This window comes from Perna viridis, chromosome 9 (assembly GCF_037379345.1).
Source record: "Perna viridis isolate PV_CMFRI_1.1 ecotype Kerala chromosome 9, ASM3737934v1, whole genome shotgun sequence".
In the NCBI taxonomy this organism is placed as follows: domain Eukaryota; kingdom Metazoa; phylum Mollusca; class Bivalvia; order Mytilida; family Mytilidae; genus Perna; species Perna viridis.
The window spans coordinates 30,604,123-30,662,963 of NC_142453.1; the positions used below are offsets into that span (position 1 = coordinate 30,604,123).

The 58,841-nt window shown below is 32.1% G+C and overlaps 3 protein-coding genes and 1 pseudogene across 6 annotated transcripts; 1 reads left to right on the plus strand and 3 right to left on the minus strand.

Annotated features, from left to right (window-relative positions):
- Positions 1–1,891: 1,891 nt before the first annotated feature.
- Positions 1,892–7,079, minus strand: LOC148607762 (chymotrypsin-like serine proteinase). The gene is made up of 7 exons (XM_088546474.1): positions 6,934–7,079; positions 6,213–6,271; positions 4,603–4,784; positions 4,348–4,432; positions 3,828–3,996; positions 3,139–3,284; positions 1,892–2,267 (listed from the first exon to the last, which is right to left on the minus strand). The coding sequence occupies exons 1-7, from the start codon at positions 6,974–6,976 to the stop codon at positions 2,109–2,111; spliced, it is 843 nt and encodes a 280-aa protein (XP_088402600.1). The 5' UTR covers positions 6,977–7,079; the 3' UTR covers positions 1,892–2,108.
- A 4,250-nt stretch (positions 7,080–11,329) lies between these two features.
- LOC148607763 (uncharacterized) lies at positions 11,330–23,856 on the minus strand. 3 transcript variants are annotated; one of them, XM_088546756.1, is made up of 9 exons: positions 23,751–23,856; positions 20,588–20,659; positions 19,434–19,505; positions 18,835–18,906; positions 15,896–15,967; positions 14,265–14,337; positions 13,481–13,552; positions 12,761–12,832; positions 11,330–12,289 (listed from the first exon to the last, which is right to left on the minus strand). In XM_088546756.1, the coding sequence occupies exons 2-7, from the start codon at positions 20,596–20,598 to the stop codon at positions 13,505–13,507; spliced, it is 348 nt and encodes a 115-aa protein (XP_088402882.1). In that variant the 5' UTR covers positions 20,599–20,659; positions 23,751–23,856; the 3' UTR covers positions 11,330–12,289; positions 12,761–12,832; positions 13,481–13,504. The 3 variants fall into 3 exon arrangements, with proteins under 3 accessions (XP_088402882.1, XP_088402883.1, XP_088402880.1); XM_088546757.1 differs by having other exon boundaries at positions 13,411–13,552; XM_088546754.1 differs by having other exon boundaries at positions 12,761–13,552.
- Positions 23,857–29,128: 5,272 nt separating this feature from the next.
- Positions 29,129–36,507, minus strand: LOC148607764 (uncharacterized). Of its 2 annotated transcripts, none has more exons than XM_088544944.1 (6): positions 36,426–36,507; positions 32,972–33,202; positions 31,891–32,175; positions 31,029–31,124; positions 30,679–30,721; positions 29,129–30,269 (listed from the first exon to the last, which is right to left on the minus strand). In XM_088544944.1, the coding sequence occupies exons 1-6, from the start codon at positions 36,457–36,459 to the stop codon at positions 30,002–30,004; spliced, it is 957 nt and encodes a 318-aa protein (XP_088401070.1). In that variant the 5' UTR covers positions 36,460–36,507; the 3' UTR covers positions 29,129–30,001. The 2 variants fall into 2 exon arrangements, with proteins under 2 accessions (XP_088401070.1, XP_088401069.1); XM_088544943.1 differs by having other exon boundaries at positions 36,374–36,507.
- A 5,910-nt stretch (positions 36,508–42,417) lies between these two features.
- On the plus strand, positions 42,418–44,684 carry LOC148607765 (uncharacterized; annotated as a pseudogene).
- Positions 44,685–58,841: the final 14,157 nt, after the last annotated feature.

Consider the following 58,841-nt stretch of genomic DNA (forward strand, 5'->3'; position numbering starts at 1 on the left):
GTAAGCGTAAAGTGGATAACAGTGTTTTACGTAAATCTGAGTTAGAAAATGCCACTGACGAGAGATAATGAGCTGAAGCCTGTGCTAGAAGTCAGTCTTTTTATCGTATATATGTAACACATATCGACTTCCCGGGACTCGAATTGATTACTGGACATGTTCAAATTATTCAATCAAACTCGCCCAACAGATAACCGAAAATATCGTATTTGGCAACTTGAACTCTAAAGTCTTAACAACGTCTAATTATTAAAAACTTGTTGACATGAGGAGTAACCTAAATATTCAAAACATAAATACAAGAGCAACTAAAATTGCCAACAATGGAAGTATATTACTTGACCCTGTGATTATAAATGATAATATGAATAGCTTGTACTATGATGTTTTGAACATGTCGAATGGAATTAGCGATCATTCTGCTGCAATAGCATATCAAAAAAGCTTCAAAACCTCCAAACATTTTGTTACGAGAGAAATGAGGAAATATGATCCTAGGAAACTAGATAAAAATTAACCGTGCTTTAATTACACCATCAAAAAGAATAATAAAAAATCGTGATCGATAGAGGACAAAAGTCCCGAAGCCTTAACAGTGGGGTATATCCACAAATAGAAACATCCTGGTAATTAAGGCTAATTATCTAGATAACAAAGGAAAATATAGAAAATAATTTAGATAATATATATTTATAAAATTCTCCTAGCTCTAAAATGTACTGGAAAATATTGAAAAGTCTACTAAGTCCATTAAGACAAACAATTGTATTTTACCTCTTCATAATATAATCCTGGTATTGATGAAATAGCATACGATGATAATGTTAAGTGCGAATTATTGAATAGTTATTTAAATTTAATTTCATAATTATATGGATAGGATGTTCCTCTGCCAGATCACCAGTCGAAAACACAAATTTCAATCAGTGATATCGTAGTAAGAGAACAAGAAGTTAGTGATATCATCATAAAGAAAAAAGAGATAAAACATTTTCTCGTACCTTTTCTAACACGTTCATACTCGTGTCTTTTTCATTCTTGGCACTTAGTGAGCTCCTTTAGAATGTCGGGCGTATTCCAAATTTTCGGTCACTGAAAGCATGGCTACTGACCATTCAAAACTGGAGATCTTTATCACCACATATGTTTTTATTGTATAATTAACAAAAAAAAAAACCTTACTTCATGAAGACCTCAGTCCTGTATTGAGCCCATATACAAGTTACGTTTTGTCGCCTAGTTATGGGACATATACAAACGCTATCTCAATGCCCGATTGAAGTTGAAAAACAGGTCCTACTTATTTCGTTTATTCCGGCTTCCAGAACTTTTTCTAATTGTGAAAGATGTAAATAGTCAGTCTAAAAAAATTGTCATAGCAGTGGAAACTTAGGTATTCTCCAAACTACAGAAACATATATAGCAGTGCAAATAACAAACTTGCATCCAACAATATCTCACTGTCTTTAGTGATACTCTTCTACGAACAAAATATTATCTAGGCTGATTTTAAGTGGCGAACACGGAAAAAAATGCATTACACAAGACTATGCATCTTGATATCATTGTCACAGTTACATGCAATCATAAATTTGTCACCGCATTCGACCCGTGCACTATGTAATTTTTGTTTATGATACTATAGAATTAGTACCAATACTATAGTTTGTGATAATGCTACGGTGTTATCGATTCTGAAAATATGAAACTAAAGAGTTTCAGTTTATTAAAAATTTTAGGAAAAAAGTCTGGTATTAATTTCGCCCGAATAACGTTTTAGAATTATTTGTAAAACGGCGTCCCATACCGATTTTAATAGTGTACATCCTCACTTCAATATGATAAACATATTTTCAAGAGTAATGTAGAGGACCGAATTTTTCCAAGCATCGATTTTTACATGCATTTATTGAAGAAAATATATAGTATTTTGACATTTTTAAGGATTTCATAGCTTTACACCATGCGTTGTTCTGTAGCCAATTCAATAATTGTCTGGAAGTGAACATCCATTTTTTTTACTATGAAGGCAACTATGTTTAAAAAAGAAAGAGCATGTGGCTTGCAAAGTGTATTCATAACATTATGTATGTACAGCTGTTTCCATGTTAAAGGTTGACGTATGTTGATATCCAGGACCTGAAAGATGTCAATCTAGCATAGACACTTGGGAAGTCACCAGAACATGTGCTTATTCCCCATGATGTGGCACCGGCAAGGTATGGGGTTCCAGACACGTAACAGGTCATTGGTCCACCGGAATCACCCTATAAAATATAGTTTAAATTATTTTTTTGGAATATGATATTTAAAAAATTAAATGTTAAATTAATTTTATAAAAAATAAACAGATAAAAAGACCAGTATGTACCACAAAAAGATAGTATAAAATTGATCGTAAGTACTTTGTATTTTGCATAGTAACTAACGACCAGTTTTGCACATACGACGATGTGTGAAATCGACATCAGCTGTTACATTCTGTCATTTTCCTTGTAATCGATCTTTCAGAGTCGGGGAAATTTACCCTTTAATTGAAAAACAAAACGTATATTGCATTATACCCTCAATTTACATGTATCACAGTGTTATCTTTTTATGAGGGTTCGATAGATTGGCTGCAGCAACCCTTATATTTTTTTTCTAATTGTGTTCATTTTTGAAATATGAAATTTACAAAACTATTTTCAACGACACATTTGCGTCATGATCATTCTTTGACTAATTACACTAAATGTATAAAATTAGTGCTTTTACAATTAAGTAACATAATAGACAAAATGTAAGGAAATGCATTTTTGTCTTTGGTTCTGCATTGATACTGGAAACAGGTATGGTTGTCAGATGTTTCTGGAACCAATATATTAAACCAAAAAAAAAAAAAACAATTTGTAATGCTTTACAACGTTAACTTACGTACAGAGGTAGAGAAACTTTAAAATTTAATACTAAATTTTGTAGTATTGAGAGATTGACGAAACAATGTCCTTTGTTACAACTCGTTGACTACCAGTTGTTTCCATACTGGATATTTTGTATAACATAAAACATGAACTCCTAAAGCTCGGGTGGATACCATCAACTTTCTATGAAGGAGAAAACTGAATCGTTACAAGGTCCGAAGCAATAAATACATACACTACAAGCAGATTTTCCAGATTCAAATATGCAAATGTGACCGCTATTAATTGTTGCTCCGCTAACTGCTGCCCACCGCGTAGAACACTCAGTGTTTGTAATGACTGTCATCGTGACATGTTGGAGTGTATTCGGAGAACTTCCACCTGCATTGAATTTGGAAATGTTCATTTTCTTCACTTAGTCAATATGAACTGTATGTGTTAAACATAATGTTTTATTGAAGATAAATGCATTTAAGAATGACAGGCAATCATAATCTCCATACATATTAAAATAATGTAAACCAATTCTTACTTCTGTTATGTATCTGGAATTTATCCAAATGGCAATTTATGACATTTCTTATTTTTGCATAGAGAAAGATTCAGATTCATAGAGATTCTTGACTCCAAAACTTTTCGACCGTATTTCTACCTCATCTGAATCATAACTATTTACTAATTGTCTCATCGCCAATTCTGCCTTAACAGTAGATGCATAGTGCATAACCTAGCTGTAAACTTAATCCCATTATAAGGATCCATTCTGTGGTACCAAAGTACTTGTTATATTGTTTACTCTAGCATGCCGAAAGTCTTATTAAAAGTCAAAGAAGCATGCATCAAGTGGAGTGTGACTAATCAAACAGCTGAGAAACAATTTAAGAGAATCTGGTGACGACGACATACTTCATATATGTGGCTTACCTCCAGACAATCTTCCCCATCCAGACAAATTACATCTGCTATTTTCAAACGAATTTGACATTGGGACGGCTACTTTGTTGATATTTGACCCAAAATTAAGTGTTTGACTCAGTTCCAGAAGAGCAATATCATTAGGATATCCTGGGGCGCTTGCACTGTAACTTGGATGCTAGAAAATGTGCTAATTTTATATCCGATATATTTGCAATCAGTAACTATTTATACATATATAGTCACAGGAAACATTGTAATAAAAACACATTAAAGAAAGTGATTACTGGGATAATAGAAAAAGGGAAATCCGAAGCGATTCTAAGTAACAAACTCTAAAAAATTGCATGGACTAAATGCATTTTGTCCAAAGTTTTAAATAAAAAGCATTGTTTTTCAAATTATATTTCAAAGGTTTGGAACAATAATCTTATATTGTTAAATGAATTCACTGTGCATTCGTTTTATGTTTTATGCGAATTACCGATACTTTTAATTAATTGGATGAAGACGAAAGAAGGTATATTACCATTATGATTCTGGCCATCGAACGAGTGGTTCTTGTCGTGTCGCTGAGTTGTGTAGTTCCTGCGGCAATTCTCAAGCTTGTTAATCTATCAATAAAATCAAGTACAATACATAAGTACCATTCGATGACGCTCTCATAGAATTATTAACTTATTGCTTATAAATACAAAGGGGTCGAGCAATATATATCAGCTACATGACTTTTCAGTTGCACAAATGAATTGGCTTTTTTAATAAAAAAGAAAAAGAAACTCACGTCTGTCCGTCAACGCAGTGGGCTGCAGTTACAACCCATCTGTTGTCAATAATCGAACCTCCACAAATATGATACCAGCTACTTCCACTCCTCAACTGCAGGGAAATCTGCCATGGATAATCCGTTATGTCTGCATTTGTTCCCCCGACTATTTTACTCGTCTGTAAACTCTCAACATCAGTCTAAAAGATGCAGTTTAAATCTGTTATTATAAATGGACAAATTGATGATATTGTAATTCACTTCGTAAGGTAGTGATGGGAATTCTTTCTACAGACAAATGAGATATGAATGGATCCAACATAAATGCATATTGATGCATATGAAAGACATTAGCTTAAAACCATGCTGTTCACAAGGGCAAAAATGTTTGTTTCTAAAACTGAGTATAAAGATATAATAAAGTAACAAATTAAAACAATATATAAGAGTTTACATAGTAGTAAAAGTTGTTTGATCGTTTTATTTTGAAGTTGCTATAGAATAGCAATGCAGAAATCTGTGATCCTGTTAAATAGAAATAAATACATTGACATAAAGAATGTTTCTAAATCGCGCGCGGTAGAACGTTAAAATGGTGTATTCGATAATAAAGTCATGTGAAGTCTATAAGCTTAGACATTTAATCGATAGTATAAACATTGACTTCATAAATTCTTAAAAAAAAGCAGATATCCGAAATTAGATATGAATTATCTCCTCCTGGTTTGTTTACATAACATTGATTTTTTTACAATTACTAGAAAAAAAATAAAAGAATGCATTAACTTTCAACAGTATTGACTATGTTAAATAATGTATAGAAAATACAAAAATAAATTGGTGAAATATGTTCATCAAAACATTAGCCCATCTTCGTGAGTGAAAAAATCATAGTTATGACTAGTTATGGCTGTAGAATATTTTAAAAGAGAATAAGAAAGGTGATTCCACTTTTTATTTCTAGTTCAAAAACCGTTTTAGATTACATAGCTAGTGTTAGTTTATCATAGCTTAAAGGTTGCGCTTTTGGTATAAAATTTACATAGATTGTACATGTAGTTTGTAAGAGTTATGGTTCTTAATGTGGTTTGATTTGATTTGGTTGATTTTAGTGGGAGGTAAAAGTGTAGTGTTCGCAAAAATACAGACTATTGTCACATAACAGTATAGCATATGTAGATAAAAAAGGCATCATCTGATCCATGGGTTTTTCCATACCATGAATCGCCTTACCATAAACAGCGTAAGAATTTTATATGGACTGGTACTCAATAAAGCAGACAAAAATCAAGTGAAAACATGATACGAACGTTGTGTTATCTGTCTCCAACTATCACACTTAATGAAAATCATGACAGTTAGACTACTGTGGTTAGAAATGAACTAAATGATAGAGAGGTAAGAAAATGGTAAAATGAAAATTAAGGATCTGATGATCTTTAGTTTCAACAAAATCTGCAAGTTGAAAAGAGTTTAAAGCTAACTTCCGTTATTCGTGACGTTTCATCAATAGAAATATAACGCTGTACTATGGTTCGATAGGACCAAACATTTTCGAGAGTAATCTAAGTTATAAATTCGGGTGCATTGCAGGTTTAACCGCCTTATTTACAAAATAATTGACTTACCAAGGAGAATATTTCTTTAATCATCTCCTTTCCTGATTGCACTATCCTTTGACTACATGCTGGAATAACATATTATTTTAAAATGTAAACAATAATTCATTTTAATTAAAGAAAACATACTTTAAAAGAAAATGAAGCTTCAAAACATTGTGACTTTTACATTGACTAATTAAGATTACATTTGTTCTTACTTATGCATATTTGAAAATTAAACAGTATTTGGAAAGCAATAGTCGTAACATTTTTTTTTACTAAATAGTGAAGTATTAAGATACAAATATCCCATCTTGAACTTTGATCTCCTATTTATATTATTATTATTATTATTATTATTTCGTCCCAATTAAATGCAATTTCTTTATTTTAAATTGAAAGATTATAGTGTGAATTCAGAGCGTATAAATACCTTGTGTAAAATAAGAAACCGTAATTGTTACATGAAATGTTCCCTGTCTTCATATTCATATTTTATTTTAAAAAAATATGTTCATTGTATTTCTGGAAATGTATTTCCGAATCGTTGTACATTTTCATAATACCAACTATATTATTTTATTATGCACATCTTCTATATACACTCGAATCAAATATGAAATAGAAGATAAACGTTAACTATTTGAACTTCATTTGCATACACATTACATCTATACATTTTCTTAAAACAAGACTAAAGATACATTTCAATGATAAACAAAAGGTTTGAAAAAGTCTTAACACTTACTTGCTACTTCAACGAAACAGATCAAAGCTACTAAGAACTTCATCGTTATTAGAAATATATTGGGGTGAAATATCAAGACCAATGGACTATTTATACTTGCATCAAGAAAACATATGTCTTTGTTTCAGTCATAAACATGACACCCCAGCATTCGTTAGAACAAGTTAAGCGGCCACTCAAACTTTATAACATGTTTATACAATCCTGCGATAAGACCGTGAGAAAAACCTTGTGGTGTAATATTTGACATATTGTTAAAGCTTTTATCAGATCTTATTAAAATAGGCTAAATAAAAGAAACCAGGGCAAGGTGAACAGTATTAGTGCAGTATTCGTTTTTCGACGAAAAGTCATTCTGTTGCATTATATATTTTGATTTATTGTTAAAACGTGCATCCGATAATATCATGTGAAATTTGACGTTCAGTGACAATCGTGTGTATGTTGGGGAGAAAAAACATGTTTCTGCTCTTCAAAGTCAGGAAGCAGTTTACGTGCTGCTTTGTGCCTGTCCGTCTGACAAATGTAATTTGTCTTAGGAACAATTCTGCCCATAAGCGTTCCAGACTAATGTAGCACATGCTATCACAATTTGTTTGCTGACAATAGCTCCCGCATTGCGAAGTTTATGAACCTAGTCAACTACATCCTCGTCATACTTTTCGAGCAATAGCGGTCTTCCCGGTTTTGCGTTAGGACGTTCTGACACTGTACTGTTGGGTGAATGTTCTAATTGTCTTAAATATTGTTTCTTGATAGAACAGATGGTACTTTCACTGATTGGTTTGCCTAGTTCCTTAGAAAAATGGCTAACACTAGCATTTCCATTCTCGCAAGCATATCGGACTATTTTAGCTCTCTGACTACTGTCATATTGAGAATGTTCATACCTTTTATCACTGGAACGTATGGCAGATAAAACTGAAGAATTTGCAGTCTGTGTTGTTTTTGCACTTTCTGGTGTTTTTTTTGTCCAAATTTGGATCAGGCAACAAACTTTTCAAATTACCAGTATTTTTTGTTTTGTTTTTGTATTTATCAACCACTTTGACAATGACATCTTGCAATTTAAAAAAAAATATAAAACACGAAATTGAGTTTGCGTTCACAAAATCATTCACCTATAAATATCTATAGGCAGTTGAGAAGACAAAGTCAATAACGTTAACTATACAATAAATGCCGGTTCCCCGTCGTATAGGAGGGATATCCATAGGAAGACATGACAAGACAAAGAAAGATAACTCATTTTTATTTGTATTTTATTTGACAAGATAGTCGTAGCTTCGCGAATATTAATTTTCAATGATGTCAATTTTGCGAATCCGGGAATCAGTCCATTGACTAAAATTCGCAAAAGTTTACTAACGCAAATATTAGTTGTTTGACAGTACATGTTTATGATCAGGATATCGTCCAGACGCACTTATGTGGATTTTGAACAATACGAAATTCGTATTATCTGTAATGAAATTTCATGTATGCATGAAAAAAAGTACATTCAGGTATATTTATCATCCCCCACTTGCAGGATTGGGGGAAATATAGTGTCAAGGTATCCGTTCTTCTTGTTTTTCTTATATCATTACTTACTTCCGCTATGCAAAGGGGTACCCATCTCTTACAAGTATGTGTTATTTGTCCTACACCACTGATTTGATTTGAATTTTAGACAACGTTAAACTTCATTACATATTATATGTATATACTGTATGTATGTATGTATATATAACATACACTTTGTCATAATTGATTATTTGGACTTGTGCGCCTCTATTCCTACACTACTGAATAGGATTTTATGAAACTTTCATTACATTTTTCCATTTCCAGTGTTCACCTCTAATTCAATATTTTGAGGCCCGTGCAGGTCCGGGTGTTAAGAGAATAGGCCTGGAGCAGCACTAAGCTTGTCGTAAAAGGCGACTAAATAGTGCTCAAAACCCTAGCCGGGGGCTAGGGTGCTCTGCCCACAGAGCAACTGGGATGTGTGCCCCAGGTGGTGGAATCGGGTACCCCTGGCGTGTTACAGGGTGGGAATGTCAGGCTATAATACGGAAAACCTGACCGCAAACCATAGTGGTGCACCGTGTAGGGAAAGATGCCACGTTCTTCGCACGTTGAAGAACCCTACTGTGGTATTCTCCCGGAGTAGAAACCATAGGGCTCCGCCACAGGAGGCTAAATTGCCCGACCCTACCACCTCTCCCTATTTTCAGTGGCAATCAAAATTTGTCGACCCCATTATCCTTTTGTTCCATCCCTTTTTCATTTCATCGTCATTTCATGTTTATGTTATCATCCACTTCATATTCATTGCCTGAATATAGCTGAAATATTGCTGCTCGGGCGTTAAACCCCAACAAACAAACAAACAAAATCAATATTTTGATCCTAATCAGTTTGTAGTTCAAAATGTGTTTGCTTTTGAATGGGTAGTGGTGATATTAAATAAGTGAGTATTACTGAATGTTTTTCTATTTTCATATATTTTGCTACAAGTGTTTGTTATCACCATATCATTAACAATAAATGTCTTTATCAACATGAGGGAAAGTCACAAAAAAAGAGTTGATTTGAATTTGTTTGATACAGCTCTTGAATAGTATAAACTCCCCCCTTATACCATATACCATTTCTATTATATTTTTTTCATCATTAAATATGTTAGCTATTGTTTAATTATATTTAATAGGTTTTTTTTTCATATCAATAAATATTTAAGACTAATTACCCATCCATCCCATTCAAAATTGTTCCCCGTTCAAGGACTGTGTTAAAACTGAATTAGTAACCATTCATTCAACAAAAAATCATGATTTCAATTAATTACCAGTTATAATGAAGAAATATCAAAGGTGCGAACTAGGACATATACTCTAGAAAGACTACACTGGGAACGCAAAAAAAATGTACAGCAATCCAAGTATAAAACGCTTTCAGGTGCTCCGGCAGGATAAACAAAATTCCTGATTCTTGTAAAACACAAGTCATACAGTTCGTTGAAGCTCATATTTGTTTACATTACGATAGAACAGATGTAACAATATATTCTGAATCGATGGAAAGGGTTGAAGTAATTGAAATGACTAATTACACTGTCAAGCGCAGAGGAAGTTGTATCTATTTTTCGAGTAACTATGTAAAACAAAAATATTAATATAAAGATCAACCTGTCATGCTTTAGTTGATATTGTGTATTCGATGTCCTTTTGTTACAGTTTTATTTTGTGATTTTGTTTTCACTAAAAGCATAATTAAATTTTAATCAAGTAAAATGATTCACCTTATGTACTTAAAATGAACATTTATATTTCTGATACTATATTGGATTATAAAAACACATTCAACTAAAAATGAGATAATTGCTTTTAGTAATATTTTGCATGCATTCCAAATATAACCATTATGAAAATGTTTTATCATTTCAGAAGTGAAGCCGATTAATGCAAAAATGCTTAACTTCTTTATTAGAAATGTTTGTCTACCGTCATTCGAAACTTCAACATTATCATGGATTATAAAAATTCTTTCTTATTAATTTCTTCTCTCTGCCGGTTACACTTCTAAGATCTAGCATTTGAAAAAGGAGGCATAGATGTTTTTTATCAATGTGCAATAGACGGGTATCATTTTTGACTTTCCAAACCTGTAAGATTGAGGCCTCGTCATGACAACAATAGAAAATGTCTGCACGTTCCATTTGCCAAAATCACTGTTGATGCGATAAACATCAGCACAATTCCTAACCGAAAATAAGTAAAAAACGAAATATCGCCTAATTTCAAAATCAACCTGTCCATAACGTCTCCTACAATTACATATACTCCAACTTCATTTCCAGTATATTATTAACTATTCAGAAACCTAAGTGTAGAAGCGTTCCCCGAGAACCCTTTGTGAATGTTTCTAATTTTCTATAGTTTACAACCCCTCTTGTCATCTGATCACTGGTGAGTTGAACATTTTACAAGATGGAATCTCCGAAATGTGATTTCTCACGGTCCAACATTAAAAAAACAAGTTAACTGGTTAACTAATTTTAAAATCACATTGGATGTAGTTGAAGATTATGCATGAGCATACTGGAAGAGAGAAAAGGAACATTGGTTTAATGCAATTAGGTCGTTGGACAACGCTGCGGTTGAAATTCAAAATTTATTATTTCCGTCAAAAATAATTGTTTCCTTGACTTTTAACTTGAATTGTATTCAGTTCCTTTTATCTTTACAAATTATCGTATCACACACTTGAAAAGTTGAGATATGTATACAGAATAATATGGGTATCCGTCCTTTCTTCCGTCAGATGTTCCGTCTTGCTGTATGTTACTCAGGGGGAGCATCTCTTATCCCTAAACTGATCAATGGAATTTAGTGACACTTACAAAGAGTTTTTATTACATATTCCCAGTATTAACATCTTATTTTTTTTATTTTTATCCGAATCAATTTGAGGGTTTTACATAGCAAATTATGGGCTTTGTCATTTATGAATTGGGGATAAGGGGACCACCTCTTATCATTTACTTTTCCGACACCGCTGAATCTAATTAAATGCAAGCTCTGGTATAACGTTATAATAGGAAAGAAAAAAAAAAGAAAAGTTATGGTAATACGCAACAAATACACTGTCGTACAACTTTTATCAAAGTAGTAAATACGTGACGTCATCAACAAAATGGTCCCTTAACACTACTTTGTGTAAGCTCTAAAAGTTCCCCACAACAAAAGAATTACTAAACAGTCATATACGAGTTCATAATGATGACCATAAAACATTGTAATGATAACATTAATCTTGAAGCAACATCACCCTGTTCCAAAAGCCTTCTTTAAAGTAGTCTAGCACGATACAAGTCCTTGATGTTTTGGTAAGTTCTGATAAAACGTATCAGTAAAAATAGAAACAGGTATGTAGAAACGCAACAAATGCACCTTTAAAATAATAGTAAATAATAACAGAGATCCCCAAAGGGTTTTCAATTATTCCTCAGATGTGATAGACAAAATGGAGGAATTGCCGATAAATTACTGTAATCACGAAATCTGACAAATAAAATTTGTTATATTGACTTTGAGAAAAAAATCACATTTCATTTACATGTGAACAACAAATTCAGCGTAGGGGCAATCTGAATGAATTTTTATAACCAATTGACAAGAGAGTAATTTTGTCCTAGTAGAAAGTATATGAATTAAAGATAGATTAAAACTTGTTTTTATTTTTGTTCCATGCAACAATTTAGAATTCTTTGCTTGCACATTTATAATATGTTCTCATTCCTTTTTCATTTGCCTTTTGTAAAATATGCTCCATACTACTTCTACAATAAATTGGATTGACGTCAAGTGATCTGTAAGGACAAAAAAAATAATAAAGAAACCAAATGAAGTACGTGTTATTCATGTTGACGTCTTGATATAATTTTATCCAACTGTCACATATTTCGGTTTTAGTTACCCATTGCTCACTTTTTAATTCAAAACGGATTTTGATTTTAATTGATCATGTTACAGACTCTTTGCCTCAAGAAAGAAATAGTGAAGCGGAAAAACTGCCTTGAACTGTCTTTATCATCTCTTCTGATGGTAGGTACGAGACTCTATAGAAAGTTAGCTAAATAGTCATAACAGTAATCATTTCTTCAAATGTTGTTTGCTTTATAATAATCTATCTTAATAGTGCCTTATTTTTTATGTTTTAAACAAGGAATTTCATCTCTCGAACAAAAGTAAAGAAAAATCCCGCGCATGTTTGCATGTTCAAATATAGGCAAATCAATTAAACAGGTCTTTAAAGTATATGAACTTAAATGTGTACTTACATGTTCTTTAGGTTTGTACAGTTTTTAAAAATATCTTTTGGCAAACATGAAATTTCGTTTCTGTAAAGGTATCTAGAACATAAATAAATCTGATTATTACTTTGTCCTTTTTTTTCATATAAAGTTATTTAAAAAGTTGCGATACAGGCGATGGTTTCACAAAAAGTCGTAAGTGTAAAATTGATCGTAAATCATGATGTCACAAAGCTACTTTAGTTTATGACGTCATTACCTCCGATCAATTTTACACTTACAACTTTTTGTGAAAATGAAGCTAGAATGAGGAGAAATCTATACTTTGTAAATTAGTGCCATACATTTGCAATATTAGTAGAAAACGTTTGCAGTTTTCTGTGCAAATCATTTACATGCTGTAACGTTATTTTTTCTTTAAAACCGTACAATTTGAACTGATAAAAAGTTCGTGTATACTATTATATCCATGTTAAAAATCATTATCTTTAATAAGATATTTTTTAGACATTTATTAATCTGCCAAACTCACTTTATGAGGATTTATTGAGTTTTTTACAATTGGAATGTATAAAACCTCGTTCTGAAAACACAAATAATGTATGTTCTAATAATTCATACAAAGAATAATTAGATAAATAAAATGAATTATTTGGTGACTAAATAAATTTATATACATTACGATAATTGGTTATCTGTCAAATTCGTTATTTTTGGATCTTTGTTTATGATGACCCCGATACTCACAAATCCCTCAGAATTCGACAATCGTTAAATGTCTCTTTGTACAAACATGACATTTCGTTTCCGGAAAGATATCTAAAATGGTAAAATGTGAAATTACAGTTGTTATTTAACAGTGCATACTTTTAATACATTTTAATTACATTAAATACATTAAATCGACAGTATTAAGGACTACAGCTTGTTTGGTCCGAAAGTTGGCAATGGCACACACACACATAAAACAAAAACATAATCAGAAAACAAAAAACAACAAACAAATAAACAAACAAACTAAAACAGATGAAGTGTCAATGCATATAGTACAAATGTATTTATCATTAGATTTAAAATCGTTATATCGAAGATGTAAAAATTCTTCTTTGAATTGGAAAGTATAGATGTTGGGATTAAAATTTTGTGAGTTTCAATAAAGTGTTACCAAAAGCATTTTCTGTTCAAACACGCCTTATTAAGACATGGTCATTTCAAATTGAAATTATTTTGTACCCAAGAAGAAAGACTAGGTTGGCCGAAATAGAAGTTATGTTTTTCATCTCCTTTAATGGTGCATCTACTACTTAAATTTATGACTCATTATGGAAAAAGATAGATTTATGTAACTTGGTTAGCCACTAATCTGTAGAAGTATCCTATATTACCAATACATATCACAGCTATTTAACATTAAATAAAAGATAATTGATATGCATATTAGGTGAATATATTAATATTCAAATAAAAACACATATGATCAATAGTTCCTTGAAATACAAAACTAGTTCAACCATATTTTTAGTTTACTTACAGCCTTTTTTAGATTTTTACAGTCTTTGAAGATACCTTTTGGCAAATATACGATTTCGTTTCTGTCAAGATATCTAAAATGATATAAAATTGTGTATCTACTGAAATTTTTTTACTGTGAGAAGGGTATCAGAAAAATTCAGAGTTTATTCAAAGCGTCAAGGCATAACAACATTATTCAGATAACATACGTTATCATCATGTTAACCTTCTTATCTTTCCATTGAATCATAAATTGACCAAATTCGAAAGTGTTTCATACGTTTTTTCGAAGATTTTACAGATAATAGGAAAATTTGGACAAAATATAGCAAAAATAATGAATACGATACTTAAAGTAATTAAATCTACTGTAGCATCGAATTTTATTCTTACAAGAGAAAAAAAAATGGAAAAAAATATATTTTTCTAAGTTAGTGTTTTTGCATACTTAAACAATTTGACCAGTTATTTATAAATGAAGTGAAACTTTTCATATGATATGAATATCGACCTGATAAATAAAAAAAAAGAAAACGAACAACAATGAACATGAAAAAAACACAACCACTGAACTACAGATTCATGGCTTGGAACACACACATAAAAATTGTGGCGATGTTTAAAATGTTTGTGAGTTCTCAACCGTGTCTAAACCTGGAACAATAATGGAAAATACAACAACAAAATCAACTTAGACATTTGTTAAATGCGGTTTTGACTTTTGAGATTGATACAGAATACAAAACTTTTAACAGATAGGACACATGACAACAAGCAGTGTCTAACCCAAAAGTGTACTCGCTTCTGTAAGCTAGTTTAAAATCGAAAAGTAAGTGATAAGCACAACTTGTTCACTCAAATAAAAAAAAAAGATAAATACAGATTGTATTCGTGTAAATACCGAGATAAAAATCAAGTATGATCACATGAACATAATCATACTAATGTTTTGTGGGATTCGTTAATCTTAATCTTTGTAAAAGAACTATTTAACGCCACCGGCATACAAGAAAACATAGTATAGAGTACAAGTTCAATTGATCATTGAGTTCTCTGTATGTTAACCAACAGGACTTATTGAAAACATGTATTAAAATGTCTTAGTAAAACAAGGTCGTCATGCAAATGGCAAGAGGAAAATGAAGACAAAACAAGAGGCTAGAAATTTCTGACTTGGGACAGGCGCAAAAACTGCGGGAGTGGAGTGGGGATAAATTACATTCGCTAGATCAAAACACTACCCAGTTACATTTGGCAACAATGAAAAAAAATCACGATAAACACACCTAAAATCAGTTCAAAAAGGTCTGAGTCTCTTGTTAAAACAAAAATAAAGAATCAGGATTATACTTTACACAAAAGTACAAACAAAGTACTAACAGTTAACTGTCATTCCAGCTCCAGACCAGTTATAATCTACAAAAAGTTATGCCCTCATCGTATGTTATATCGATCAGAATTCTTCTCATATGGTGTTCAGAACCACAATACATTATAAGTCATATAATAAGGACATAAGTTCATAAGAAAAGTCAGAGCGACTGATTCTTTAAATAGTGAGTTAAAAGAATAATATTTAATTGATCAAGTAGGCAGAACATGTCTTTAGAGCTTTTATATTTCATCAATACATTTTAACGGCTTACTTACAGATCTTTAAGGTTTACACAATCCTTAAACGTATCTTTCGGCAAATGTGTAATTTTGTTCTTGGAAAGAAATCTGAAATTAGAAGCACAATTATCATTGATCACAAACATATTGTCAATTTCTGCATGTTTATATAATTTATCTAATGATAGTGTTTCACTCAAAATGTGACAATGTAAATAAAAAAAAAAACTTAACGTTAGTTTCGTCATGTGCTACAATTATTAATAGATATAATATTTATATATATACTTTTTAATGAAATTAAAAGTAAAAGTATCGCTTTGCATATCCCTGCGCGGGTGTACGTCAAAACATGGCTGCTGTAAAAAAAATAGTGCATTTTCTTGTTGCCTCTCTACAGACTAATGCTTTGTCAAAAGATATGAACAATGACTTATGAAATAGAGCAAACATCACACTATAAGATTACAAACTTTTTTAAAAGAAAACCTATCCAAATTTTTGGTTGTAGAGCTTTTTGGTGATAAGCTTGATTTCGTATTTTGATATTTTTGTTTATGAGTACTTCTTGTACACAATCTAGATTTGGATCTCAATCTCTTAAAGTACTTGACTACAATGCTGCTGATAAGACGTTACTTCTTATGGACATGCAAACATACCGGAATTTATGAAATGTATACAAATTGATTTTTTTTTTATATATAATGTATATAAAGCTAATGCATTTTCTAAAATTTCTTTTCATCGTTTATCACAAACGTTTATACGTTTGTCGTCGTGTATTCAATTTACAAACAAAAAACCAACAACAGTTGTTAAATAAACTGAGTGCAATTTAAATGCAAGAACATCATTTTATATTATATTATATATACTCACAATGTTTCAAGGTGTCTAAGGGCATGAAATGTGTTACCGTCTATATGTTCTATTTTGTTATCATGCAAATGGCTCGAAAACAAATTGGGTGAAGTCAACATTACTATCTGGATGTGCTATCATATAATGCTCATAATAATTTAATTCTTACATTGACCGACTTCGAATTTGCCCAGTACTTCATTTTTTATATTTTTCTGATTGATATTGCTGCGTTATAAACAAAATAGAATCAACACTGTACATTTACAGTTTCCGAATATAGATTTCATCCTCTTTGAAATCCCGTTTTCAGTTGAAAATTTACAAATATGTTTGGTTTATTTACAGACGTGGTACCGAATGCAGCTTAATATCAGCAAAAAAAATCTTTTTTCAGTTTGTATATAATAAATTTAAAATGTACTATTTCTATCGATACTTAAGGGTTTTTCGTTGAAATCTAGCTTACTCAATCAAACCTAATTCAACTGATAGAGTGAAACTTGTTATATTTATTGGAAATGTAAAACTTGTAAAAAAAATTATAACGGAGCAGGTTTCTAAAGATCTTCTATTCACAATCTGACCAAAATGCTTTTGTTACAAACTTACAGTGTTTTCAGGTTTGTACAGTCTTTAAAACCATTTATTTTGGTAAAATGGAAATTTTGTTATTGCAAAGGTATCTGCGAAAAAAAAAATTACTGATCCAAACTTTTCCTCGAATACTTAATTTAGTACACTGTGTATATCACTATCAATCCGTTGAAGAATTTAACATATTCCGATGTGTGTGTTTATTTGTGTCGGAGCTAACATTTATTTAGAAAACTGATTGTAATTCGGGAAATTAAAATATCTGAATTATTTTACCCAAAATGCATGTGCAAATGACACAGAAATGATGATATAGAAAAAAAAATATAAAAAATGAAGGAAATACAAGTAAGTCGGTATTTGGATGTAAAACATTCTGATGAGAATATTTTAGTTGTGTAACAAGCCTCAACACATTTGATAAACTGGATTATGTATCAGTAAAAACAGCAAAAACCTTACTAAACTAAAATAGACGCAGCTTCTACTGAACCGTAGAAATGTTAATAGCGCCTGTTTCTCGAAGGTTTGGGGTCGAGCGGTTCTTGGAAGTCCGCTAAAAGAGTAATGGACTATTACATGACAACGGATGGATTGCATTATGCTCTACGATTTGTTTAGAAAAAAGAACGCCCTGATACACTGTTAGTTATAACGCTTCGCAATGAAAGTTGAGTACTAATGCAGATTAGCCAGTCTTTTTAGAATACATATATTCATAGTTTTCCTTTCCTCGTTTGTCTACCCCGGACTTGACTTTTTATGAGCAACTCGGCGGGTGTTTTTAGAAAAGCAGAGGACGCTTACCCTACCGGTGTACCTGGTCCATGCTCCCAGTTTTTAGTGGAGTCCGAGTTGCTCATTTACTTTTGTTACTTTGTATGTATGATTTTAGTTACTTTATGTTCTTTGTTGTGTATATCTGTTTTCCATGTCTGGTCTTTGTCCCTGGATTACATTCTTTTGATTACTGCTATAACCTTCGTTCCCTTGATTACTCTTTCAGAATAAAAAAAAAAGATTGAGATGAAATAATTTGTTCAACAGGATATCAATATAGGATAGGCCTTGACTGTTTACTTTATTCATTAGAACGTTGTAGGGAAGACAAGTACTATCTTTAAAAAGATAACCGACCCAGTAAAATTTTGTTCTTTTTTACTTCTAAGTTTCTACATTTCTGTCAAGAAAATAGCACATGCCATGCAATTTTTAAGGTTCTAATAAAGTTTTTTTTCGAACGCAATTTCAAATTTTCGATACAGAGTTTTCGAACGCTACTAAGTTATTAGTATTTGGCCAATCGGGAAAAAGAACTGCGATCAGGTGACTTGCGTTTCCATAGAAGAGCGTCGTTAAGGTCAAAGGGTAAAAAGCGAAGCTATACCGACTGCGCCGGAAAGTAAAAAAATCCACACAAAGTTAAAGGTGTAAGTTACAGGTACACAAGACAGTTAATGCCAAAAGTAATTCAATTATAAGGAGAGATTTATCATAAACAAACTTTTACTTACATTTTTTCCAGATTTTCAAGGCCATGAAAGATGTTCTCGGGTAAGCTCATAATCTGATTATCATTCAAATACCTTACAAATGGAATAAATAAGGTAAATAATTTTTGACAACGTTTTGCTTCCAAAATGTATAAAATATTAACATTTCATTATAATCTAGAATGCATTGTTGTTTTTATTGGTCGTTGTTCAGGTGTTGCGTATTCGACGCAAACGATAGTGAATTTAAAACAATCAAACAATAGCATTTTATTCTTATAATTTATGATGTTACATTTGTATATCAAATATTTAAAAAGTCAATTTTACACGTTCAATGAACAATGACATTTTATTAAAAAAAAAAGAAGAAATTGCATTAAAAGTCTGAACAATGATATTTTAACATTCACTTTTAATTACAGCACCTAAAAATATACTTATCTTTATCTATATTAAGCTCTAAAAGCCGTTGAAGAAGTATGTTTCCTCGCAACTCGGAAAAAAAAAGTAATTTTTAACCGAAGATTTTGTTGATTTCAGCGTACATGGTTTTCAACAAACAGTTTATATCAAGAATATTAATAAACATGTAAAATATAAGTAAGTGGTTTACTTACACCTCTTTTAGGTTGTTGCAGTTCTTTAAAATATCTTCTGGCAATTTTGAAATGATGTTCTCACCAAGATGTCTGAATCAATACATATATCGAGTAAGTGATATGGATTATTAACTAAATTATGTTTACATTAAAATTGTAACCTAATTTTTCGACGTACTGAATTTTCGACACATTAAGTACTTTACTTATTCATTAAGAACATTTTTTAAAGTTAAGCAAATAGGTGTCTGGTATCTGATGTCATTTGCTTTCCAAAAATTAAATTTCTGACATTGTAAATATTTCAGACAAATTCATTACAGTGACTAGTATTCGATACATTCGTATTTCAATCAACTGAATGTGAAAAACTAATTTTATCTGCTCTGTATGTTTACACCGTAAACTTCCAGCGATTGTATAAAAAATATTTCCGTACAGTGGTAATGGCGCACAATTTTAAGAATCACACTAATTTCATTGTAATTCAAATTACCTGTCTTTAAGTAAATAGACCACGAAGGACGGATTATGTTAGTTTCGAAAAAAGACAATAATTGAACAAATGAAACCCTAATCTGTAAATGTCTTGTTAGGAAACCCCTTTAATCCTTCTTTTGATTTTCTTGATCCTACCCTCAATCATGCCCTTTTTATCTATTAAGATTATACTTAATATAACTCATACAAATCCTTGCATATGTTTTCCCTTTATTAATCAAGTCGGTCACTGTAAGCTGTTTTGTTCACAAATACACCTCTGTGAACTGTTTTGTTCAAAAATACACCTATACGACTATAAATTTATGTTGAAATGATTTGATAATTTGACGGCACTGCTATGCCTAGACAAACTTCTTTACTATAATATTTTCAAGTGCATGAAATGTGTTAAGAGCAAAACACCAGAATGTATGCTAAAAAAACAGGCTTGAGCTTTGGAAAAACTAATAAATCCGAATCTGGAATCAACAATAAACACTTTAAGATCTCCAGGTCATACCACTTTATAAATTTACACCACTCTGCATGTTTTCTTGCAAGTTAATTCAACTTCGATTAAGTTTCAATATTGAATTTGTTACAACTGTATTTGAATTTTGAAATAAGTTTTGGTAGTTGGTACACCAATATAAATCATTTGATATAATGCACTTTCGTGGTTCACTTACAGCTGTTTCATGTTTTTGTCATTCGTTAGGATATTTTTCGGCAAACTTGAAAGTATGTTGCCAGGAATGAATCTGAAATAAAAACAACGTGTTATCAAATTGTATTTCGACTTATTAGTATATCTGTGTACAAAGTACTGTTTGAAATGTTCAACTAGTTACTTGAACTAAACTGTCCCTCCGTACCAATACATATAGACTATGTTGAAGATAAACCGAAAACATCTTTACCATAATATCGATATGGATGAAAACGCATGCCGCCCGACTTGTGGTCGTAGTGACTCCGCTTTTGTGTGATATGTAAAAGACATCAACGGACATAAAAAAGTATTTATGAGTGCATATTTTAATATCTATATTGAACATGTTTTTTTTTAATTTATTAAAATCCTTAAAATAATTCTAAATTGAAAATAATTAGCTTCATTTTAGGCTGGTTACATTACGATTGGTCAAAACTTCAAACTACTTGCTTTATCTGAACTTTTTATTATATTATTACATACCAACTTATGAATATCCAAATGTGCCACATATGATACTGATATGATGCTTGGTTCACATGATAATCATATGATAATTATTTGATAATCATACAACAATTTCCATACGATAATCATATGATAATCATACAATTCTCGTATTTTTATTTTGGCTTTAATATAATCATAAGATAACTGAAACATAACTATGATTATCATATCACGATCGTTCCATAAATTTATGATTTTCATGTATGAAATTTTTTGTTGTGTTTAGATAAGTACATACAGTGTCATAGTACATACAAGTGTAACATTGAAACTACGTTTCCCGTTCTCTTAACATTGTGCTTTTTCATATTTAACATGACCATTATAAATATTGACAAATTAATTTTCTCTCAGAAATTCCTGTTCCTCAACTCGTTTGCTACTTACATTTCTTCAAGGTTTTCAAGACCTTGCAAGATGTTCACAGCTAAGCTGGTAATCTGATTATCACCTGCAGACCTTACAAATAAAAAAGTATATGTTGATCAACGTTTTTCATTGCTGTCCTGCTAAGAAAACTTTTAATTAGGTTGACTCTATTCGTGTGTCCCTCCAACGTTTGCATGACAGTAGAATTTAGTCAAACAATTTTGTTTCACCGATATTAAGAAAATCATAATGCTTTTGTAAATCACTTACAATATTTTCAGATTTTTGCAATCCTTTAAAATAGATTCGGGAAGACTTGAAATTTTACTCCCGTCTAGATTTCTGAACTCAACAATATCAAAATAAATTATGCACCTACATCAACATTGCACTATGAAGTGTTTCTCTATGTATGTATACAAACAGAGCGTGTTTCAATACTCGATCAATAAATACTAAAATTATCGTATGCGTAAAAAGCAAATACTGTCTAAAAATTTCTGAAAAAAAAAAACCAAAAAAAGAAAGAAACAAACAAAAATGAAACAAAACAAAGCAAATGCTACGAATCATGTTTTTTTATGATGATGCCAAGGATATGACGTGTGATACTAAGGATCTAACAGAGCCGAAGACTGAAAAACCTCAGACAGCAAATTATTAGATCGAATAGCCGAACCGGAGCTACACACATATATTAGTGTATATTAAAACTTATCATTAGAAATTCTGATAAGTTTACATATAATTCCTTACATTACTCACATATAAGATGCGGCATTTGAGCACAGATCGTCGGGAATACTAGTCAAGGGAAACCCTCGACAACATACCATTTTGGAATGACAGGTACATACATTACAGATTGTGTTAGTCTAAGCCACTATTATTGCTACTTTGCCGTGCAGTTCCGGGTGTTAAAAGAATAGGCCTGCAGCAGCGCTAAGCTTGTCGTAAAAGGCGACTAAATAGTGCTCAGAACCCTAGCCGGGGGCTAGGGCGCTTTGCCCCCAGAGCAACTGGGATGTGTGCCCCAGGTGGTGGAATGGGGTACCCCTGGCGTGTTGCAGGGTGGGGTTGTCAGGCTATAAGACGGAAAACCTGACCGCAAACCATAGTGGTGTAGCGTGTTGGGAAAGATGCCACGTTCCTCGCACGTTAAAGAACCCTACTGTGGTATTCTCCCGGAGTAGGAACCACAGGGCTCCGCCACAGGAGGCTAAATTGCCCGACCCTACCCACCTCTCCCTATTTCCAGTGGCAATCAAAATTTGTCGACCCCATTGTTCTTGTGTCCCATCCCTTTTCCATTTCATCATCATTTCATGTTCATTTTATCATTCATTTCATGCTCATCGTCTGAATATTGCTGAAATATTGCTGCTCGCACGTTAAACCCCCAACAAACAACAAACAAACTATTGCTACTGACAGCAGTAAGTAAACCGCTTCCAGACGATATTTTATGATAGAACACGGCATGGATAATTGGTACTATTTTTAGTGAAATCTTAAACACATTTAAATTTAATAAAGTGCTTATATCATAGTGGCTAGCCCAGTACGGGTTATTGGGCGATTTTTTGTTGTATTAGAGTACTGTGAAATTTGTTTGTACGTTCTTATAGGTAGCATTCGATATTTGTCATCTTATATTTTATGTTACTTTAATTTTAATCGACAAGTTCATCGTTACCATTATAGAGCATATATAAATTTGACCTTTAATCAGTAGATATTAAAAATATGAATTGTTTTTGTAGAACACGCACTTCGTGTATTACATGTACCTTTAAAACGTCTTTAAGTACAACTTGCCGACATTGTTTTTTAACCCCAAAAATCATGATCAAGAGTGGAAAGCTTTTCAGTTGAAGAATCGCTGGATTCGTTTAGAATTGAGACGATAATCTATGGTCATGCCAGTAAATTAAAGTACATTGTACAGTTTAGTTAAAAAGAACTACATGATACGCTATTACCCGCAACATCTTATATTCAAATTCAATAGGTCGTTTTTTTTTGTTTTTGTTTTTTTTGTTTTTGTTTTTTGTTTTTGTTTTTGTTTTTTTGATTACTTGTACGTTTCTACTATATCGTGACAGAAATAAATAACTCTCAAACTCATAGCTATAGTCATGACAAAGACATATGAACTTTATTGTACTATAATCTAATTTTATAGACGATTACTTTGTTTTTCACGGTTTTGTTAATTCTTCAAATGTATTTTTCTCATAGACAGTTAAGCTTCTTACCTTTAGACTTACTCAACGTCAAACACTTGAATGATACGAGTTTCAGTGGTTTTTAAGGTAAGCCACATGATAAACATACTGACAAGAACCTTTTGGTATCAACTGCACTATCGTTACATAGTATCTTTCTTTTATGTAACATTTATTACGTTTATTTCGATATACTCAATGACCGTCTCCTGACTGATACGAGTTGCATAGGTTATACGTCAAACCACATGAATAACATACTGAACGGAATATGATAGTATTAGCTGGCTGATTATTACCTTGTATCTTTATTGTATGTTACATTTATTGCGATTTTTAGCAATTATTTGAATATATTTAAAAACAAAATATATAACTGCAATCGATTAAAGCGATAAAGAAATGACACAACAGCAAGCAAGTATTTGTCCACTTCTGTTCATGAATTAAATTTGCCATAAAACAGATTGCTCTCTAGAATGAGCTAACGTGGAAGGACTTTATCTGAGGGATAAAATATTGGTAAGCAGACTGACAACCATTGCTTCTGTTTTGAAAACGGTGATTGATCGTTTGATTGTTGTTGAACGCCTAGGGAGCAATATTTCAGCTATATCCGGGCATTGAACATGAAATGGATAACAAAATAAACATGAAATGATAATGAAATGAAAAATGGGAAATGATTCAAGGATAATAGGGTTAACAAGTTTTGATTGCAACTTAAAATAGGGACGGGGGTAGGGTCGGGCGATCTATCCTCCAGTGGCGAAGCACAAAGTGTCCTTCTCCTATCGAACACCACAGCTTGGTTTGTTAAAATGTGACAAACGGGCCATCTTTCCCAACATGTTGCACCACTATGGTTTATTGTCATATTTTCTGTATATGGCCTGACAACTCAAACATTTAGCATGTGAGGGGTACTCCATACTACCACCTGGGGTCCACAACCCAGTTGCTCTGTGGGCAGAGCGCCCTAACCCCCGGCCAGGTTTCTGAGCACTATTTAGTCGCCTTTTACGACAAGATTGGCGCTGCTGCGGGCATATTCCTCTAACACTCGGACATGCACGCGGCTGAAAACGGCAAGATCAACTCTTTGACCAGAAGATTAAAATGATAAATATGTTGCCTCTTCCATTTTTACAGTTCACAAAATGGCATAACATGCATGTTTAAAAAAAAACACTTTCCTTCTATCTATAAGTTTTAGTGTAGAGGTATTGATATAATAATTCTAGAAATGGAAAGTTAGCCTTTTCAAATATAAGTCCTTTCATGTCTTAAAACTTCTAAAACGCGGTTATCTAAATTAAGGTATAAAAAGTTAAGAACTATGAAAACCTGAAAATCCCAATCATGGAGCTGTTTTCCTATTATTGCTATCTAATTTCTTTCACATTTGTATTAAAGATAGCTTTCCATTAGGACAGTCGATATTTCATCTTCTATTGCCTGAATGGCTTGCTGAAATACGCTAAAGTGTTTTTATGTAATAAGGGTTACATTTTGTACCATGAGTGGATATAAGTATGTCAACCATTCATCACAAATGTTTATTTGAAACCTAACAGTCTATCAATGAAATACTAACTGGGTGTAGCTTGATCTGACTGAAGATGAGATCGAACCCAAAACAATGAGGGCAAGTATTGAATTCAAGATTGATACCGATCTCATTGTAAATAAATATTTGACACATTAGAAATCATTAAGAATCGAAGTAGCCCTTTCAGATCCTTGATTCCTAAGCGGTTCAATTCACGACAACAAAATATCAAGCTATAAAGCTATCGACTAGAAAAGAAACGTCAAATCAAGTACATGTAACCTTCAACTGGATTTTATGTGAGGGTGTATACAAAGCAGCAACCATAATAATGTTAAAAATATGATATTTAAACTAAATTACAATTTGATAGTAGCATGATTGATCATTGATACTTCTGAAATGTCCCTTTTCTATATTTTGACGACTTTAGTTATTAGACCTGCTAAACGTAATGCATTTATATCTGTACTATATAGATATAACGTTTGAAACTTAAATAACTTCTTTATCAATTCTATGTAGGTTTTATGTATTGTTTTTATGCTATCATTGCCACTAATATGGAGGCAAATATTAGCACGGTAGGGTTATATTGCCTTCACGAAGCTAAAATAATTTGAGAAATTTCCCAAATGCAACCTACTTTGCATGGTTTTATCGTGGAATGACTTTTACAATTTACACATTTCATACTTTGAAACTGCATTGTTGACCTAAGCTATTAAGATGCACTTTCATATTCCATTAGGAATCACCGAACATAGTACATTGTTGTTTCATATTAAAATCTAGTATCAAAAATTTCACATAATTGCCGTAAGTTTCCTGGCAATATTTTTATGTTTTTATCACAAGTCCCTATGAATGTATTAGTCACTGAAAGGGAAAGACCACCTTTTCATTAAGTTAGGCTCTTATGATAAATCATACCCACGTAAACAAAAATAAATAACCTTTAATGCAAAATGCGCTTTTATAAAATGCTCAAGGCTATGCAAAGTTCGAAATCCTTGAAATATAAATGGATAGCCATCTAGCAGAACTCTCCTATCCGAAGGAAGATCATAGTCAGACTTTATTGATTTTTACCGATAGCTTCCGATTGGCTCGTAACGTCACCACATCGGTTTGGTACTGATACCAGTACTGCAAATAATATGTAAACAAATGAATATTCTGCAGATATTTATATGATCCTGTTAATATAATCACTAAAACATGATTACTTGTCCAGCTTACGATTGCACAAATGATCAAAGAGAAATGCTCTTAAATTTTATTTACCAGTAACACGAACATTCTTCGGAAGTAGCCATAAGATTTTCCTGAAACCAATACTAGTCATCTGGCTAAAAATCCCGTTGTTCGTCAATGACATCTGACATTTGCTTACATGTTTTGCCTCAATCTCTTCTTCTCTTTATATTGGGTTGAAAATATAGGGGTAAAGTCCCAAATTTGCGATTTCATCGGACATAGTAATCAATTACCTATTTACTTTCACTTCACAAACCGACTTAGTGACGTCACAGTTCAACCGATCATGGTGGCGTATATAGGCGCGAGATATTCAATTTCCTAATTATAAATCTTGATTAATTAGTTAGGGAAAGGAAATTATTTTGTTTCAATATTTAACAGATTAGTTTCGATATTTATGCCATGCACAACAATATAGTCTTCTTTAAAATAGCACATGTGTTATAGAATTGTGTTATAACATACATTTTAACATACGATACAATATAAGAGTTTTTTATATGTAAGTTATTGTTTCAGACGTTTGTTGTCAAAGAAAAAAATTGTAATCTGATCCCGAAATAAAAAAAAATCAAGAAACCTGTTTATTTTTTTAAAGACACATGTCAACATCCATACTATTGAACACTTTAGTACACACATAATTATGAAAGACTTCACGAAATGGTTGGTGGAAATGAATCATATTTAAACGATGACTTAATGCAGAAAAAAGCCCATAATTTGTTATAGAGCCAGGCTTCCGGAAGAAACGCCTTCATTTAAGAAAAAAAAAACACTCCTTTCTTTTGAAAATCAATGTGTGGCTATTGTCGCCTGGAAATGATTCTATGTAAACCTCCTTGTCAGAGCACTCGATAATGTACTTATAAACATATTCAAAGCTAACCAGACCAATATCAGGATAGACTCTAGCTGTTTTATTTTTATTTATTTTTTTTTAATTGAAATGGGGTGAATTCAAGACGTAAGATCGGTCGTTGGAAAAAATTAGCTGATTGTTGTAATTGATTGACATAATATATTTTTCTAGTCATACCATTCCATCTTATTATGGTTATTTGTTCCTTGTTATTTGTTTGCATGTTAAACTCGCTCAAAATTCAAACTTTTGATGTTTGCGCTTTTCCTTTTATAGAATACATTTTGAAAGGAAAAATTAATTTCTGGTTTTCAATTCTTTTTAATAAAATAAAATCCTTTCACTTTATCAAAAGCCATTTATATCTATCTATCCTGAACAAAGCACAATTTAAAGTGAAATGTCAAAATAGAAATTAAACATCAGATGAAAACATAGCGGTCCCTGCTATATGCCAAAGTAAAGTTTGTGTTGCTATGAACACATGTCATAAACGTAACTTAGAAGTTGGAGCATAAGCTGCTTAATACAACTTTTTAGTTACAAACCAAATAAATGAACCATACTTTTAAATACAACAAAATGGTTTGTTTGGGCTTGTGCACTTAATGGTGTACCATTTCTGTATGTGTAGTTTTTGGAGAATTTGATGTACAATTAGTATAATAATTACAATAAAATTTTTATCACATCATGTAGAGTTATTTCAATGAATTGCAAAAACAGCCAATTTAATTACAAAATGATATTTTTCTTCATGAGTTGTCTACGCAAAATTAAGCCATCAAAATATTCACTAATGAAAATTAAGTGACCAAAAATGCCAAATATATTGGTCTCCAATGTCACTGATAAATGTTTGTATACAAGCCATCATGACATAAACAACAATTTATTTTTTTCGGTTATTCTCATCATCGACGTTTTTGACAGAGTGGATTAATCCATTTAGCAATTCATTTGGAAAAAAAATAAAAACAAAAAACAAACAACAAAACAAAACAAAACAAAGCAAAAAAAATTACATGTTATTTGATCGATTTGAATCAGACAAGGTTACTTTAAGTCCAATTTGATCAAGTGTTGTTAACTACGTCAAACATCTGCCACCATTTGTTCTAAAGTTTATGCTTTATATAAATATTTATCCACAGGATATCTAGTATAGATCATACTATACTTGTCCGGTGGATACCTCTGTTCAATGGATGAATCGTTTGAACCAGGTTCTGACCTAGCATTATTTTATTCTCTTTTTTAGGACTTTGCATCTCTCCCTTGAAAAAGTTCGAACTAAGATTAAGTCACTCTGATGTAATTTTCTTTTCATAATATTCCTAAACTAATGGACACTTTTGCGGCCTACTGGTCGTTCATTCATTATTCTTTTTTTCTAATGTAGATATTATTTCAGAACGATGGCGTCATAATAAGTCAGAATAATCACTACTAGCTCTATTTTACCTTAACAACCGAGAAATATAGACACCATATGAATGGGAAGCTGGTATAATATTGCAAAAGAAAGAGTTATTTGAAATATTAAAATGAAAATATTTTCGTTATTATGTATTTTTGTACTGAGATGACTACTGTCATTAAATTGAAGCAGAAGGTTTAATGATGACACGGAGGAAGCTGTGTCAGTTGTCTCTTTTATCTGCAGGTAGTACCGTTGGATAAATAAACGGAAGCCATTCTACTTATTTAAGATTATTTATTGGGAGAACATCATCAATATATCGATATATGAAACTAAAGAATCAAGACTCTTAAACCTTTTTGTCTTTCAAATATTTTGAAGGAACTTTGACTCGTATGAATTAAGAAACAGATCGGCTACGAGAGGGCGCAAGTAGTGCCTACTGGAATGCTGATACTTTATTAAAAGAGTAATCAAGGGAACCAAGGTTATAGCGGTAATCAAAAGAATGTAATCCAGGGCAAAAGACCAGACATGGAAAACAGACATACACAACAAAGAACATAAAGTAACTAAAATCATACATTCAAAAAAACAAAAGTAAATGAGCAACTCGGACTCCACTAAAAACTAGGAGTTGTGATATGAACACTTCATACGCAGGTGCTGATGGGATGTTGCCACATATGAAAGGAAAGTTGACAAAAAAAATGTTCTTCCAAACGTGACACATATGTTATTGAGGGGAAACTCTAGCATATTGATCATCTGTTGTTTGGGGTGGCAACAAATGTCTTTTTGCTGTGTACTAGTAACACATGTAGACTCATAGAATTAAAAACAAATGTGTGATAATTACCATTCTTCCGGTAAAATGCTTTGTCGAAGATTTGATATAGTCGGAAAAATTCTAGATTTTCGTTTCAAATTGCATTTACCCAAGTAGATCCTGATAATGGGCATTACTTACACCGATGTGACTGCACAATATCTTGACATACATTTGCTTCAAGATTTAATCATAAAACGGTTCTCCATTGATGAAATATCAGACAAACCTGTTTTAGAATTAATAAAGAAAATAATAAAACATAGTGAATATGAACAATGTTGTATAAACGGAGAACAATCACAGAACTTTGAATCCAGGAAGCTTGTCTCAATAATTCCCTTTGTTGCTGTCAATTTCTAATGACACTGGATACTAAATATCCATCTAAATCTATGCCGCTATCGTTTTCCATCGAATTGAGATGAATGTGAGTTGCTTCGATGTCTGTTCCATCGTTCATGTGTTCCGGTAAACTCTGCATATCTATATATTGACTATTTGAGTCCGAAAGGTATTCTGGTGGAGCAATGCTTACAATTTCGTCGTAGTGGAATGAAACTATTGCTTCAGTGGTAGTAGCCATTGGTCGTTCAGCAATCCCTTCTATTGGCTCTTGTCTTAGTTTAAAGAAAATCATACTTGAACAATTCAAGATTAAAATATAAATAGTAAAATCAGTACTTAAAATTTATTACAGTACTTGGCATTAATATTATTCCTGTTCAACTCCTAACAACATACCAAGCAATATACCAAGCCCATATCGATAGGGAAACAACGAGTTTGAATGTGATCAAATCCCATATTTAAACTATCCCTCCGATTGCGCACACTATTAGAATCTTAACAAAATACAGATACATGTGATTAACTAAGTAATTCCAGTACTTCGATGACCATAGTATTGACCACAGAATATTTCTTTGTACATATTTTAAAACTTAAATATGATTGCTGGCAAAAACATTCTAAATATACAAATGTAGGATTTTTTATTGTGCTTAGCCCCAAGTCAGACATACTTACCTTATACATTGTAAATGAGCGGTACGACGTCTTATCAACAGCACTAAAACAGATTTTGATTAAGACATAAGGTTTATGAGGAAATAAATTGTTTTGATTTACCTGAATATTTTTGAATTTGATATTTAAAAGGCACAGATAATGTCTTCGTATTCACAGATTGTTAAGTGTGAAAAGAATTTTTTTTTGGAAATTTGATTCTTCTTCGATTCTTCAATTAAATAACTTTCAGAAGAACTGAAATTACCAACATCGAAAAAATACGTATTTGAAGACAGGAAAAACAAAAATCGTTGACACGATTTTGAATCTATAAGCACGAATTTGATTTTTACGGTGCTTATATTTACCTAATGTCACAATGACTTGTATAAGCAAAACTGCGCATACACAGATTAATGGCAACAGCAAAGAGTTGATCTTTCCATCCATTTTTTCATGAGATTCTGCAAGAAAACATTAACATGTCATGATATTTTAGCATAGTATACAACAATTATTAAGTAATTTAAAACAACGAATCTAAAAAAAAATAGATTTGAACGACTTTAAAAAAAGAAGCCTCAATTTATTGGTAAGTATCCCCATATGTTTAAACAATCCAAACAAACCAAATGTCAAATGATCAAATAATTTGCATTAACAAATTTTCGTTTGAAATAGACACAACTGAAAGGTCATCAAATACCATACTTTCTTTGAATCCTTTATAGATTTCGGGTTGTCATTAAACTGACTGATGCAAGTAAATTTGTATTTGTTCATATTTGTCTTGCTTCGCAAAACAATTATTTAACTGGGAAAATACGGAACAATAGAAACTAATACGTCTTCTGATTGGGAAACAGGATATGTTGTTCAATGACATTAGAATTCCGTTGAAAACTTTTACATTTTGCAGAGGTTAAAAAGGGAAACAGTTTAAAACATACTTAGCGATGCATACTTGAACAAGAAGATGAACTTTAGATGGTTTGGTATCATGAAGGGGAAAATCATGTTAGTATACATTCGTTTTACTGAGGTCAAAAGTGTGGATTTAACTGTCCTTTTTTAACCAAATGTGCTATGAGTCTTACATGTTATATAAATAGAAATATACACCCAGCTGTCATGTTTTTTTTTTCTTCAATGGTTTATTTTTCATCTAAATTATTTAAAAACGACCGATTATTACACGCTTATTAAACATTAAATATATGAAGTACTCACTTTTTACTAGCACTGTGATACTTCTGGACAAAACTGTCTCGTTTTTATCATTTAATGCTTCGCATAGATACACTTTACCATTTAGGTTCACAGCATGATATATCACAAGTCGGAGAACACCACTACAATTTTCGCTGGATAGAACAATTCCCTTATGCTTCCATCGTAGCATACCAGCTGGTTGCCCAAGTGAAATTGTGCATTCGAGAATCAATGGAGAACCTTCATTGATTAACATTATCCCGTCTGTGCTTTCATTTGTGATGTGTATGTTCTTTGGATCTTCTTTAAACATATCAAAGATTTTTTAATATTTTTAAACGGAAATTAATGTTACTGTATCAAACTATGTTTAAAATGTACTATTTTACAAAACATCAAGTAAAAGCCATACTTTTCTAATCCTTATGCCATCATATTTTATAACTTATATTTACATGTAAAATCGGTGTCCTTAGTTCCCAAAACAATTTCATCCATGTTTTTCCTTTCTCAAAGTTTAATTAAATGTTGGTTTTTGATTTAACGCAATGATTTCAGGGAAAAATTACATAGAAATCATTGGAATTCGTTGAAAAAGGGGGACATCTCTTTATTTCGTGCAAAATTTGGTTTCCTTGTTAGGAAACTTTAAAAACAATTTCTGAGTTGTCGATTAAGAACATCTTTGACATACCATCTTTTGTACTCTGGAACAAAAAAGTCAGTGGGAAAAAATTTTGTGCCACCTATATTATAGAATTGCCCGATTCTTAAATGTACAGTCTCTTAAACGCTACATGACTATGAACGCAATTAATACATATTTTTAAAAACTTAGCAAGTAAAATATCAATTCTGAACTTTTAATATTTATTTTTGTAGCGGAATCTGCAATTCATTACTCAATAATGTTGTGACTTTGGTATCCGTATAAATATGTGCTTAACTGTCAAACTGTACATGCCAATGATACCTCATTGCAGTTTAAACTTTGATCGAATCGATAAAGTCTTCCCCATGTTGTGTTCATTATCATTTACAATTTTAAAATAGATATGCACATGCCATAATGAATAAGATTCGGAATAACTGAATTTACCTTTAATAGTTAAAAGCCAGCAAAATAAAACACCTTTATCGCTCAAACACCCATAGTATCCAGCATGGTCATCTGTAATATTATTTACACATACTACACTTCCTGTAGATCCTTTGTTTATATCAAGCTGTAATGATCCAGGCCAAAACCAAAACCAGTGGCTTTTCTCAAACGAACACTTGAAACAGTGCGACCCACCTTTCTGAATATACTTGGTGGTAATACCTGTAGCTGAAAGGGCAGATATCAATTAAATAAAATATACCTCACAAATGTAGAATCTTTGAAAGTTTTATTTAAATTCTACTACATTTCCTATCAAAATGTTTTCATTCAATATTTTGATTATGCAGTAAGTAAAGTTCTTTACTTCATGCATGTATATATTTCACAAACACAAAAGCACATTTTATCCTTAGGAATAACTTTTTTATTATATAAACAATGTCATGAAATAAATCTACAGCTTCAAAAATACTAAGTTTAAGTCTGTTGCTATGTTTCCAGCAGTAGTTAGATCTAGTCGGAAAAAGTCCTAATTTTCTCAAATTTCAAACAGATATACATGAATCCTAAATTCAAGCCACAAATCATAAGATGTTATTTTAATTGAACCTTGTGATGTGTTACAGTTCATTGATAGCATGCGCTACACCATATATTTAGACTGCAAAACTTTTGCATTTCCATAAAAATCTTTGTTCTGATAAAGCGGGACAGTAAAAAATAAATGACTTCTTCGCTAGCAATACAATTGTTCACCGTGTCATAGTTTTCTTTCCCGGAATTGTTTCCCGGAATTGCATTTCAAAAGCAATATTTAATTCGGCGAGTGTTTCTAGAAAAGAAGATGACATGTACCCTGTCACTATATCTATTAAATGGGTCCAGTTTTTAATAGAGTCCGAGTTGCTCATTTAATTTGTTTCTGTGTACGTGCTAATCCAGTTATACTATGTTGTTTGTTGTGTGTGTCTATTTGCTCTGCGTGGTCTTCATCATTGAAGTATACTGTTTTTATTACCGCTCTCGAATAGTAACTCTCTTGATCGCTTTCCTTTTGTTTACACGTGAAAGTGTGCCAATTATTTTCATTAGTTGCTTTATGTTTGAGTATGTCTAGTATAAGTGTGAAACTACGTCTAATGTGATTTCCGGAAAAAAAGAGGATGAATAAAACTTCATCTATCGGCAGGAAATAATCCATGTAATTCATGTTCAATAACTTAGAATTGTGTGTTCAAACGAGATATTGTACACAATCAGGACATTTATATGAGAACTTTTACTTGCTACAATTAAAAGTATCGTCAATATAGGCAATTATTTGATCATTTTTTGAATAAAAATCTAATTTGACACTCTAATGAAAAGAAGACAAAACATGTCTATTTCGATATAGGATAAAAGACGTGACAAGTAGATACTACGATACAACATTAACCAAAAATGAGCAAATTGCGCCCAGGGTGAAAATACACTTGTATGATATAAGGAGAATGGATATGGTGAATATGTCAAAGAGACATAAAATGTCAGCTCAAGGCTACCTATGGGTCTTCAACGTGCAGAGAACCCTTACATCCCTGGGCATGATGCACCTTATCCAAAATCAATATTATAACAGAAACAGTGAAATAGTTTATAAATATTTATTACTTGATAAAAAAAACCCTTATGTGTTCTGAATCGCAATGTCTTAGGTTGTTGTGATTAAAACATTTGATCTTTAACATTGCATTTCCCCACACCAGTTGTAAAAGAGGTACAGCAGATTTCAGCAGACCTATTGATCTTTTTGATATTCTTCTAAGCATTTTAACTCGTTTTTTTTTTTTATTTTTTTTTTTTTTTTTTTTTTTTTTTTTTTTTTTTTTTTTTTTTTCAAAAGACAGCTTCATGTTTCTGCCTTGATGAATTCATTTTATTAAGACTATCCGCCTAGGTACATATTTTACCAACTGTATCTCCATATCCCATTTACATATACATTGTTTCATCATTTGTTGCATAATGTAGCTATTGCCCTTAAAAGGCAAACAGGCAAATATTAGCCGTTTTAAATGTTTTTTCTTCTATGTCAGTTTTCTGGTTTTGCTTAAGATAATGGATTGTAAGTATTTTTCAGTTATAGAATATTTATCATGACATGGTATGTAAATAAGGTTTAAAGCTGAAAATATATCAACTCAGTTCAGTTTAAGTTAAACTTTTATCTATTATTTGTCTTTTTTCCCAAATTATAAGAGTCTAATATTGCTGAACAAAGTAAATGTCGTTTTCAGGCAAACTAGCTAGATTTCAAATAAAAGTCTAATGTTTGAAAGGCTTTTAAAGGATTTTTCAAACTCTCTAGCATGAACGTTCTTCAAATTCATTATGTTTGAGAAGTTTTCATTTTGAATTTTTTACATAATCTTGTAAGTTTTACTCATTCAACTACGTATATTTCCCCTATACTTATTATGATGCAGTAATGCAGAAAACTATCCAATAATGAGTAAATATCGGTCAAAGAATATGCCGAAGCGTCAGCGGTGGAATGATTCAAATACGATAAATTGCAAAAAAACCAGGGCCTAAACATAAACACATAAAACAGAGACGATCTACATACACAGTATAGCGAACTGAATAAAAAAGATTACACATAAAAACTGAAAATTTAGGGAAACAAGACTTAACACAAAGAACTAAAACACTAGCAATATAAACTCTCACAAAAAACCAAGAGTGACATCAGGTGACCCCGATATGTAAGCATGTCCTGCTCTGTCATTATTGACATTATGGCGTTATCGTTCATATTTTTTTAAGTATCATGTTTTTTAAGTATCATGTTTAAACCGTAGTATATGTAGGTAACTTGCAAATAGTGGACAAATTTCCGAAAATGACAAAATGTGATAACGGTAACAAAAAATCACACAAAACATACGCCATTTTTTTTTTTTTTTTTGGTGAAATTACAGAATTTAATCTCCATTTGATATCTAAAATCAATAAATCATACGATAAAGATTAACAAAATTTCACTTGAAGATTTCAAAGGAAATGAAATGTATAACTCTTTGGAAGCGCTAACACGATAGCTCGACGTTTCAAATAATTTTTTAAGCCAATAAAAACCTAGTTTAATTACCCCCCCCCTACATCTCCTTAACATGAATACATGCGATGAGGATATATTGTACTGTGACATGTAAATACTTTTTAAAATATTTTAGCAACTACCTCGTGTACATACATATGCAGAAAAAAACTTTATATCAAACATTGAATTACTAGAATGCTATAATGATGTTAAAAATAATAATATGGTTCTTGATCATTACAACAATGAACAGTATATTGTACACAGAGTTACTCAGGTATTTGTTTGATTGTACGCATTGTGCTTACCTTCATGTGCGTGTTGTGTGTAGCTTGTAAAAACGACAATTGTAATACATACTGCATAGAACAGCATCGTTCGTTTGTTTAACCATTCACTCTGTGAAAAAAGTGCACGTTTACAGATATGTTCCAGTAACACTGGTTTACAATAATCGAAACCTAAATTGGTTCAATTGAAGTTTTCCGGTGGCACTTGCTTTGTTTGTCAAGTATAAAACTTCCATAGTCATATTTCACACATAAAATAATTTTCTGAAAATACACGATACGAAAAGTACTTTTACTATAAACAGGTCTTCATTGCCATTAGCATCTGTAACGTTTACTTAGATTATCGTCTTACTGCTTGTTTTCACATGATACATTTCTCAACTTGTGTATATTTTGTTTAACCGCGCTTCTAGTATAACATGTACTTGAGAAATATACAAATTCTGAATAAATCAACATGTTTATATCTGAAGTTCAAAACAAGTTTTAGTATAATACATGCTAGAAATATACTAGATCTAAAATACAACTCTTTGTCCCTGGAATACATTTGTTTGATTACCGCTATAACTTTGGTTCCCTTGCTTACTCTTTGTAAAGTTTCAGGATAAGACCTCTTCAATTACTAAAACGTTTTCATTTTTCATTGATTGTTTGTTTCAAAATATTTAACTGTACTTTATTACCTTTGTGTACTCTTACTTTTTTAAGATTGGGTAGAAAGGACACGAAAAATGTTTGTATAATTTACTTTCGTCTTAATTCAACTGAACGAAATAAAAGCAAGATGCATGAGTAATTTGGAAATTGGGTTGACGTTTGCATTTACTTTTTACAATAAAACAGATTTTTATAGTTTTAAATTTGGAGACAAACTGATTCACAAGATATGTTTTATACAATAGTTCATCCATTATTCATTTCCAAGTTTGTTTTACGTACGTTTTTGGATTATATTCTTTTGATTACCGCTATAACCTTGGTTCTCTTGATTACTCTTTGATTACCGCTATAACCTTGGTTCCCTTGATTACTCTTTGATTACCGCTATAACCTTGGTTCCCTTGATTACTCTTTGCTTACCGCTATAACCTTGGTTCCCTTGATTACTCTTTCTCTTTTCTTTTGTGATTGGATGTCACATGTATTCAGCTGACAGTTAGTTTCATAAGGAACGAAATCCTCAAAACGGCCATTTATTTTTGAATTTATCTGTAGACCTTGAACCACTGAAACCTTTTTTTTCAGTCTTACTGGAAGTGACCTTATGTTTTACTGGATTTGAGAATGGTGTACTAGATGGCTAGTAAAAACAAGCAATATAATGATAGACACGATTTACGAACCTTCGAAGATGCAGAAAGCATATGCTTAATAGGTTCTTAATGATTATATTTATTCCCGATTCCGGAATGCCATTTGTTTTATAAAAGAATATTAATTTGATTTTGTCCTCTTACAGGTCATATCTGCTTAAAATAATTAAGTAAGTATTTCAGATATATTCACACTAAATTTTCTGTGGGAGGACAGTTTTTCGAGGGGAACTAATTTCTGAATGAAAAGGGAATGCAACAGAAAAAAACTGTTGCTGAATCCAAGAATAAAACATCCAACGAAACACAAAATAAATGTTCAATTAAAACGAAAATTGATATCCACGAATTTTTTTTAACAGTATTCAAACATATTTGTTTTGCCTTTTCTGTAGTATTCTTTTCGTTTTTAAGTTTGAATCAACACGCAAAACGGATAAATGAACGTTGATGTAAAAGCGCATAGATAATAATAATACCAAAACATTATGTATTTATGATAGAAAAAAAAAAGAATTTTTACCTGGAACTAAGTTATCGAAATCATCAAAACCAAATTTGTATCCGATGTCACCACATACTATGCGATATGGTTATTAAAAAACAGATGTCACAAAAAGGACGTATACATACACATAAAATTTATGCAAGGAAAAAATGCGGAAATGAATCTTTACAGATAATATATTCTTCAAATGTAAGGCAAACAAATATATATATAGACCATACAAACTTACTTGTGTTACATTTTGAATAATAAGCAATTCTCACAAATATTTTTGTCCCACTGTAGCGTATTTTAAAGGAAAACATAACAAAAGTTACAACAAAATTACCGAACTAAAGTATTAAAATGCAGTGACTAATGCTTTAGTCCTTTCGATATTTATTCTTAACTCCTTCTTTGTCCTTGATTTTTTGTGTAAAGTTTATTTTAAATCTTTCAATAACTTTTTTATGTTATTAGAATATATTTAAATTTTCATATATAACATTTCTTGAGTGATTAAGAGAATAAGTCTGAAATTCTACTCACCCACTTTCAGTTATATATGTCAACATAATAAAAAACTTGAACATCTACAATTAAGTATTTGATTCCCATAAACTTGCCGTATTGTTATCAAGGTATAGCATTTCCATCGATAATTTCTTTGAGTGCGTATTTCATAATTCTAAGATGCGCTGTATTGGTTTTCAGTTGAACATACATGTAACAAAATTTGTATAACATTAAATTACCTTAATCATAGCTGTATTCGGCAAAGGGATATTAAAAAATGACAAATCATTCTCAAATTCACAAGTATGAATTGTAATTTTATAGAAAATGGGTTGAAATAACCCCATGAACTCTCTCCCAAATCCCACTTATTAACCCTTATATGATTTTCAGACACCCTCATACCTCGCATTACGAAAGAAATGATTGAAGCAATTCTGTAGTTTTCGGCCAATTTTTATAACTCAATGCGGCAAAAAAAGTTTTTGTTTTATATTCTTCAAACTTCTGTTTTCTATAGAACGTAGTTACATATGGTATCGCTTGGTAGCTTTCTACTAGTACAAAAAAACCTCATTGTAACACTCGCAGTGATTGAGTCAAATACAAAAGATTTACACCTACCCCACTGATAAATCACTTAAATTGACACGTTATTCAATGTCAAAACCCCTAGCGTATTTACTTTAGTACAAAATACGTTTTTTCATACATTCTATTTAGTAATACTACAATTGATACTTTTTGGGTTCTTATGGTAACTTGTGATAAGTTTCATAGTAAGAATTTATTGTAAATTGCTTCAAATTGGATTTAACTATTTTTAATTTTCAATCCAATGTGTTACCATTGACGTCATTGTGACAGTACTAAAGAGAAAATTGAAAATAAACCATTTTTTCACCCAAAAATTATTACTCCACTAAAAACTGGGAGCATGGACCAGGTGCACCTCTAGTGTAAGCGTCCTCTGCGTGTCTAGAAACACCCGTCGAGTTGCTCATAAAAAGTCAAGTCCGGGGTAGACAAACGAGAAAGGAAAACTATGACCCGTTGAATAAATCAGTTTTCATGGCGCAGATGCATACACTGTAGCGATCCACGAGTTCATGATGACAACCATAAAACTATTGTAGTGATGACTTTAATCTTGTAGCAACATAACCCTATTCCAGAAGACTATTTGTTAGAGTTCTAGCGCGATACAAAAAGTCTGCGTAGTTTCAGCAAGCTCTGGCATAACGTATAGGTTGATATGAACACTCCATACGCAAGTGCTGAAGGGATATTGTCATAGATGAAAGGAAAATTGACAAAAAAAGCAATTCCAAATCATCTTCGGTAGAAATATTTTTTTTTCAAAATGATGGAATTTTTGATCGACAACATATTTGTCCAGTGTGGTGGACGCGTTTTTCAACTGACGGTCGGCATTCCAGTGGAAACAAATTATGCGCCTCTACATGCTGACCTATTCCTTCACTTTTATGAAGCTGACTTTATCTGATTAAAAGATGGAATATTGTTTAGCTTGATCCTTTTATCTCAATTTACGCTATATAGATGACGTATAGTCGTTCTTAAAGCCTAGTTTTGTACATCGCATCTACCAAAAAGAACTGCTGATAAAAGATACTACAATCACTGTAAAGTTGGCCTCGGATCTTGACCTACACTTAGAGATCGATGGTTAAGGAAAACTATTGGCCAAACAATACGATGACTTTTCATTCCGTATTGTCAATTTTCCTTTCATCTGTGGCAACATTACTTCAGCACCTGCGTATGCAGTTTTCATTTCTGGCACATTATGCCAGAGTTTACCGTAACTACGCATACTTTTTGTATCACGATAGACTACTTACAGTTAGGCACTTGGGATAGGGTTATGGCGCTACAAAATTGAAGTCATCACTACAGAAGGGTATAGTCGACATATTGAACTCGTTACGGTGTAACCATCTAAACCATGAAAACTGATTTGTGTCATAGTTTTCCTTTCCTCTTTCGTCTACCCTGGACTTGACTTTTGTGAAGCAGGAGACGCTTGCTCTTCCGGTGCACCTGATCCATGCTCTAAGTTTTTAGTGGAGTCCGAGTTGCTCATTTAATTTTGTTACCTTATACGTATCATTTTGATTATTTTATGTTCTTTGTTGTGTATGTCTGTTTTCCATGTCTGGTCTTTGTCCCTGGACTACATTCTTTTGATTACCCTATAACCATGGTTAATTTGATTATTTTTTCATGAGGAATCTCTACCAAAACTACTTTTTTGTATCTAGGTGTCTTTTCTTTAGTAACAATGACGAATAATGTTTTTGAGTTGATATTGGGAATGGAAGTAAATATGCAAATATCATAGGTTTTAATGCTTTTGTATTGCGATAATTATTTTGAATTAAGGATTTCCGAAATCTTTCGAATTTTTCGAGATTCACATTGAATTAATACCAGTAACATATGCCATTGTAGGACTGGAGACCTTTCTTTGACATGTGTGAGTGTAGAAGTTACAAGTTTTGAAATAGGCTTGGTGGTACTTTTTGCAGATGGAGCTAAGTAGCGTTGCTAATACTGACCGCACAGCCTTTACCCACCCTGACAGGGAATCGGTGTCTTCTTGTTTTTTTTTTTTTTTTTTTTTTTTTTTTTGTTGATTTTTGGTGTTTTTTTTTTTTTTTTCGTTTTAACCAATTTCTTGAGTAGTCCTCCACGGCATCCATAAGAATTAAAAGTTATAACTCAAATTTGTGGAGCGTGGTTCATGGTAATTGGAACCTTTAGAAAAGACCTTAGGGCGAGATTCGTTTTTGGTGATATTTAAATCTCCTAAAATGACATGACCTGAAGGGTCATATTTGAATGGGAAGCTTAGGCATGTGGCATAGCCTTAAATTCCTCAATCGCGAGCTTTTCATCACATTAATGTTATTGTTATATTAGCTTGAAAGGTTTCCTATACTTTTGATGTTGTCATTGCACGCGCCGGGTATTGCAGTACCTAGTCTACGTATGGTATCCGGTATTCCCCTTTTTCCATACGATAGCTTTTACCTAAAACGTAAAACATTCAGTCACCTGATGATAACAATATTTCGGTTTTTTTTTTATATGTGATATCCCAAGGTGACCAACACGCTCAAACGGTTGATCTAATAAATTTGTTGGCTTGTTTAAACCTGGAGGGGTACATCATAGTCTTATACTGGAAAGAATCCGAAATATTTATTTATCCACAAAATTATTTGTAAAATAGGAGCTATATCAGTGTGTCGGGGATGCTATGAGGAGCTCCAACATATTGACTATTGTATTGAAATGTAATTATAAAAATGCCATTGGTACACTAATATGTGATTTGTTTTCATTTTTTTTTTCACCAAGAGATCTTCGACAGAAGTCAAACTCGCAATAGGGAAAAGGTATTGAGGAGATGTTGAAGTGTAGATACTTCAGCATACAATATTTTACAATATTCTGATAAAAATTGATTACAAGTGAAAGACACGAGGATGTCTATCAGTTCTATATCTTATCGAATACAGCTATGTATTAAAAATCAACATGACTACTCCCTGTAAACTTCGGATAGAATAATTCAATGCATGACACATGAGCCTTGATTTCACGTTTCAGATATTCTAGTCATAAGCAACGATGTTTGATATCAAAGCCATAGTTCTATTGTTATTGTTGATGACTGTGTCTGTAGTCATGACTGTAAAAGTTACAACCTGATGGTGATAGACACAATGCAGCATTATCTACATTCATCTAGAAAAACGGAAGGTAAAGAACAAAAAGGACCAGCAAGTAAGATAAATTTTACAATTTGTGTTTCGTAAAATCAGATTCATATTATTGATTTGTTGTACAGGAATAAAAATCAAGTCGAATAGGTATACTTAAGCAGCACTCCAGCTAAGAATCATGCAAAATGTGATGCATGGTTGGAAGACCTACATATTTTATTTATTGAAATTTTGTTTAAAATGTCATAGTAAACACAAAGTGACATATGGCTTTTCATTTAACCTTTGTTCATAGGAGATCAAAATTATATAGAATGTACAGAAGAATACAAAATTAAGGGAGATAACTCTGTAAATGACACTAAAATACAATAGAAACTGTTTGATTTTCAATGTTGATTATCTCCTAAGAGCAGACAGATTGGAATGAATAACATACTTTTCATCGTACAGACCTATATTACAACTTAATAACAAAAATAAAAATATGCAGCCTTTTTTAGGTTATCACATTTTTACAGAATGGTTTTACATGGTTCTTACAAAGATTGCTGCTTAAAATTATCTCATAGTGCAACGTTTTCATACCTTATTAATACAAATCCATTATCTGCATGTGCCTTTGGTCTTTAAAAAAATAAAAACTAAATTTCGTCAACTTAATGTATATCCTTATATAGCACCTTATATGAACGGAATTGTAAGTTTCAATGACAATGTCAGCCTTAATATCATTAATATATAAATAAACACAACAAACACATTTTACGACACATTATAAATAGTTCATGGCTGAAGCACCTGCAATTTTTATGATCGTTCTTTCACAAAGAAATCGACGAAGAGGGAAGACCAGTATGTAGACAGATGTAAATCAGATGTCTTTAAATTTATTGCATATGCTTTGATTTTGAAGATATTGGCGCAACTTATATTAGATGGGGACATAAGACGTGCCCAGAAAAAAGACAGAAATAGTTTATACAGGTTGGTTCAAATAATTACCATGACAAAAACAAAAAGTATAGATATCATACTTTCATGTAAGTTCTAAGTAGAATATTTGTCAATATCTTACCATTCTTCACTTAAGACTTTTACTGGAGATCGCAAAAATAATATGAACGAATATAAAAAAAGGTAAAATCAAATTAAGAGTAGTAAGTAAACCATTATCATTGAGCAAACAAAGGTTTCTACAGAGCAAATCGGAAATTCTACTTCATTCTATTTGTTTTGTCAACAAACACGAACAGGGCAGGTTGGAGGGATGTGGTTCAAAGTTAGAGATGGTGCGGTTGACAAACTATGCCTGCCTCCCACAAGATCCTGAAAACGAAAACCTTATGCCTATTCAAACGATATGTTATTCGGAACTGAGTATCAGGTTGTCGGGTGTCAAAAGCCCCCAAGTCTATCATCAAGTTTATACAGTGAAGAAGTGCCTTGAGCTTTCTGTCGACGGCAACGACTCTCGTCTGTCATCATGATACCAGGTATTTTAAATTTACTGCTAACAATTGTCACCGATATACGAGGTTTAGAAATTAAACAGCACAGGTATACCAGAGGGACTTTTTGCTTTTAAGTGTTTTGTAATATCAACATTTTAAACGTTGTGCTTTTAACGTCTCTTTTAATTTTTTTTTAATAACTTTGGTTCCTCAATGTTTTTATCACATTTACTTTTTTAATTGTCGAGTAACGGGGTTCATAGGTGCGTGTTTATTCATTCGCCATGTGAACGGCTAAATGTGACCTGAAACGTTTGGTTTCATATTGTACCGATGGCCTAATGAGCATTTTTTATTCTCATCATTTCTTATGACTTATATTATAAAATAGCTATATGTGTCTTAAAGCTGATAAATACAAAAAAAATAGGCACTGTTGATAACGAAATATAAATTATAGACCATAAACTCACAAAATATTATCTTAATAGTTCTTTAATAATAAATAAACTAGATAAAAGATAGAAAGGAAATTTGATTTCTTTTTTTAAAAGGACGCAAGATGTGTTATAAAGGCTGGATTAAAGAATACGATGGTATTTTAATGACAGAAGACAAGACACATTATCGGAGTGAGTACATTTGGATTGACATAAACGAACGACTGAACGATTAGACAGCAGAAACTCAGACGAGGATGGCGCACTGCTTTATGCAGTGAGGGCAAAATGTGGAAGCCTCAGATGTCCGCCGTACAAGGATGGAACAGAGGTCTATTGTGTCATTTGTTCAAAATAAAACAATATTTGTTCGAAAATGTTTTATTCATTTTACCTCATTGTTGCGGATATTGATATCTGTCGATGTTTCACTTTGCAATATTGATGTAAATTCATGGAAATACTATTTAAAATAAAAAAAAAGTAAAATAATGACAGCAAAATCAAAGGAAAAAATAACAAATAACAACGAAAGAAACTAAAAAGAAATTATCAAAATCCAAATAATGTTTAATATGGATTAACATTCGGGTTAACCTACAATGCAGGCGTCTGTTACAGAAAAAAAAATACCAATCATTTATATCGCAAACTTCGATATATTGTACACATTTTTTTATTTGCTGTTTTAGGATAAAATTCTTAGGACGGTCTTTATAATAAAAATAATTGTATAGAAGTGGTACTGAAAACTCATTCAATTGTTAATGCTTGGGATATCCAGTAGTATCCCTAAATACTATGGCCTCATTTCTTACACTGAATATGGTACAAATTCTCAGCATTAGATGTGGCTTCCTAATTCGACATTTTTGACTTTGGAGACATGTTTACAATTATTTTTTTTTATTTGGATCTTCCTATGTATTTTGATTTAAAGCTGCGAATGAAAGGTAATTTATTGAAACACCGGTACAGCATACATAAATGAAGTTTATGTCTTAGTATATAGTACTGGAACTATGTAAATATAGAATCTACAACGATAACGAGTTGATGATGGAATTTCTCACATCGAGTAAAATGAATTTTATAGTTTTGATCGCGAGGCTTGTCGAGCTATTCAAATTATAAAATTCATTTCACGAGATGCGAGAAATTCATAATCAACACGCTTTGAGTGTAGATTCTCTTTCTCTAAACCCTAAACACGTCAAAAACATCCAGAAATGACAAGCGCGCGAAACGCTATGATTCCGATTCGTATGAAACATGTTGACGTCATACAAACGCAAAAGAAACCAGACGATTTCAAAGGTTTTTTCACTTCAAATCGTCTAAAGTCCACTCATAATTGTTTTTCAAGGCAAGAACACACCAAAATTATCTCATTTAACTGAAATATAACTACAATGGCAATCTAGGCGATTTAGGATATCGATTTCTAAGCCAATCGAACTTTGAAAACAAAAAAATCACTAGTGATGAGAACATTTTTTTTTCACACCGGTCAAGCGGTATGAAAATTGAAGCAAAATTAAGGAAATCATTTTATAATACTTTTATAAATCAGTTGTAAAACATGGAACAATATAAATTACTATGTGAATAAGTTCTTCTATAATTGACAAAATCATTATCTAATAATCATAACCATGTTTTTGACATGTTAATATTTCCACAATAAAGTAGATTATTTTGACTTTAACCATTGCCTGATACCTCTACACCTTTGAAATAGAATTTCATTAAACAAAAGATAAAACTTTCACAATATAAACCGGTCTTTGCTGATTTTTAAGTTTATCAGAAAAATCCATGATAGCAACCTCTGCTATATTTTTATCTTAATTTAACAATGTGTGAGAATGAACGGACTCTTCAATATCATTATCGCGTTGCAGCGGAAGGAGTAAAACAGTTTGAAAACTATAACCCATTCCATAATTACGGTTTCATTCCCTGCAAATTTATTTGAAAAGAAATCCATGAAGCAGCACAGTATTGGTTGTTAATGGATGTCTTATTCAGAGTGCGTTAACGGCTACCATCAATATTCCACAAATATAAACCCCTTATCCATTTAGTTTGCTTGCAGCTTGATAAGACCACAGAGATCGAACGGCTCTGAATTTGAATTTTAATTGAAAGTTTAACACAGCAAGACTTTGACCGGAAAGAAACTGCCCTCCCCCCAAATAAAAATAAAAAAATATAAATGCAAACAAAAAATGTACAATTCATAAAGAGTTGAAAAAGACCATTATTGCAGAAATCTTTTTGGCCATTTATACCTAAGATTTTGATCAATCAAAACATTATTTATGGTATAGTAGGACAACGGGTATTTAGGACTAAAATGTTATCCATCGTTATCAATGACCTCATGCGACGGTGGGACTATTTCCTGTGTATTGTCTATTCGAAAAATGAAAAAAAATGACTATGTCATGTGTAACGATTACTGTGTCACATCCAATTGATGGATATCTATGATTATTTTCGACATTGAAAATTTAGGCCTGTCGAATGAAAACTACTTTCTACTTGCCTTCTATATATATTTTGATAAATATCGAATTAATTAAACTATATTTTGTGCAAGAAGTTACAGACAACTCCCCATCAAATCAGAAAATGATTTACGTGAATAAGGTACAAAAAATGTTCCTTTACGGATTTGCATGAAATTCGGCAATATGAAAATTGAAATTCTTGGCTACTTTTGATAACAGTACTAAAAGATAATATTTTTGGTACACTTTCCTGTAGTTTTTTTTACATTTTACTTTGATTCTCGATGGCACAAGATGTGATAACTTCAAACTTTTTTTCACAATTTCGTCATAGTTTACAAATGGACACAACATGCATGTTGGTACTGTTTGCAATGATAATTCAAGTTTGGTTAAAAGTATTTATCTTATCTTTGAACCAAAAAAAAAAGAAAACTGTAAATGCACCATTTTGTAAAACTACTCAGTCATTTTACTGTTGAAAACAACACACGTACATGTGCTACTAAAATGTCGATACGTAGTTTTAACTTTAATTATCTTTAAATTGCCAAATTCTCCAATTAAAATATTTTTCTGCTCTTTATCGGGTTGATTGTTAGTACCTATAAGCTTATAAGTGAGTAATGTACCGTTCGTTTCTTTTTATTTTGGGTAGAGTGGCTAAGTTGTTTCAAGACTGACAAGTACATGTAGTTCTGGTACATTGTAATCAACAAATTATCACATTACCATTACAATAATGTGCATCCTTTTGTCTGGTATTTCTATCTATTAATATGATTTTCTTCCTTTTATCATACATATACCTGCCAGCTGATCATGAGTCAGTTTAGTTTATCTCACCAGAAACACTGGTTACCATCAGTTATGCCCCATTTGATCTTGCTGAATGTCATATTTAAAGTGGCGTACCAAAAACTATTAAACTATGGCCATGAAGTAACACATCATGCTATTCAAATGTGTATATTAATTCAAAAATAAACTGAGGCAGCTAAGGTTTCTAGTTAACGTTCACCATGTAAGAGAGAAGACAAACAGCACTATCGTTTATTCATATAGCTGCTCTTTTAATTTGAAGGGTATATGATATGGCTTCAGATAGACATAAACCATCTTTTCATCTCATTGTACAGGGGTGATGACCCATCTCAGCACTTTTAGGTTGTCAGGTTTTCTTTTGTTTGTGTTTTTGAAGTTCGAAACTATTCTAAGGTTGTCAAATAGTACAACACCCTAAAACATTAATCCTCTAAAACAGTGCATTAAATTTTATATATTAAAAATACAAAGGGTTATTGAACGGTGAATTCTGAGAACAACAGTCAAGTTTAATCATACCTTTTAAACAAACTAATGAAAAATAACAATCCCTTGCACATAAGCATGTAAGATTTGTGGGAGATTTTAAGTTAGAATTACTATATTTTAGGTAAAAAAATACTTAATTGAATTTTATATCTTAAAATGTTTTTTTACACAACAATCTTCTACATAACACAATGTCAATGGGGAGATTTCCCTCATGTACTTTTCCAAAGGTTTACAGGTATTGTTTAATGAGCCATACATACTACAGCATTCTCAGTAAAGTAACCTGTTTTAAATGTAATAATGATATTTTTACAACTCAGTCATGATTGGAATAAGTTATTTATTCATATTTCTTCTGCTACATACTCAAACACTTAACCTAGCATTCATGTAATTTGAATAACATTTCGCACCTCGTTCTTACATTTCATATGCCATAAGTAATACAGTTACCTTGTTTCAGGATTATGAAATCTTCATCATGGACAATAACAAACAGCAACAGAAAAGAACAATTGCCTGGGATTACATGTATACATATGTCAATCAACATGGATTTTGACAAAGACAAAAATGTGGACGTTAATAACTTTGGACTCAACTAGGACACTGAAAGACCCTAATACAGAGTGGTGAATGACATTTTACCGTATACTTGTATTAACAGATTATATTTCATTATATCATACAAATTTTTAAGCAGTCACATTTTTATTATTTCAGCTTCAGTAATTAGACTAAGAACCAGTATTCAAGTTGATAAAAGACCTTACACCAACATGAACAGTAAATGTTCATGTATTTCATATATTTGAGCTTAAGTGTCAACATTGTTTCTTGTTCACCATACATGTAGGTCTATTAATATCATGCCTCCCAAAAAATGAATCATCAGCTGTCCACCTGTACATACAAGTTCATTTTTCTAGAAACTGCTCTCAGGTATTGTAACAAATAGTAATTTAAGTGAACATTCTTGTTGTTAAGACAAAGATCAGACTTAGGCTAATGCATGTACCAATTTTCTCAGCTTAATTTTGAAATCTTTCATTTAGTTCAATACGACATGTGACTACTCATTTTTGCCAGGAACATACTTGCAAAAGTCGTAGAAATGGGATTTCACCAACATTTTTATTTCATTTTATGATAGAAACTGGTGATGCAGTGCTATTTTACTTAACTGATTTTCAGTGCACCTGACTCGAGAAATGCATCCATGGTAAAGTGAAGTTGTATAGAAATAATTCAGTCAAATATGCATACATTTTGTGTTGTGAAAGTATAAGTACATGGATTTGCTTTGTATTTTGTTCTCACGGGTTTTTATGCGCGATAGATTACACTGAGAAGCAGAGAGAATCATTGAGAAAAATATGAAATGTTTTTTCAACGATATCTGTGTAATGATTGTAAAAAGATTAACCACAAAAAATATTTAAGGGATGGGAAAATGAAACATCTATGTATCCAACAAGTAAATTAGTTATTTAACTCACGGTTCATAACAGGATTTTCAAGGGTGTGCCTTGACGTTTGAGGTCAACGCTTCAGAAAATTTCAGAAAAGTGATAACAAAATCATATTTATAACCAAATATATATAAATGTTGAGCAGGAAAATAAGACCATAAAATCAGATTGATTTACAGACCTCTAAAATGTATGAAAAACGTTGATAACATTCGCCATACCCATAAACTGCTATTGATAGTGATCCCTGTAACTTGTAAGCAAAGTTTTAAAGGGCTCATTAACTTCCTTTCTTTTTCTTATACATTTTTGTTAAGGTAAAACCACATAAAAATATCTAACAAAAAAAAAAAAACGATAATTTAATAAAAACATATCTACGTTTTCCTTACCGAACATTATAGCGGTTTTATAGATGAGTAAGTAAGGGGGCTTGGGCAAAACTGATAGCTTGTATAAGAAAATATATAAAAATTGTAAATTCGACCCAAATTTTTTAAACACTATATAATGCTTATCGTTCTTTTTTTTTTTTTTTTTCTTGTGTTTTTTTTTTTTTTAAACGCGAAAACTGATACCCTCAATATGTTCCCTTGACAGAATCGCAAAAAAAATAGCAACCGCAAAAATTAATACTCTTACAATATTTTTCTGATGAGTCATAAATGTTAGATTAAAAAATGCCTCGTCATGATTATCTGGACTAAATTTTGGGATGTATATTGTACATAGTCTCAATTTGAAGCATACAATTGAAAACAGGACAATATAAGGGGGAGCTTTTGTATTGATGGGAAGTGGTCATAAAAAAGACATGATCAAATTAATTGGCTTTACTCTGTGATTGCTTTACTCTTTTCCGTGGGTTCAAAGCTGACGTCCAATGACAAAATGACCATCTGAAGGGTAAAAATCCATACGGAAAGGTGAAAATAATGTTACTTACATGCCGAGCAGAAAATCAGTATAATTTCGTTAAATAAAAATGAGATTTTCAAATTAGGTAAAAAATGTAACGAATTTAAGCAATTTTGGGCTCATTAAAAACTTAACAAAAGACTACTAACTTCGGGTCCGGAATTTAAGTCAGGAATTGGAATGTTATTCTTATACTGGAAAGTTCATACTAACCTTCTTGTGGTTCTTTGACGTCTTAAATATTGTTACCTCAGGAGACCAATAAGATTTTTTATCTTTGCACTATCATACTGGGAATTTGAATAAAAATTGTGTTCGAACATTTTCTTGTGTGACGGACGCGTTTTTCCATAAACGGTTGGCATTTCAATGGGAGCAGGTTGTGCTCCTCTACTTGCTGACATATTGCGTCACTCTTATGAGGCTGACTTTATAGCTGATAAGATCCGAGAGAAAGAATATCGTTTAGCTAGATCCGTTAACCTCAGTTTCCGCTATGTAGATGACGTATTATCTTTATAAAATCATAGTTTCGGCGATTTGATACATCGCATCTACCCCAAAGAATTTCAGATCATGGAAACTACAGACACTATGAAGTCAGTCTCATATCTCGACTTACACGTAGAGATCGATGGTAAAGGAAAAATATTGACCAAATTTTAAGACAAACGTAATGACTTTTCTTTCAGATTTGTCGACTTTCTTTTTGTATATGGCTACTTCGGAAGAATGTTCGTGTTGCTGGTAAAAAAAAACTTTTAAAATACTTTTCTTTTGTCATTCGTGCAATGGTAAGCTTGACAAGTTATCATCTTTTGGTGATTAGATAAACAGGTTTGTAGAAATATTTACGAAATATTCTTTGTTTACATATTATTTGCCGTACTTGTATCAGTACCAAACCGACTTATTGTCACAAGCCAATCGGAAGCTATCGGTAAAAATCAATAAAGTCTGACTATGATCTTCCTTCAGATAGGAGAGTTCTGCAAGATGGCTATCCACTTATATTTCAAGGATTTCGAACTTTGCATAGCCTTGAGCATTTTATAGAAGCGCATTTTGCATTAAAGGTTATTTATTTTTGTTTACGTGGGTATGAATTATCATAAGACCCTAACTTAATGCAAAAGTGGTCTTTCCCTTTAAAAAGAGTATAATAGCAGCTTCATTTTCGTATACTTGGTAAATGTAAATGTTTTTTCGCCCAACCCTAAGTCATCTAAATCGTATTTTATTTATCTTCACTTCATTTCCATAAGGCTGATTCCACATAAGAGAAATAAAACTTTAACATATTGTGAGTGTTTCTGTATTTCTCAATGATAAAACAGAGTACACCTATTTGAAAATATTCTCAATAATTGCAGATAGTAGTATTGCATTTGATAAAACAAACTCTCAAATCTATTAAGAGGGAGAGCAAGTAAACTATATTCTATTAACCCCTGATATCAATGTATAATTATAGTCTTGTGGATGAGATTAAGCTTTTTATATGACAACATTAAAAAATTCAAAATCATTTATTGGTTCTTTGAATTTTCCAATTATTTAAACGCTTTCATATGGAAAGAAAATTGTCAAACAATTTTGTGTTTTAAAATCTGAAATGAATTTATTTTATTATTTCTATATACATTGAATTTTCATATAGTTCACACATGCAAGTTAAGAAGACAAAAGTGGAAATCTAATCGTCTTAAAAATGTTTCATCTATGTCAGGCAAGGTGTGTTCTGCGATTGTGAAAACACTGAAAGTGTTTGGAACAAAACACTAATTTACGGAATTCCATACTCTACGGAACTTTCTTTATCTGAATCCTTCTAGAGGGGACAGGAAGTCTCATTCTAGAGATTTAAAACCAGAAATTTATTGTGTTAATCTTATTTTTTTATTATTGATTTTTTTTTTCAGGTCACAACCCCAAATCAATTTTAGTCGGAATTTGTGGACCTGAGCATTGTGGTAGAATGTCATAGAGTTCCATGTACTTATACCTGAGTTACATATTTAATTCTTATGAAATGGTATACTCGACGTTAGCTCAGCTACAATCATCAAAAAATAATTTAAAAGGTTAACAAACATGTTAATTGTCACCTAATTGTGTTTTAAATGTTGATTTTATAAGACAATTGAAACAACGAAACAATATTTCCCTAATCAATCATCCGAATCCGATGAGTTCGTAAATTTGAATCGCAATATTTACCTTGTCAAAGTCGGCAATTTTCTCTTGGATTGGTTGCTATGGAGATGCTGTTTATTTTATGTGGTTTGTTTAAAGACCAATGATTCCAGCATGCACTTTGGTACCTTTGAACTTCTCAGAGGTATTACCGTTTGTCACATACGAATCCAATTTGGCGGGAAATTGCGTTTTTCACCGGAGATCTCCAAAATGCTACGAACAGTGTTTGTCAACAAGTAGGTCCCGTAGAAACCAATATCAATATTTTAAAGATTTTTATTGGCTGATTATAGTGCGGAAACGTCCCGTGAGTACCACCAGCTGTTAGACATAGGTCAAATAACACGATATACGTTGTAAGAAAGACAACTCTAGTTCTAAATCGCAAATGTTACGAAAATTGAATTTCAAATTAATATCGAGCAACATCTGACGTCGAGTATAGTGTATGGACAACAAACAACGTTTTAAAGTTATTACACGAAAACCAAGTTTGTACTGACGATTAAACGAACGACTTCACACGCAGAAAGGCCTCACATATATTCGACTTCAGATATTTAAGTTTTAAAATATCAAAATAACAGCTGCACACTTGTATTACCTTATTTTCATTCCTTAAAAGTTTTATAGATGTCAATCAAATTGTTTACAAATTTTGATTTCAACACGAAATCTATTTGGAGCACAAACAATATTATAGGTGCACAAAAGTGTTTTAAATTATCATCATATAGTTGTATTGAAGCCAATAACAGCTTTCATGCTGCACCATGATAAAACAAATCCTTACTTGTTGAAAGGATTAAATATAGAAGTATCTAAGTATCGGACAAGCGGTACAGGTCATCATAACAATAACCATTTACCAAACATCTAATCATTCAGACCAGCTGAAGATGTGAAAACTGTTTCGTTATGACTTAATAGACAAATAGACAAGATTATTCCGATATAGGTTGAATATAATCAAGCAGTTCGAGAGTAGTTGCATAAAAACATGGCTAATCTCTACCGTCCAAATTATAAATCATGTAATTGAAAACTTAAATGTATTCACCTAATGGTTTAAGGACAATTACAGTATGTCTACATTTTTCGTTACATAAATATTGCGTTTTTCTGTAGAGAGTTCTGATCCTTATTGCTATATTGAATTCAATGTATTTGATGGATATATGAATGATTGATGGAGAGATCAATATGAATTGTGTTTAATGATCCCTGATGAAATGCGCACTGTTACCATTTTTAGCCATATTTCGTGATACTGAATAATTATTTCATAAGAATGATGTTTGCCTGGGGTTTATATACTATAAGTATTATTTTGTGCTATTTTATTAAATTCTTGCATCACGGGAATCTTTAAGTTGACTTATGCTTTACGACTTTACAACACAGTAGTTATGTGGACTTGGTTATCAACCAATTCAGTCCTGTAAACAACAGCTAATTCAAATTCAGGACCACAAGTAATTCATTTTAACGTTTAACAGATGCACAATCTATTTTTCATCCTTTCGCCAGTTACCCCTACCGGGGGCATAGTCCACCAACAAGTTTCTCAAGCCATCTCTGTCCTGGTCTGCTCATTCTATTTCTGTCCAGTTTTTCCCCATCTCTTTCTCTGCCTCTAAGTGCTTTTTCCAGGTGTTTCTCAATCTATCCCTTTTTCGTTTTCCTTGGGGATTCAAGGTCAGGGCTTGCCTTGTTATACGGGCTTGTGGTTTCCGCAGTGTGTGACTTATCCATTTCCAGCGTCTCTGCATAAGTACTTGGTCTGTAGGTAACTGATTTGTCGTCTCCCACAGGTCTGAGTTGCAGATAGTTTCTGGCCAGTGTATATGGATGATACGTCTTAGACAGGTGTTAATAAATGTCTGTATCTTCGCCAATGTATTAACTGTTATTCGCCATGTTTCTACCCAATACAACAAAACCGCCTTGACATTGCTGTTAAGAGCTTGATCTTTGTCCTCTGCCCGATATCTTTTGTGTTCCAGATGTTTCGCTGTTGGATAAAGGCTGCCCTTGCTTTGCCTATTCTTGCTTTTACATCCGCATCTGTACCACCATTTTCATCGACTAGGCTACCAAGGTAGGTAAAGGACTTTACATCTTCTATTGGCTCTTCGTTTATTCTGAAGGCGTCTTCATTTGTTATGTTTGTTCTGATCGTAGGAGCTTGGTCTTCTTTCTGTTGATGTTTAATCCAACCTTTGATAAATGCCTGCTACTTTGTTGGTTTTGGTCTGCATCTGATGTTTTGAGTGGGAAAGTAATGCCAGGTAGTCGGCAAAGTCGAGATCATCTAATTTCTTTCAAGGTGTCCACTGGATACCAAATTGTGTTTGATCAGTGGCTGTTTTCATGATCCAGGCGATGGTAAGTGTAAAAAGGAAAGGTGATAGTAAACATCATTGTCTGAAAAAATAATCAAGGCAACTCCTGTTTTGACTGTTAGTTGTCCGTTGTGGATGTTCAAGTTGTCATAGGATTTTCTAATGATGTCCACGATCTTCACTGGAACACCGTAATATCTTAGCAGCTTCCAGATGGTAACCCTATTTACATTGTCAAAGACTTTGGCATAATCTATTAAATTGACATAGAGAGAAGAGGTTCACTCATTTGACTGCTCTAAGACGACACGCAGTCTTTCGATCTGGTCCGTTCATGATCTATTTTTTCGGAATCCAGCTTAGCATGTCTTAGCTTGGTGTCGACTCCATCCCTCATTCTGTTAACTACAACTCTGTTGAAAACGTTTCAACTGCTTGATGGCTCGTCTGATCGTTTAAAAGCTTGGTTGATTGCAGCTTATTTCAAGGTCTTCAACTGCCGGTTGTATGTCTGGTGGATTTTCTGGTGATGGTCAGTTTAGTAGCTCTTCAAAATGTTCCATCCACCTGTGACGTTGATTTTCTTTGCCAATTATTTGGTTTCCTGATTTGTCTTTACTGGTCGTTCTGGTTTAGTTTTTCGCTGATACAGTTTCTTGGTGATGTCATGTAGTTGTTTCATGTTCCCTTTCTACTTGCTGTTTCAGCCTCCTCTGCAAGATTGTTGATGTACATTCTTCTATCATCTCTTATAGATTTCTTGGTCGGTTTGCCTCGCTGTATTTTACTTGGGCATTTGCCTGTTCACTTCTTGTTCTGCTATTGTTCACAACTGCCTTCGTCTTCTTTCTGTCTTTGATCTTTTCTATTGATACTGTTGATATCCAGTCTTTATGGTCGTATTTCCTAGTCTTGATTTTCTGTAATATGGTCTGGTGATACGCAGATTGCTTTGTGGATACGCTTGTGGTGGAATATTGTGCCTCCAATTACATGTTTGTTCAATGCAAAAAATCTGCTATTTTCATTTATGTTTCCTAATCCATGTTTTCATATTACCTCTTCATATCCGGTGATATCGTCTCCTATCTTGGCGTTGAGATCACCCATCAAGATATCCCTTTCTTTGATGTTGTCCATCAATATTTGAATCTTTCGTAAAACTGTATCTTATCTTCTTCTTCACTGTCATCTGTTGAGGCATAGCACTGTTTGATGTTCATGTTGATCCTTTTCTCTTTTGTTTTGAATACTGCTTTCATTATCCGTGGTCCATGCGGTTCCCATCCTACCAGAGCTCTCTGTACTCTATGAATAAATCAGTTTCCATGGTGCAGATGCATACACCATAACGATACACGAGTTCATGATGACGACCATAAAACTTCTGTAGTGATGACTTCAATCAAACAACATAACCCTGTTCCAGAAGCCTATTTGTTAGAGTCCTAGCGCGATACGAAAAGGTCTGCGTAGTTTCGGCAAGCTCTGGCATAATGTATGAGTTTTGATATGAACACTCCATACTCAGGTACTGAAGGGATGTTGCCACAGATGAAAGGAAAATTGATAACTCTGAATGAAAATTCATAAAAAAAAGTTTGGTCAATAGTTTTCCTTTACCATCGACTTCTAAGTGTAGGTCAAGACATATATGAGACTGCACTATTACGTATATAAGGTTTACGATAGAGTGTTTAAAAACCTGATTAGTAAACTTTTGTACATAACGTTTAATTTATTGAATGTTATTTCAATCAAGGAACTAGAATAGTTAAAAGGATAATTTACAGTGCAAACAGCGAAGTGTCGGTATTTGGATTATCTTGAAAAAAAAAAAAAAATTTTCTTCCAAAAAAGGACCAAATTCATCTTAAATGAACTACCAATAAGTAAATCGGGTGTACTTTTGTGTAAGTGAGAAGTTTAAGGTTCTTACATTCAATCTAAATACCTAGAGATAACATTATAAATAATGAGTGTACTGTTTGATCAGTTGGGTAATGACAAGCATGTTACTGATATTCCTAAATTTGCCTACTTTTTACACAAATATAAAAATTTCTTTAATATTACTGATACTTCTTTGAATTGCATACAGTCTCACAATCAAATAATTGTTATCATTTACTCAGGCTTTGATGAGAACGGTTCAGCTCATTAGTTCGTTACTCAGGCAAGAAGCGGTCCCGTTGCAAAGGACTCGAGGGCTAATACAACCTCTCTGCGAGCGATTCTGTGCAATTTAAAATCATACTTTCAAATGATAAAACGTAATTTAAAATCTAAAGTGATTTTATTTCTTCCTAATAAAGAGTTTTTGTATGCTTTAAAGTCATAACTTATTGTGCATTTCATTGGACTTTCCAACTCAGTCAGGAGGACAAAAAGAGCAAAATGAAAGTAGAAAATATATGGTAAATTACAAAAGAAAGTGATACGTCAGTCAGGAGTGAAACATCGTAAGAAGTTTCCTGGTCAGCATGATGTTATTGATGTTATGGCCTTCAATAAATGTACATCATAATGTAACAATACGTTGAATATATTAATACATCATCTTTATACATAAAGAAATTGATTTACTTATCTCCCTTTGGTCGGAAAAGATATAAACATGTAATTCTTACAATTCATAAAATTAGGCCAAAACGGCAAAAGGCAAAAGGCAGTGATAGGAAGATAATATTTAGAAATCAAATATAGAAATATCTATTTAAGCGTACTCTGGTAAAACAGATTCCTGAAAACAAATGATTGTAGAATTATATCATATAATCATACAAAAGCAACCATGGTACAAAATGATTTATACTAGGAACTTACAAATCATTACGCATTTAGCGTAATGAAAACACAGTCATGAATATAGATAATACATTTTCTGGATCGTTTTGATATTTGTATTTTACGCTTTTCAATTTTTAATCGATTTGCTGCATTATGTACATGGTATAACCAAATTTCGAATACAATTAAGTAAACAGAAAAACAAAAACAGGAACGCAAAATAAAAAAAAAACGTGCTGAAATGTATTATGACATCTACTGTGGTCGTAATTAAACCTTTAAGGTAGAAAGTATCACAACCTTCAAGTGGTGTTGGGTCAAGGTTTTCATACTTAACAATTTACTTGAAAATTTATTTTTGTATAACGAAGTAAATAGAAACTCAAATTCGATAGTATATGTCTTTGTGAAATGTTGATATTACACGAAATTGATACAACTGAAAAATTATAAAACATGCAACTTATGAATAATAATCAATAACAGAATCGTCCAGTAGTTATACGATATACTTGCTTACAGCATAGCAATAATAAAAACATGTTACATATGTCATAAATTTTAAACAAATAGGACAATTTTAACACTATGTTCTAATCAAACAATAAATGCATCAAAATGAATTATATTTTATTTGTTTAGTAAATCAAATGATGAAAAGGCAGAAATGTTATTTGTGTTAAAACGAATTAAAACACTTCATTATGAAATTGAATTTGAATCAATGCTTTTAAATGTAAGTTTCTTTGCTTATTGAGACTAAATCGATGTGGTATTTAGATCAGTGCTGAAAGCAGGATTTCTACTCTTCGAATAAATAAGGGTTGTATGTACTTTCACGGAAACTTTACGCCATTATTAATGAAACAATGAACGAAGCCCCGTGGGTCTCCCTATTTTAGGTTTTTCCTGGCATTTCGTTTTTTGTATCTTATACCTAATGGGCTACTCATTACCA

Excerpts from the sequence above, each read along its gene's own strand:
- LOC148607763 (XM_088546756.1), bottom strand. Across the intron at positions 18,907-19,433 it reads TGCAACAACCTAAAAGAGGT|GTATTTGAATGATAATCAGA; the intron begins GTAAGTAAACCA and ends TCCATTTGTAAG. Across the intron at positions 13,553-14,264 it reads GTAAAAATCTAAAAAAGGCT|ATATCTTTCCGGAAACGAAA; the intron begins GTAAGTAAACTA and ends TTACCATTTTAG.
- LOC148607764 (XM_088544943.1), bottom strand. The coding sequence starts at position 36,440 with ATGCTGTTCTATGCAGTATGTATTACAATTGTCGTTTTTACAAGCTAC. Across the intron at positions 33,203-36,373 it reads CACACAACACGCACATGAAG|CTACAGGTATTACCACCAAG; the intron begins GTAAGCACAATG and ends CTGCCCTTTCAG. Across the intron at positions 32,176-32,971 it reads CTGGCTTTTAACTATTAAAG|AAGATCCAAAGAACATACAC; the intron begins GTAAATTCAGTT and ends ATATGTTTAAAG.
- LOC148607762 (XM_088546474.1), bottom strand. The coding sequence starts at position 6,976 with ATGAAGTTCTTAGTAGCTTTGATCTGTTTCGTTGAAGTAGCAA. Across the intron at positions 4,785-6,212 it reads TTAAAGAAATATTCTCCTTG|ACTGATGTTGAGAGTTTACA; the intron begins GTAAGTCAATTA and ends TGCATCTTTTAG. Across the intron at positions 3,997-4,347 it reads CGATGGCCAGAATCATAATG|CATCCAAGTTACAGTGCAAG; the intron begins GTAATATACCTT and ends CACATTTTCTAG.